Consider the following 72089-nt stretch of genomic DNA (forward strand, 5'->3'; position numbering starts at 1 on the left):
GCCAAAGTATTGGAGTTTCAGCTTCAACATCAGTCCTTCCAATGAATATTCAGGACTGATCTCCTTTAGGATGGACTGGTTGGATCTCCTTGCAGTCCACGGGACTCTCAAAAGTCTTCTCCAACACCACAATTCAAAAGCATCAATTCTTCAGCGCTCAGCTTTCTTTATATAGTCCAACTCTCACATCCATACATGACCACTGGAAAAACCATAGCCTTGACTAGACAGACCTTTGTTGGCAAAGTAATGTCTCTGCTTTTGAATATGATGTCTAGGTTGGTCATAACTTTCCTTCCAAGTAGTAAGCGTCTTTTAATTTCATGGCTGCAATCACCATCTGCAGTGAATTGGGCTCCCAGAATCATCCAAATCCCAGGAGCCCAATTCACTGCAGATGGTGATTTGACCATTATGTTAGAGGGCATGAAAATTTTCCACAAATAATTGAATCTCAGTTCATTTTTTCTCATTTTTTCTCTCGCTCTGTGCTTCATTTTATGTAAATTCTGTTGTTACATCCACAAGTTCATTGGTCTTTTCTTCTGAAGTATTAGAATGTACTATTATTCCTTCTGCTAATGCTTTTTAAATTTCCTTTATTGTAAGCGTCATCTCTTTAATTTCCATTTCAGTTCAGTTCAGTCGCTCAGTCGTGTCTGACTCTTTGCGACCCCATGGACTGCAGCAGGCCAGGCTTCCCTGTCCATCACCAACTCCCGGAGCTTGCTCAAACTCATGTCCATCGAGTCGGTGATGCCATCCAGTCATCTCATCCTTTATCGTCCCCTTCTCCTCCTGCCTTCAATCTTTCCCAGCATCAGGGTCTTTTCCAATGAGTCTGCTCTTCACATCAGGTGGCCAAAGTATTGGAGTTTCAGCTTCAACATCAGTCCTTCGAATGAATATTCAGGACTGATTTCCTTTAGGATGGACTGGAACTAAATTTCCATTTAGTCCTTTTAAATGTATCTCATGTCTCTCCTCATTATGTTTTCCTTTAAATATTAAAATCTACGTGTAATTCCTGATTTAATGTCCTCATCTACTAATTCCATCATCTGTAACTTCTGCTTTGCTTCTAAAGATAGGAATTTCTCCTAGTCATAGGGAGTTTTTGGTAATTTTTTCAGGCTACTGTAAATGTTATGTTTTAATGTCTAGATTTTGTTGTTTTCCTGTATAGAGTGATGGACTTTGTTTTGGAAGGAGAAAAGTTACTTGAAGGTCAGATTGATCCCTGTGAGCCTTGGTTTGCTAGGGAAGGGCCAGAATAACTTGACTCCACAGAAAGTTCAGCCCTGCCAGTATGGTGTGACTGCTCTGGGTTCCTCAATGAATGCCCCAGGTTGTAACTGAGGACTCTCCACTCTGACTGGGCAGAATTTAAGATTACACTTCCTTCAGCTTGCAGCACCTAGCCAGTCTTTGCAAATATCCACCGTATCCAGAAGCAACCCCGGACTTAGCAAACATCCAAGGAACCTCGATGCACGTTCCTGCAGCTTTTTTTTTTTCTGAGTAGCTCTTTCCTGTTTGGGAACCTGCCCTGTGACTTCGTCTAGCCCCAATCTCCCTGAATTTTGATCTCTGTCTCTTCAAGTCATGATGTGACTGGGCTCTGTCTTGGTTGCCCCTCTGTCACCTACGGTCGGAAAAATGTCTGGAGTTAGGAAGCTGGAGCAATCGAAAGGCTTATCTCTTTTGTTTCTCTGTGAGTAGGGAGGATGTGAATGTGAAGTCGCTTCAGTTGAGTCTGACTCTTCTTCTGTCGAGTGCAACCCTACAGACTGTAGCCCGCCTGGCTCCTCTGACCATGGGATTCTTTGGGCAAGAATACTGGAGTGGGTTGCCATGCCCTTCTCCAGGGGATCTTCCTGACCCCTGGGATGGAACCCGCATCTCTTGCACCTCCTGCATTGGCTGGCAAGTTCTTTACCACTAGCGCCACGGGGGAAGCCCACTAAGGACTGTAGATCTATGCTATGTATTGTCTAATGTCCAAAAACAGTTGTCTAATCAATTTTGTCCAATTTTCAAATAGTTTACAGTGAGAGGGTAAATCAGAACTTTGTCTTCTCTCATGGCCAGAGATGGTTCTCATTATATTTTAACTTCCTCTGCTTTGTTCATTATTTCCTTTGTCATTTATGTGATTATAGTTGTGCTTCTCCCTCTTTTCCTAAGTAGAGTTGTCTACGTTCTTTGTTGTCTTTTTTTCCCGTGAACTACATTTGAATTTATTACGTATGCTATGTTTTTAAAATTTCTATCTGATTACTTATTGCTTTTATCTTTATTATTTTCTTTCTTCTGCTCTCTTTTGGCTTGCTTTCAAATACTTTTTAATTTGGAACTTCAATTTCTTATTTTCTTTTTTAGTTAATTCCTCTAGCTGAAGCTAGGACTGTACTTCATGCCATGAGCTTGAAATTCAAATCTCATACATTACTTTTTAAATAAAATTTTGTTGAGATATAATTCACATACCCCCAAATTCACCTTGTAAAGAATGTATGACTCAGTGGCTTTTCATATACAGGTGACCCTTGAACAATGCAATGGTTAGGAGAGTTGACCAGCCGCATCTGAAAATACATGCATAACTTCATAGTCAGCCCTCTGTGTCTGCCATTCGGCATCTGTGCCATTCAATCAACCATGGATCATGTAGTTCTATACCATTGGGGAAAAAAATCCATGTAAAAATAGACCCACACAATTCAAACCTGTTTTATTCTAGGGTCAACTGTACCTACAAATGTGGGTGACCAACACTGTTATTTTGAAACATTTCCACCATCCCCAAAATTAACACTGTACCCACTCTCAGTCTCTCGTTTCTCCCCTCTTTCAAGCCTTTGCTGACCACTAATCTGCCCTCTGTCTCAACGAGTTTGCCTAATACGAACATTTAGTACCAGTAGGATCATACAGTATCTGGTATTTTGTGACTAGTTCCTTTCACATAGCATAATGTTTTCGAGTCATCCATATTCATCACGTGTCAGTACTTCATATCTTTTTTATTATCACTGAGTAATATTCCATGGAGAAGGCAATGGCACCCCACTCCAATACTCTTGCCTGGCAAATCCCATGGGTGGAGGAGCCTGGTTAGGCTGCAGCCCATGGGGTCTCAAAGAGTTTGACACGACTGAGTGACTTCACTTTCACTTTTCACTTTCACGCATTGGAGAAGGAAATGGCAACCCACTCCAGTATTCTTGCCTGGAGAGTCCCAGTGACAGCAGAGCCTGGTGGGCTGTCGTCTACGGGGTTGCACAGAGTCGGACACGACTGAAGCGGCTTAGCAGCAGCAGCAGCAGCAGTAATATTCCAATCAATAATTGCTTATCTATTCATCAGTTGGTGGATATTTGGGCTTTTCTACTCCTTAACTAGCACAGATAATGATTATATAAGTATTAGTGTATAGATTTTTGTGTAGATATATGTTTTAAATATGAAATAGGTCCTCGAATTGCTGGGTCATATGGTAACTTTATGTTTACATTTTTGAAAACTGCCAAACTGTTTTCCAAAGTCACTGCCACTGCACTATTTTAAAATACTATCAACTAGAGCCTACAGATGTAGCCCATTCTTCTCAAATGAAGCCTAATGCTCCTTCCTCACCTCAGAGGATGCAGGAGCCTCAAAAAAAAAAAAAAATACTATCAACTAAATCATACTTTAATTAAAAACAAAAGACCATCAATAAATGTAATTCACTATTTCAAAAATAAAATAGTACCATCTATGAATGAGAGGTCTAATTTCTCCAAATGCTTGCCAAATTTTGTCTTTTAAAAATTTTAATCTTCCTACTGGGTGTTCAGTTCAGTTCAGTCACTCAGTTATGTCCAACTCTTTGCAAACCCATGGACTGCAGCACACCAGGATTCCCTGTCCACCACCAACACTTGGAGCTTGCTCAAATTCATGTGCATTGAGTTGGTGATGCCATCCAAACATCTCATCTTTTGTTGTCCCCTTCTCTTCCTGCCTTCAATCTTTCCCAGCATCAGGTTCTTTTCCAATGAATCAGTTCTTCACATCAGGTGGCCAAAGTATTGGAGTTTCAGCTTCAGCATCAGTCCTTCCAATGAATATTCAGGACTGATTTCCTTTGGGATTGACTGGCAATCCAAGGAACTCTCAAGAGTCTTCTCCAACATGGTTCAAAAGCTCAGTTCTTTGGCATGCAGCTTTCTTTGTAGTCCAGCTCTTACATCCATACATGACTGTTGGAAAAACCATAGCTTTGACTAGACAGACTTTTGTTGGCAAAGTGATGTCACTGCTTTTTAATATGCTCCTAGGTTGGTCATAGCTTTTCTTTCAAGGAGCAAGCATCTTTTAATTTCATGGCTGCAGTCACCATCTACAGTGATTTTGGAGCCCCCAAAATTAAAGTATGTCACTGTTTCCATTGTTTCCCCATCTATTTGCCATGAAGTGATGGGACCAGATGCCATGATCTTAGTTTTCTGAATGTTGAGTCTTAAGCCAACTTTTTCACTCTCCTCTTTCACTTATATCAAGAGGCTCTTTAGTTCTTCTTCACTTTCTGCCATAAGTGTGGTGTCATCTGTGTATCTGAGGTTATTGATATTTCTCCCAGCAAACTTGATTCCAGCTTGTGCTTCATCCAGCCTAGCATTTCTCATGATGTACTCTGCATATAAGTTAAATAAGCAGGGTGACAATATACAGCCTTGACGTACTCCTTTTCCTAATTGGAACCAGTCTGTTGTTCCACGTCCAGTTTTAACTGTTGCTTCTGATCTGCACACAGATTTCTCAGGAGGCAGGTCAGGTGGTCTGGTATTCCCATCTCTTTCAGAATTTTCCACAGTTTATTGTTTTTCCAGTGGTCATGTATGGATGTGAGAGTTGGACTGTAAAGAAAGCTGAGCACCGAAGAATTGATGCTTTTGAACTGTGGTGTTGGAGAAGACTCCTGAGACTCCCTTGGACTGCAAGGAGATCCAACCAGTCCATTCTAAAGGAGATCAGCCCTGGGTGTTCTTTGGAAGGAATGATGCAGAAGCTGAAACTCTAGTACTTTGGCCACCTCATGTGAAGAGTTGACTCATTGGAAAAGACTCTGATGCTGGGAGGGATTAGGTGCAGGAGGAAAAGGGGATGACAGAGGATGAGATGGCTGGATGGCATCACCGATTCGATGGAGGTGAGTTTGAGTGAACTCTGGGAGTTGGTGATGGACAGGGAGGCCTGGCGTGCTGCAATGCATGGGGTCGAAAAGAGTCGGACACGATTGAGCGACTGAACTGAACTGATTGTGATCCACACAGTCAAAGGCTTTGGCATAGTCAATAAAGCAGAAATAGATGTTTTTCTGGAACTCTCTTGCTTTTTCCATGATTCAGCGGATGTTGGCAATTTGATCTCTGGTTCCTCTGCCTTTTCTAAAACCAGCTTGAACATCTGGAAGTTCATGGTTCACATATTGCTGAAGCCTGGCTTTTAGAATTTTGAGCAGTACTTTACTAGTGTGTGAGATGAGTGCAATTGTGCGGTAGTTTGAGCATTCTTTGGCATTGCCTTTCTTTGGGATTGGAATTAAAATTACCTTTTCCAGTCCTGTGGCCACTGCTGAGTTTTCCAAATTTGCTGGCATATTGACTGCAGCACTTTCACGGCATCATCTTTCAGGATTTGGAATAGCTCAACTGGAATTCCATCACCTGCACTAGCTTTGTTCGTAGTGATGCTTTCTAAGGCCCACTTGACTTCACATCCAGGATGTCTGGCTCTAGGTGAGTGATCACACCATTGTGGTTATCTGGGTGTGACATGTATCAAATTTTCATTTAGATTCACATCTCTTAACTGATGATATTGATCATCTTTTGGTCTTTTGTATATTTTCTTTACAGAAATGTCTGTTTAAATGCTTTACTCATTTTTAATTGGATTATTTGTCTTTCTGTTAAGTTGCTAGTGTCCTGTATGTATCCTGGATATGTGTATTATCAGATATGTGATTGACAAATGTCTTCTCTCAGTCTGTGTCTTTTGTGCTTTTTTTAAAAATTTTGATGAAGCCCAATTTATATATGTATTCTCTTGTCATTTGTGCTTTTGGTATTGTAGCTAAAAATTACTGCCAACTCAAAGTCACAAAGATTTATTCCTCTGTTTTCTTTTTAAAAGTTTTGTAGTGTTAGCTCTTACATCCGAGTCTATGGTCCATTTTGAGTTCATTTTTGTGTGTGTTGTGAGATAGGGTTTCAGTTTTATTATTTTGCATGTAGATATCCATTTTTGAAAAGTCTTGAATCATTTTTGTCAAGAAAGAAAAAGCACTCTTCTAATATGTAAATGAATGACTTTTGAGTTTCATACAGTCATAGGGCATTGCCTCTAAAAACATGCTAAGAGGTAACTTGTTTGAATGTCTTCAAACAAGTCAATTGATTTACTGAAGGCCCTCCTTGTCCCCATTCTATTTCCCACTGATGCATCCAGCATCTGCACCAAACCAGGAACGGTGCAGCTGGGCGACTACTCTGTTACTGTCAGAACTGGTTTTTCCTTTTAAGCCCCACATATTTATATTTCCACTCAGAAACTGAAAGTCTCAAAGACTAGTGGATATAGAGGTTTGTGGTATGGAGGGTTTGGGGAGAGATTGCTGGTAAGACATTTCATCTGAGAAAATAAAGTTCAGAACAAGCAGATTCAAGCAGAAGAAGCCTTAGAGTTAGTGTGAGAAAGAACTGTGGTTTGTTTGTCTGTTTGCTTTTTAAAAACACCCTTCTTTGGTAGAGAGTTCCAGAAAATCACTGTATTGTAAAGACCAGTACTTAAGTAGCAAAGTCACCAATGATGAAGACCTCTTGGATCTGGGATTGTGCACAGACATGTTCCATCTATCACTGAACTTTTGGGGCAGTAAACTTTTCACAGGCTCACTCAGATGCCATTGCTACTGCCTTTTAGTGAGGTAGATAAGTTTAGTTGCTAAGTCATGTCTGACTCTTGCGATCTCATGGACTGTAGCCCCTCCACCTCCCCCCCCCTGCCAGGCTCCTCTGTCCATGTGATTTTCCAGGCAATAATATTGGAACAGATTGCCATTTCCTTCTCCAGGGAGTCTTCCCAAGCCAAAGATCTAACCTGGGTCTCCTGCATTGCAGGCAGACTCCTTACTGACTAAGCCACCAGGGAAGTTCAACTTTTAGTGAGTCTTCCAGAATAACAGATGCTGGGAAACCAAAACCTTTACTTAGGGAGAGCCAGGATGGTGTGTGTGACTTAATTTCTTACAAGTCAATACCTACATGACACCAGAAGGATGCAACTGATACGAGGCAGTGCCAAGCACCGATAGACTGGAGGTCTTTGCAAGCAAGGCAGCAGAGACACTGGCTCCCCTGGGGCAGCTCTGACGGAGACTGCTTCCTAATAACTTCGGTACTGAGCAGTGAGTGATGAGACTGAGGCAGTGAGCACTGACTGAGGTTTCCTCTAGAAAATCTCCACACACTGTTGGGTGTTTCCCTTGGTTCCCATTGCTTCCGGTTGTATAGCAATCAAATCTCATGTCCTGGGTCTCAATGAGATTCTGTCAGTTTCATAATACCATCTGAGAAACCACTTTCCTTTTTTTCTAACTTTAATTTTTTAATTGAAGGATGATTGCTTTACAATGTTGTGTTGAATTCTGCTGTACAACAATATGAATCAATCATATATATATATGGTGGCTACAGTCCATGGGGTTGCAAAGAGTTGGACATGACTAAGCACAACACAACAACAACATATATATATACATACATACACATATATACATATATATATACATACATACATATATATGTATGTATAAAACTCCCTGCTGGCTCAGACAGTAAAGAATCTGCCTGCAATGCAGGAGGCCCAGGTTCGATCCCTGGGTCAGGAAGATCCCCTGGAGAAGGGAATGGCAACTCACTCAGTATTCTTGCCTGGAGAATTCTGTGTACAAAGGAGCCTGGTAGGCTACAGTCCATGGAATCAAAAACAGTTGGACCTAACTGAAGGACTAACATTTCATATATGTATATATATATACACTTATATATATATTTTTCTGTTATCTGCCACTATGAGCCTTGACCAGTGTAATCAGCAATCTCATTAACAGTAAAAGGACAGTGAATACGTTTTTCTGTAGGCCAAACTTAAGTCTAGATAATTGTCTCTTCTTGGAAGAGTACTTCATTTCTAAAAGGAAAAAATAGATATGTTACCAATTTGAATACAAAATTCAAAAAAGTTGAAAGAAGCAACAATCCTGAAGACTCAGAGGAGGATGAAAAAAAACTTCTGAAAATCACTTACTAAAGGAAAAATAAATGTTATTTTGGAGATAGTTTTTCATCCTTGGTAGAATACAAGATGGTGATACCTCCACAAAACAAGATCAGAAAGTAACAATCTAGGAACTGACTGTGGTGAAAGAGAAAGAACAGTGAGCATTAAAAACAGAAAGGTGGTAGGCAGTATACTGTGTGAGGGACACGTTTGTCACCAGCTCCACAAGACTCCTGGGCCCGGTAAGGTGGGGGAACAGTAACTGTATGAGAACCTCGAGGAAGGAGCACAATGTGTGACCAACGGCCCAGGGTGTGCTCTGCTCTGTGCATCCGATGTGGTGGGCCCTAGCCTGGGGTATTGTGCACGCACGTGGCACCACCTCCCTGGAGCATCAGTGGGAATTCAGATCCAATCTCTCCTTGTATAGAGATCACAGAGAGATAGGAACAGAGGAGTGGCGTGGGCTGTCTGGCTTCACTCAAGGTCCCAGGATGGTCTGAAGGCTCCTGGTTACCCTCAGTGGCTGTCCAGCTGCTGAAGGTTGGCGTGCCCAGACTGCCCCTGGAGACAGGGCTGCAGCCCCACTGCCCAGGCATCAAGTGGGTAGGGGTCAGCAAGTAGCAGTCTTCACTGCTCTTCCACAGATGATGGAAATAAGGTTGATGAAAAATAAACACTGCAGGACTTCCCTGATGGTCTAGTGGTTTGGTTGAGACTCTGCCCTTCCATTGCAGGGGGCGCGGGTTCGATCCTCGGTTGGGGAACAAGGATCCCACATGCAGTGTGGCCAGTGTTACTGTCAAGTACTTCTATACACCGTCAGTTTGATTGCAATTTAAAAAATTAAAAAATAATAAACCTCGCTTTCTTTAAAAAAAAAAAAAAATGTAAGATGAGCCAGGAGTATAAGATGAGGAAAACAGGCTTGGAGAGATGAGGAAGAATTCTAAGGAGACTAAAATGGCAATAACCTAAATACAGTTTGCAGGAGCCAAAGACTACAGCCTCAGAGCTGGTTAATGAAATACGCACCTGATTTGCTTTTTTCACCATTTAAACTTTTTACTTTTCATTGAAGTGTAGCCAGTTAACAATGTGATAGTTTCAGGAGGACAGCAAAGGGCTTCACCTGTACATGTATCCACTCTCTCTCAAACTCCTATCCCATCCAGGCTGCCACATAGCATTGAGCAGCGTTCCACAGGTTATCCAGTAGGTTCTTGGTTATCCACTTAAAACATAGCAATGTTATGTATCTGATTCTTAAAAACATATATATATAATAGATAAACTCTAGACAAATATAATCAAGAAAACAGGGGGAAAGGAGCAAATATAGAAATGAGAAAAAAAATAACTAAATTTCAAGCAAATATAATCAAGAAAAGGCAAATAAGAAATTATATGTTAGAAAGTTCAAGGCAAACAGTGTTGGAGGGAGAAATATATATTAAAAAAAAAAATGTAGGAAACTTAACCAATCGTAAAGTATGGACTCAAATCATAAACATGTAGCAGATAATTGGGGAAAGGTGAAGAATAAATAGATATTTGATGGTAGTAAGAAATTATTGTTACTGTTTTAGGTGAACAGTAATATTCTCTTTAGCTTTTAGAGTCTTTGTATTTTAGAGATAAAAGCTAAAAGAGCTATAGATAAAATTACGATGGCATTTGTTCAAAATAATGGAGGAGAGGGGACAATGAGTGAGCCTGTGAATGAGGTACCAAGAGAATAAAGTTGTCCCTGAGATGGTCATTATTGAAATCAGAGGATGGAACATACTGTAAATCAACCATACCTCAATACAATTTCAATAAATAGCTCAGATTAGGGAAAAAAACACCAACGATGTCAGTAGCACCCACTTTTTAATAGTGGCTTAAAGGGAATCAAATTACACCTAAAATAAATTCACAAATTAAAAAAAAAATCCTCAGGGAGAACTAGAACGAAAAGATTCTTCTTTCATACCATAATAATTATACAAACACATGGCCAACATCTTACTAAACAGTGAATCACCCAAGGCATTCCTATTAAACTCAGAAGCAGGGCAGGCGTGGCTGCTTCGAGCATTAGTGCTTCATGTTGCTTAAGATCTGACGCATGTAATAAGATCTGAAAGAGAAATAAGAACTATAACTGTTGGAAAGGAAGAGACAAAATGTTTACTATATACAACCTTAAGATTAGGCGACCTAAACATCTAAGCGAATCAACTCTGTAATGTGTGGAATTTAAAGGAAAGCTTAGCAAAAGAGCCAGATTTTAAAATAAATGTGCAACAGTCAATAAGTTCTACACCAAAGAACATCAAGCAAGCTGAAAATATAGCTCATGGATAGCAAAGATTTCTTATTAACAGCATGAAGAAAAGAATAAAGCTTGGTGGAGACGCAGCCCAAACACAATGAGAAAAAGCACATTAAAAATGGACAAACACAGCTCTTAAATATCTGCAGTGATGTGTGAAAACATTCTAGAAAAAACAAAACTGAATAAACAAAACCTAGAATCCGTAAGAGTATATTCACTATGATTCCTTTTTGTGGGCTAGAAATGATATAAATCCCAGGAAAAGAAAAATTAAAAAGATTTCAAGTAAACTTAAGAGATTTAAATAAGTCTATAATTATTTTTATTTTAAAATTATTTATAATTTTAATAATTATTTTATGAAGATACACTTTCAGATCATTTTCACTTTCTCTATATTTTTATGCAGTATTATCTGCAACAAGCAAATATAACTTTTGAGGTGGTCCAAAATTTTTTGACTTGTTGAATTGACTTGAGTTTAAAACCAAACAAGTGAAATATAACAAATTTGTTGGCTACTTATAATTTTCAGAAGTCAAGATTATGCTCCTCTGAATCAATCTGAAGAGCTTTTCTAAAACATGGGGTAATACTCAAGAGCAAAGAGTCAGACGAAATTCAAATGGATGAGTGGAAATAATTCTCTGGCTGTCCCGAGCTGGCCAGTCTGCCTAGAAACTAATTTAGGAATTTGAAATGACATCACTGCAGGTGTTCTTTCAAAGTAATACATTCATTTATAATGCTCTGGTTGACAAACCTGGCAGGTAGACGAGAGTTTAAAAGCCTCAAATATTCTCTTTGTTGATGCTCACCATCTTTATCTTCGAATAAAAGTATTTCTACTTTTTTCCTCTGCCCCTTAGGCTCTGGTTCTTGGTTAAGAAGTGTCTCATAAACTTCAGAAGAAGAGAAAAAACATAAGATGATAGTCATAATCTTCTATTTTTTAAAACTATAAATATTTTAACTTCTAGAAGAGACCACCTATCATGAATACTTCAGATATTCCTAAGTCTTATAAAGATTAACTATAAAGTTTATTATAGTTTCCAAACTCAAGTAGTATATGCCAGATTGGCTTGACACATTTGGAAATAAATATACTGAATGTTTGCCAAAGGTCAAGATTAACATCAAATTCAAAAGCTGAAAAGTAAAAGATGCTATCAAAAAATTAAATATATAAACTTTACTGAATAATTTTTTTAAAAAAATCGACAAGTTATACCACTAAGCAGGCAGAGCCTAGCACTTGCTCACAATCCAATAAATATTAAGTACCTGCTATTGACAAAGAATGGTGGTGAGCACTGCAGTTGAGAAGTAGTAAAATATCTCAAGGAATTTGGAGAGTAACCAGGGGGAAAGACAGGTACAAAGGTAAATAACAGAACTCCTACAGATTAACATGAAACACCAAAAAACCATTTTAAAAACCGTCAAAAGACTTGAGCAGACATTTCACAAAAGAAGATATATGAAAGGTCAGTAAGCATATGAAAAGTTACTCAGCAGTATTAGTCAGCAGAGAAATGAAAATTAAAACTACAGCTAGATGCCATTACACACCCACTGGAATAGCTAAAATAAGAAAAAGACACACAATGCCAAATGTTGGCTGCAATGAAGAGCAACTGGAACACTCTTACATTGCTAGGAGGGAATGAAATGGTCCAACTGTGTTAGCGATCTCTTTGGCAGTTCTTTTAAAGTTCAACAGTCATCTGTCTTATGACCCAGCAATTCCATTTCCAGGTACTTACCCCAGAGAAATGAAAGCATGTCTACAGAAAGACACATGCAAGATTTATTTACAATAACCAAAAAAATAAACAAAAATGCCATCAACAGGAAGAGGGATAAACAAAATTGTGGTATATTCATACAGTGGAATACTACTCAACAATAAAAATCATCAGATCAAATCAGATCAGATCAGTTGCTCAGTCGTGTCCGACTCTTTGCGACCCCATGAATCACAGCACGCCAGGCCTCCCTGTCCATCACCAACTCCTGGAGTTCACTCAGACTCACATCCATTGAGTCAGTGATGCCATCTAGCCATCTCATCCTCTGTTGTCCCCTTCTCCTCTTGCCCCCAATCCCTCCCAGCATCAGAGTCTTTTCCAATGAGTCAACTCTTCTCATGAGGTAGCCAAAGTACTGGAGTTTCAGCTTTAGCATCATTCCTTCCAAAGAAATCCCAGGGCTGATCTCCTTCAGAATGGACTGGTTGGATCTCCTTGCAGTCCAAGGGACTCTCAAGAGTCTTCTCCAACACCACAGTTCAAAAGCATCAATTCTTTGGCACTCAGCCTTCTTCACAGTCCAACTCTCACATCCATACATGACCACAGGAAAAACCATAGCCTTGACTAGACGGACCTTTGTTGGCAAAGTAATGTCTCTGCTTTTGAATATGCTATCTAGGTTGGTCATAACTTTCCTTCCAAGTAGTAAGCATCTTTTAATTTCATGGCTGCAGTCACCATCTGCAGTGATTTTGCAGCCCAGAAAAATAAAGTCTGACACTGTTTCACTGTTTCCCCATCTATTTCCCATGAAGTGATGGGACCAGATGCCATGATCTTCGTTTTCTGAATTGTTGAGCTTTAAGCCAACATTTTCACTCTCCACTTTCACTTTCACCAAGAGGCTTTTTAGTTCCTCTTCACTTTCTGCCATAAGGGTGGTGTCATCTGCATATCTGAGGTTATTGATATTTCTCCCAGCAATCTTGATTCCAGCTTGTGTTTCTTCCAGTCCAGCATTTCTCATGATGTACTCTGCATATAAGTTAAATAAACAGGGTGACAATATACAACCTTGATGTACTCCTTTTCCTAATTGGAACCAGTCTGTTTTTCCATGTCCAGTTCTAACTGTTGTTCCTGACCTGCATACAAATTTCTCAAGAGGCAGATCAGGTGGTCTGATATTCCCATCTCTTTCAGAATTTTCCACAGTTTATTGTGATCCACACAGTCAACAGCTTTGGCATAGTCATGGATAGGTGCAATTACGTGAAAGCATCTCAAAAATGCTGAGTGACAGAGTCATGAACACAAGTAACACATCCTGGAAGAGTCCATTTAATCGAAACTCTAGAATAGGCAAAGCTCGTCTGTGATGACAGAAGTTATACAGTGGTTGCCTTCAAGGTCATCAGAGTAGGCCGATAGCTAACTGGAAAGGAACAAAGGGGGACATTCTGGGTTGATGGATGAGCTCTACATTTTGATAGAGGTGGACAATAGTCCAAACTTCTCAAACAGGGAATTGGCTTCCCTGGTAGCTCAGCTGGTAAAGAAGCAGCCTTCAATGCAGGAGACCCTGATTTGATTCCTGGGTTGGGAAGATCCCCTGGAGAAAGGATAGGCTACCCACTCCAATATTCTTGGGCTTCCCTGGTGGCTCAGCGGTAAAGAATCTGCCTGTAATGAGGGAGACCTGGGTTTGATCCCTGGGTTGGGAAGATCCCCTGGAGACGGGAAAGGTTACCCACTCCAGTATTCTTGCCTGGAGAATCCCCATGGACAGAGGAACCTGGCAGGCTACAGTCTATGGGGTCACAAAGAGTCAGACACGACTGAGTGACTAAACACTTTGAACTAAACATGTAAAAGCCGTGCCTTTTATTATGCTTCAATTATACTTCAAATGTTAAAAAATGGTCAGAAAGTGTAAAAATAGAAATAGTAAACATTTGTGAGTTTGCATAGTAGGGACTACTCATCCTTGCTATCTTAACTCAGGGTGCTGTGACAAAACATCATGGACTGAGAAGCTTAAACGGCATGTATTTCTCGCAGTTCTGGAGGCTGGGAACACTGTGGAACATAGCCGAGGAAGAACAGCAGAGGCTTACAGAACAGGACTATAGTATACACCACTGCCCAAATCCTACATCGACCTAAGCGGGACTGTGAGGGGAAAGTGCCAAGAGATTCCATTCTTGGTGAGGGTCCTCTTCCTGCCTTCGTGCCATGCACTCACAGGAAGAGAGATTAAGTTCTGGTGCTATGTCCTCTCCTTACAAGGACACTAACCCCATCATGGGGACCCCACCCTCAGAAACTTATCTCACCCTAGTCACCACCCCAAGGTCCCACCTCCTTATACCATCATGTTGGGGGTTATAGCACCAGCACATCAATTTAGGGGGAATGCAAGCATCCAGGGCACTGCACTTGTTAATATCACGATAGAGTACAATTCTGCTGATAAAATGTCCCTCCGTCACATGAGGCAGTCAAGACCCAGCTCTGGATAATGAAGCCACAGTGAGGCCAGGAGTTGAGGGCGAGCAGGAAGCACCTCTGAGGACCATCTCTGCGGGGGGCTGAGTCTCAGAAAAATATAACTCCCCATACCTCCTGAACCTCTACAGTAGCTAGTCACTGGAGCGTCTGGGGAAGAGGGTTCAGGCAGATGGGGAAGCCATTGCAAAAGTCCTAAGGCAGGAGCATCAGACACATTCAAGGAATAAGGAGAAGATGGGACTTCCTGATGGTCCAGTGGTGAAGAATCCACCTTGCCATGCATCTGAGCTAGCAAATACTCGAAAGGAGAAACTTACATCCAAAAACGTATTCACTGTGCAAGACAGACTATTAGAAACATCAGATAAAGCCACAGAGAATGTCTTCAACAGGGTTTAAAAGGACAGAGAAATCTCGCACCCCAAGGAACAAAACCACATTAACCAAGATATTCACCCATCATACAGTCACCGCCCCTCAGAATCTAGCTCCATCTGAAAGTGATGAAGTTTACATTGGTTCTGTGATCCGAAATGAACTCGTGGAAAACTACTGGAAACCTTACTTGTTTCACTAAGATACACCCCTTCAGAGTCTTTAAAAAATTGTACCACATTAGTATATTCTTGGTCAGGATACTTTTGTTGGGACATAGATGATACAAATGGAGAGTTGCCTTAGAAGAGAGTTTGCCGGTAGCAGACAAGAATAAAGGTTAGTTAATTTCAACGTGTCCACATCGTTGGTCCTCAGCACTCTCCCTTCCCTCACATGTGCAAGGGGCAAGATGCATCACTGCCCTTCAGCACTGATGCCTCCTTAAGACAGTGTGTTCTTCTAAAGAAGGGAGCTGTGCAAAAAGAGGTTCTGAGGGTTGGAGGAGCTATGCTACACCGCTCCCCTCCCCCACCAGGAGAGTCACGGATTCTATCAGGGATTAAAGGAATCCAGGACCATTTGCCTTTTTTTTTTTGACTCAGACCCATCCTTCATTCTCTGTATCCCCAACACCATACGTGATCTGACTCCACTTCCTTCTTCTCCAGCTTCGTGTATCCTCCCTTCTTGCCAACTTCTAACCACAGTGGACTTCTCATTATTCTTTTTTCCCCCTTTTTTAGAAATGTTGGCTGTGTGGGCTCTTCATTACACCACGCAGGCCTTCTCTAGCTGAGGCATGGGCTTCTCTTGCGGAGCACAGACGGGCTCTAGAGTGTCAGTACCTGCAGTGCTCAGGCTTAGTTGCAGGGTTGAGCCTGCGTCTCCAGCATTGCAAGGTGGATCCTTTACCACAGGACCACCGGGGAAGTCCCACCTTCTCCTTACTCCTTGAACATGTCTGACATTCCCGCCTTAGAACTTTTGCAGTGACTGTTCCATGTGCCTGAACACTCTGCCCTAGATGCTCCAATGACTAACTCCTTCACCGCTTGCAAGTCTTTTCATAAAGATCATATTCTTAGTAGGACTGACCTCTGTCCTCCCAACAAGTTTTACACACCCCTCTCATGTTCTATACTTCCTTGTTTCCAGTGCCCTTATCACTTTCAACATCCCATAAGTTTTATTGTATTTGCTCATTTTATTATATTTATTACCTTACTGTATTATACTTAACTATTTTATCTTATTATGTTTCATTGTTTGATGTCTGCTCCCCCGTGACAACGTAAGTACCCATGTCAGGGATCTTTATTTTAGTCACTGACATCTTCTAAGCACTAGGACCCTACTGGTCACGTGCTTAACAATATTATCAACTGAATCAGGGTACATTTTTTATGCTCCTCTAGCTAACATATATAATGACTCTAATGTTGCCATGGTAAGAATTTATCTCATCTTTTCCTTCCACCTACCCAACCCTCCACTTAGGGAAGACTTACAAGGACTGTGCTGAACATCAAAGATGAGATTAGTGAGCTGTGTCTGAAAGCCTATAATGGCAAACGGGGGAAAACAACTGATCCCACATTTCTCTATCCAATGAAATCTGTGAACGGTGGCATCGACACAATGACAAGGTCTCCAGTCTTCTGGAGACTGCTTCTCTTACTCTAATATAGCTCTCATCCAGCCAAGAGAGGAAGGAGATGGAGCAGAAAGTGTCCTTGTGAGTTTCTTCTTCTCCTTGGACTCCAGTCAATCTGAAGAGTCAAGTGGATTCACGTCACTGGCATTAGAGTCTCATGTGTGGTAAAGTTTCACCTCATTTGATGGTAAGGAGCAGACTCATGCAGTTCACCTTAAGAACTGGGGTACTATGATTTAGTTCAGGAACCATTTGGTAATAAGGGACACGAGAGTGGACAGAATCTAATGTACTACAGGCCCCACAGAGGGTGATCTGGGTGGTCATTCAGCGTGGAAGGCAGCTCTGGGTTCCATGTTGTCCTGCTGGCCCCCTGGCATTAGGCATTCCTGCGTCTTCACTACGGCATCCCCATTAGCTTGAATCCGCTACTGCCCAGGGGTCTCCACTTCTCTCTGGATGCCTCCTTGCTTCTCCTTTAGGAACCAATTGACTGATTCCGTCTATATCTCTAGGAGAGAGGCCATAACCATCCTTGCTTATTGCTGCTGTCCCTGCTTTAGGCGACTATCCTACAGACCTTCACAGATCGTCCCTCAGCCCACAGAGCGCCATCCTTGATTTGGGCAAGATCTTCGACCAACTCAGTCTCTCCGAGGCTGGGAAATATGGTTTGGAATTTTGGATGGTTAATTTTATGTGTCGACTGGGTCATGGGCTGCCCGGATATCTGGTTAAACATTTTTCTGGGTGTTTCTGGCTGAGATTTTGAGATTTCAATCAGTTGACCAAGTATGACAGATTGCCCTTCCTAGTGTGGGTGGCCCTCGTGCAATCAACTGAAACCCTGAAAAGAACAAAAAGCCCAATAAAAGGGAAAGCCTACAACGTCCCTGGTGATCCAGTGGTTGAGAGTCCGCCTGCTAATGCAGGAGACACAGGTTTGATCCCTGGTCCAGGAAGATTCCACGTGCCATGGGATAACTAAGCCTGCCCACTGCAAGTCCTGAGCCTGTGCGCCCCAGAGCCAGTGCTCCGCAACAAGAGAAGCCACTGCAACGAGGTGCTCCAGCACAACAAGGAAGACCCAGCACAGCCAAAAATAAATTAATTAATTGATTTTTAAAAATTAAAAAAAAGAGAGAGAAAGAAAACCTCCTGCCTGAGTGCATGAGTTAGGACATTGGCCTTTTCTAGCCTGTATGCTGGACTGAAACATCAGCTCTTCCAAGATCTCCAGCTTGCCGACTGCCGACCTGGGGACTTCTCAGCCCAAATAACTGCATGAGTGAATTCCTTATAATAAGTCTGTTTGTGTATACAGATAGATACATATCCTATAGGATTCCCAGGTGGCTCAGTGGTAAATAATTCACCAGCCAAACAGGAGACCTGGGTTCACTCCCTGGGTCAGGGACATCCCTTGGAGAAGTAAATGGCAACCCACTCCAGTATTCTTGCCTGAAGAATCCCATGGATAGAGGAGCCTGGTGGGCCACAGTCCATAGGGGTCACAGAGAGTCAGATATGAGTGAAGTAACAACAATCATATCCTGTTGTTCTTGGGAAAATCCTAACTAACAGAGACACACATCCTAGAATAAGAAGCAGGTTAGAGATACTTACCTCAGCTTAGCTATGAGCTGAGCCTTTGCCTTCAGAAGGGGCAGCTCTGGTGGTTGTGTGGGTCACGGCCTCCGCAAGGGCCTTGTGACTGCATGAGCCAGATGGGGAACCGGTGGGCTTCTGAATCTGACCTTCTCCCCAGGACCTCTGGGATTATAGTAAGCTCCCGGAGCATGTCTGCTCATTCGCTCAGGAGGCTCCATGCATGGCCTCAGATGTCCAGGGCCCACTCAGGACCCGTTGTTCTCATTCCCCACTTCCAACAGTCTGGGGAGGGTGCTGACAGCTTAACATGAAACAGCATCCCTAGAGCACGATGCTGCTGGCGTCCAGTAATTCTGCAGCTCCCAGATCACGGCAGCCAGAACAACCCAAATGCCATTCCTATAGGGCCCAGGATGGATTTTGATAAGCACGGAGAAGAAGGCAAACAGACAGAAAAAGACACGTACCATATGATATTGCTTATAGGTGGAATCTAAAATAGTGATATAAAATGAACTTATTTACAAGGCAGGAATAGACTCACAGACTTAGAAGACAAAATTACGGTTCCCAAAGGGGAAAGGGGCGGGGAAGAAGGATAAATCAGGAGGTTGGGATTAACATACACTGCTATATATAAAACAGATAAACAAAGACCTACTGTGCAACACAGGGAACTGTACTCAATAGTTTACAATAACCTAGAAGGGAAAAGAACCTAAAAAATAATATATATATTACACATGTGCCTGTGTACGTGCTGAGTCACTTTGGTCATGTCTGACTCTTTGAGACCACATGGACTGTAACCCGCCAGGCTCCTCTGTCCACAGGGATTCTCCAGTTAAGAATACTGGAGTGGGTTGCCATGCCCTCCTCCAGGGAATCTTCCCAACCCAGGGATCAAATCCATGTCTCTTATGTCTCCTGCATTGGCAAGCAGCTTCCTTACTGAGCCACCAGGGAAGCCCTATATTTGTAATATATATGTGCTCATGCTCAGTCGCTAAGTCATGTCTGACTTTCTGCGACCCCATGGACCGTAGCCCACCAGGCTCTGCTGTCCGTGGGATTTCCCGGGCAAGAATACTGGAGTGAGTTGGCATTTCCTTCTCCAGGGGATCTTCCTGCCCCAGGAATTGAATCTGTGTCTCCTGCCTTGGCAGGCAGATTCTTTACCCCTGAGCCATCTGGGAAGCCTATATATATATATGTATGCATATATCTAGAACTGAATCATGTGGCTATACGCCTGAAACTAACTCAACGTTGTAAACCAACCATACTTTAAAAATTAAAAACAAAATTTTAAATATATGAACTATATTAAAAAGAAGAAGGCAAAAAGGAAGCCTAGGCTCAAGACAGCACCCACATGCCCTGGGGCTCCCCTTAGAGAGAGTCAGGAGGGTAAACACAGTGACCACGTATAAGAAGGTAAAGCAAAGTAACCTTATAATGGAAAGGAAAGCAAGAAGCCTGGAAGGTTCCATGGCACGCAGCCACATCCACAGATATTTCGCTTTGGGAAAATTACAGGCACCGGACTCATCAGTTCAGAAAACGACCTGTGGGCTGCCGCCCCACGTGTCCCCAGGGCTGTGCAACAGGGCGGAAAACGGCTTGGAATTAATAGAGCCCTTCAGGGTTTGTTTTCAGCAAATATTTGCCGAATGCCTACGATGCCCCACGCTCGGTGGTTGAGAGCAAGCCCCCTCCTGTCGGCGTGTTCGTTTCAGAATCCCGGCTCCGGGCTTCACTTGGCTGCAAGCGGCAAGGAATTCAGTGCTCTGGGGGACAGGCCTCCACACGTCCAGAGGAGTCGGCTGAGTCTCAGATTCTCTCCACCATCCGAGAATAAAAATAGAGGCTGTGCCATTAAAACGATCCTGGGAGATTAAGGGATTTCTAAGCCAAAACAAGACCTGAGATAAGCTGCCTACGTGTCAGCGAGGAGGAGGCGGTGGCGTCGGTCTCGGACGCCAGCAAGTCCAGGAAGTGGCCCCCTGCAGCCTGATGAGACTTGTCCTGGGGCCTCTTCCCTCCTGTCCTGTCGAGTCCGGTCGGCTTGTCAGAGAGGGTGGCCGGGCACTTGGACAAAGCCTTTAAGGCCCGGTATCTGAGCCACAGGGTGTCTGTCGCTGTCCTTTTTGGCCGGGTCATTTCCAGTTAAAACTGGCCTTTGGTGTTGTTTTCAACGTCTCCTCCACTCATCATAAGTGCTTTTAGTAACCAGTCACTCTCCTCCATTGGCTGAGCTTGCATATCTCCCCACCCCCTAGGAGAACCGGACTAGAATCTTCCTTGGCTTCCACACGGATTTCTTGTCTCCTCAAGGGCTTACCCAAGGTGGCCCAGGAAGGTAGGAAAGGCTGACACATGACCCAGGACACCTCCACAGGAGGGGCTGCCGGTGGGAGGGTCTTGTATAGGGCCACCCCAGTGAGCCTGCAGAGAGTGGCGTTTACACATGCCCGGACAGCACATTTGGAGGCTGTGTCCACAGCCTCTCAAACAGCCAACCATGTGCAAAAACGGGGAGACAAATCATACACGTCTTTGCAATTTCCTCCCCCCAGTTTTGGAAAAGCCAACTACTATAGAGTTTTCTTTAGAAAGAGCTAGATTTGGAGCCAGGGGACACACTTTCTAGTCCCCCACCCCCACCCCCGTGCCCTCATTATGCACATTACCTCGGACAATCGCCCTGGACATCAGTTTCTGCATCTGCAACTCATGGGACATAACTTTCCCTTCTCGTATTTACGGGGCTGTCAGGAGGATTCAAGTGCTTTTCAAGTCTATGTGGGGGTGGTTTAGTTGCTAAATTGTGTCTGACTCTTTGTGACCCCATGGAGCCTACCAGGCTCCTCTGTCCATGGGATTTCCCAGGCAAGAATACTGGAGTCAGTCGCCATTCCTTCTCCAGGGGATCTTCCCGACCCAGGGATTGACCCTGCACCTCCTGCATTGGCAGGCAGATTCCTTACCCCTGAGTCACCAGGGAAGCCTATTCAAGTCTATAATACCAAGTAAAGACGAATTTATTGTTATTATTATTTTTTTTATTGCTTTCATCATCATCATCTTTCATTCCAAATGGACAGCTTGACTTTTGCCTTAGGGAAATCGTTTTAAATTAAAAAAGGACTGTGTTTTAGGAATCTGAGTACAATGGAAATGGAGGTTTCTGTAACTTTTATCAAGAGGGAAGAAAAGAGTCAGTGCCTTTTAATTAGATCAGCGGTGTGGAATGTTCCAGTGGGATGGGATCTGAGAACACCATCCCCACCCTGCCCAATGCACAGTGCTCCCAATACTCAGACCCTCCAAGAACGGGTGCTGATGCTGATAAGAGCTCCTGGGTGTTGAGTGCTTGCTGGGCACCTGCCTTTCTGCTAAGTGTTCTGTGTGCGTTATCACACAAACACTCAGAACAGCAGCACCCAAAGGCAGCAGGGACACTAACGTCTGTGTTAACTCATGACAAGATTATGTCTTCACAAGACAAGGCTTTTCCCACAGCCCCATGGCCGGAAAGACAGAGCCCCCATGCCAACCCTGGGCTGGCTGTTGCCCCCCAAGAGAATCAGTGGCTGAACACCCTCATCAAAACAGGTAGGGAAACTGCAGCTCAAAGGAGGAGAAATGACTCGCCCACGTCACTCTGGAAACCAGCCAGTCTGAGACTAGTTCCTATTCCCAGAATAAGGTGCCTTGGCTATTTGGACCTTTTCAAGAAGAAATCCTGCCTGAATTGGCCCTTCCAAAATACAGCCCATGGGGTAGTCCCGGACAGCGCCGATGCAGCCATCTGGTCTACCCCAGGCTCTCTCTCTTCACGTCAGGTGACTTTCCTGACTGCCTGTGAACCTCACCTTTCCTGGACTCTCCCTTTCTTGGCCCACATGCTGCCTGAGTGACACGCTCAGTGCCGTAAATGAGGGTGCTGTGGCGTGTTCTCAGGTCTTACTGGAAGTGTAGCTATTAAAAAACAGTTCAGTAAACAGCCAGCCCAGTCAGTACACGTCAGCAGCCCTGCTCCAAGGCTCCAACGTCAGCAAAGGCGGGCTGAGGCCTCAGGCCAGCGCCCTCTGCAGCTGCCACCCCGCCCTCAGGCCAGCCCCCTGCCCCTGTTGGCGTGGTGAGATTGGCCAGGGCCTAGCAGCGCTGCACCGCCGCCCCCCCAACCCCAGCTGGCTTCTGGAGTGCCCAGATTTCCTGCGGGAAATGATTCCCTGCTCGAAACCGGGACCTGGGAATTGTTCCCCAGGCAACCCCGTTCAGCTCAGCAGGAAAGGAACCAGAACACAGATAGCAATCAGATCATTGAGTCTACGAAGGGCAAGTATCCGGATTGGTGGCTAGAGCATTTACTGTGTACCTCAGTGACCCTGAGTTCCCACCTGGGATCTCCTTGTCAATTCCCCACAAATGAGAACTGCTTCTTTACCAAAAGCAAGAGGTCATGGGAGGTTTAAATAACCTAGTGGAAGAAAGAAGTGGAAGCGGATGTTAGCCCTGACCATTTCAGGCTTATTGGTAACAGACCACATGGGTCCCCAGGAGGAGAGGCAGGGTGGGCGTGAGTCCAGATTCCGGGCTTTTCTCTTTCTCAGCTGGAAAGAAAAGGCTGTGGGGAATAAGGAATGTGGTGGGTGGGAGCAGGTGCAAAGCCTGGACACTGGAGGAGGAAAGCCTGGGAGAGGTCGAGGTGGAAAGACAAGGCTTTGGTGGACGAGCAGCACGTGGACACTGGAGGGCAGAGGTTTGGGTGCCATCTCCTGGGTTTTGGGACCTGCTGGCTAGCTCTCCCTTCAGTGGGTGCTGTCTTGAGGCAAGTTGAGGATGAGGGCCCAGCAGTAGGAATCTGGAGGAGAGAGGGGAAGGGCTGTCAGAAGACCCCCCTCACTCCCTGCACCCAAATTCTGCAGCTGATGTCCATTTACATGAGAATATGAGAACATGGGTCATGTGGGGTGGTGGCATTTGCATCAGCACTGTTCACACTGTGGAGAGCATCTCTGCCCTTCCCACTGTTCATACTGCAGACAGCATCTGTCCCCTTCCCACCATTCACACCTCGGAGAGCATCTCTGCCCTTCCCACTGTTCACACCGCAGAGAGCATCTTACCCATTCCCACTGTTCACTCTCAGGGAGCATCTGTCCCCTTCCCACCATTCACACTGTGGAGAGCATCTCTGCCCTTCCCACTGTTCACTCTCAGGGAGCAACTCTCCCTCTTTCCCACCATTCACACTGTGGAGAACATCTCTGCCCTTCCCACCATTCACATTGTGGAAAGCATCTCTCCCCTTCCCACCATTCACACTGCAGAGAGCATCTCTCTCCTTCCCAGATCCACCTGCAGGGGTGTGGGGTCCTAGGAACCCCCAGAAGAAGCTTTCTGTGGAGCAGGGGATCTAGATGTAAGACTCAGGCCCACTGAGAGCAGGGATGCTCCCGGACACATCCCAAAGCCAATTCAGTGCTAAGAACAGGATCCCTGTGCTGAGAGCTAGCGGGAACTGCAATTCTGAGCACAACGGCTCCAGGCCTGAGGTGTCCTCACAGGTGATGGGGCTGAATCACTCCAGCTCGGCCATGCCCCCAACGTCTGGCGTCTGGACCTGCAGTGTGTCCAGCTCAGTCTCGGGCACACATCTCCTCCTGCAATTGGTCTTAACGACAGCAGGAATCTCCCAGGAGAGCCTGGGCTTCCTGATATGTGTGCCGCTAGCAGTCGCTTTTAGCGTCACTCAGCGCTTGTCTCATGATTCCGCTCTCTCTGTTCTTTGGTTTCCCCAGTTGAGGGTGTCCTCATCTGCTAAGTACGCTGGGATGCGTGATTCTGGTCTCCCAGTGACTGAGCTCCCCTGAGAGCCCAGGTGGCCCTGAGCTCTGCAGAACCGACCAGAGGGAATCCTCTAGGTGTGTCCTGAGACTGTGGCTGCCCGAAAGCCAGCCTCCCTCCTTATGAAAAGCAGCCAGGCTTGTCACCAAAGCCCACCTGGGCCTTGCTTCCCAGGTGGCACTAGTGGTAAAGAACCTGCCTGCCAGTGCAGGAGACATAAGAGATCCTGGGTTGGGAGGATCTCCTGGAGGAGGGCATGGCAACCCACTCCAGTATTCTTGCCTGGAGAATCCCATGGACAGAGGAGCCTGGCGGGCTAGAGTCCATGGTGTCACTAAGAGTTGGACACGACTGAGCAACGTAGCACGTGTTAGCATGGCAGAGAGGACAGTGGGATCTAAACGGTTAACAGTGTCACCAGCTCACCTTGGCTGCCTGTGACTCTGTGAATCAGAAGGCACTCCCTTTAGGACACTTGCGCCTACAGAGCTGGACCCAGGCCTCGGGAACGCCGAATCCATTGGGGTCAGTAAGAAATGACCACTGACCTCACGAATGCCACAGGCCAGCTTCTGTACAAGCAAGGCAACCCCCTTCACGAGCCGCACTCTGCCTGGGAAAGAAAGCCCAGTGCGGTGCGAGTGGAGAAATGGCCAATTGTGCCCAAATAGCATGGTCTTCAGACCTGGGAGCAGGAAGCGGCCACGGCTCTCCCACCCCTCCTCCCACAGTCCTTAGGGTGCAAAAGGTAGCCTCGCCAACCAGCTGCACCAACCCTAGGCAGAGCGTAGCTCTGACATCTGATGCGTCACCAAGGGCACTTGGCTGGTGTTTTGGGAAGAGCCCAGTTTTCACAGTCGACTTCAGATTGCTATGAATCACCCTATCTGATTCAAACGTGGGCTTGGGTGGACTTACAGATAGCTGATTGCCTCAGATTAATCCACCATTGCCTCAGCAGGTAATTTACCTCTGGGAGTTTCAGGGACTGAAAAGAAGTATCCATTTGCATAGTCTAAACTCAGAGTCCCGGCAGGAGGCTGTTCTTGGGCCAGCAGCACCCTGGGACAGGGAGGACTCCTGGGGTTCCGTATCCCCTTGTCCTCCCCTCCCTCGTTCCTCCCCGCCCTGTTCCTCCCCTCCCGCATTTCTCCCCTCCCCCATTTCTCCCCTCCCCCTTTCCTCCCCTCCCCCCTTCCTCCCTTCCCCCTTTTCTCCCCTCCCCATTCCTCCCCTTCCTCTTTCTTTCCCTCCCCCCTTTCCTCCCTTACCCCTCTTTTCTACCCTCTCCCCTTTCCTCCCGTCCCTCCTTCTATATCCCATAAATGAACAGCATTCTCCAGGTCATGACTTGGTTCCCAGCCGCAGCCCCTGAGAAGCGGGCTCCTACCCCCGTGCTCCCACCCCGGTGGTCTGTCTCTCCACTTTCGGGCCACACAATTTACCACCACACAGTTCTTCCTTGTCCTGTACTGCAATGGCTCCAGCCATGTCCAGGTCCACATGGCAGAAACCAACTGTCTTTGTCATGGGGCGTGCCGTCAACGCTTGTGAAGTACTTTCTGGCTTCCCTCTGCAGACCAAAACCCTGGACTTCCTAATACATCAGGGTTCCAAAAATCTGCACCGTCCTACCCTTCCCCTCCAGGCTTGCTCTTCTTGGTGGCCTGCCTCTGCCGATGTGGCCTTTGCACCAGCAGTGGTCTCACCAGGGGCACCTCCCTTATTTCAGCCACAATACTTCTACTAATACAACCTGAAATCACATTGGCTTTTTTGGCAGCTTAGCCCTGGCATCACTCTTAATGAGATTTATTAATATTTAGTGTAAACTAAAACCATTTTCTGGGCTTCCCTGGGGGCTCAGGGGTAAAGAACGTGCCTACCAAGCAAGAATATCAAGTTTGATCCCTGGATTGGGAAGTTTCCTTGGAGAAGGAAATGGCAACCCATTCCAGTATTCTTGTTTGGGAAATCCCATGGACAGAGGAGCCTGGTGAGCTACAGTCCACAGAGTTGTAAGGAGCTGGACACGACTTAGCGACTAAACAACAACTAAACTCCTTTTGTGCGTGCGCACCATTTGGCCTTCTTTCCCCCAGCCAGGAGCTGTTCTGTTGAGTTTGGGAACTAAATGCCACACTTTTACTTATTCCTGTTATCTTTCATCTTTTTAATTTGACCCATCGTTCCTTCCCTGTCATTCATGGCAACTTTCTGTCATTTGGAAGCCTGTTAGAAATGCCTTCTGCGGCTTGACCCAGATGATTATTTAAAAAGCATTTTCAGTTGTGGATGCATGTACTCATGCCAGCCTGCGGCTTGCATTTCTCTACCTTTTTCCAAAGGTAACACGTCCCCTGCTTTGCTAAAATGTCAGAAAAGGTTAGAGCCAGATGTTAGAGGCCGGGTGGCTCTAGTCCTTGGTTTGATGGATGAACTGTGGGCAGGGAGATGGAGGGGTGCTGGGGGGCCACGCATCTCCCCACTTGGGCAGAGTCAACCATCATCCCTCAGATACTCTAACCCGGGTATCCTTCGCTTATGCGCTCAGTAAACAGACTGTGTGCAGCTTGCACACAGCACACTGGAAACTTCCGACAGTGGACAACAGAAGCCCTGCCATGGCCACAGCAAGCTCATCACCTAAGAATACACAGATATCGTGGACCCTGACCATTTCACGGGATGTTGTCCGGCCCTGGGCAGGAACGGAGCACTCACACATGCCAGAACATGGATGAGCCTGGACAATATTCAGGCAAAAGAGAGAAGCCGGTCACAAAAGGCCACACACTGTGCGATTCCTTGGATGTGAAATGTCCAGGCTTGCCAAACCCGCAGAGAGAGAGAAAGGAGTTGCCAGGGCCTGTGGGTGGAGGCGGAGACCCGGAGTGACAGCCAAGGGTCCAGGATTTCTTTCTGGTGGGGGTGGTCGTGAAAATGTTCTGAATTCATGCACAACTTCGTGAATATATTCAAAACTACTGAACTGGACACCTTTAAGTGGTCTAAATGGTGAGTTTTATAGTGTGGGCCTTATAGCTTGGGTTCCAGGTGGCAGTGCTCTGGTGAAGAATCTGCCTGCCCATGCAGGAGGTGCAAGAGACCTGGGTTCCATCCCTGGGTCAGGAAGATCCCCTGGAGGAGGACATGGCAACCCACTCCAGTATTCTTGCCTGGAGACTCCCAGGGACAGAGGAGCCTGGCCGGCTACAGGCACTGGGGTTTGCCAAGACTCAGACAGGACTGAGCACGCACCCACAATAATGGTTATATCTTAACTTTTTGAAAAGAAGCCACAGGGATCCTTTGCCCTTGTGGACCGTGAGGCAGAAAGGAGGTGCGGGGGCAGTGAGGGGGCGCTCTGGGTGGGGTAGAGCTCCCCAGGCCAAGGTTTCCTAGAGGAGAATTCCGGCGCAGGGCTCTGCAGCATCCGCAGGAGGGACAGCAGTTAGCCCCCCCCCAAGCCCTGATCCCCACCCCGATCCCTCCCCATCCCCCCATCCCCCCCACCCCGCTCCCCCGGACAGTGGCGGAGGAGGACCCAGTGGCCAGCGGGTCTGATGGATCCTTTTCCGGGGCGGGAGGCGAGTGTTGACCAAGGTCTGCAGAAATCGGAACGAAGAGAAGCAGCGCTGTGTGTGCGCGCCAGGCGGGGCGGGGCCGGGGCCGGGGCAGGGGGAGGCAGTGTTTAAATAAAAAAAAGAAAACTCCCTGTCTGTTGGAAGCTAATTCCTTTCACGTTGGCCTGAGTGATCGGCGTGGGCGGCGCAGCGTTGGCAGCCCGCCCCGCGCGGGGGCGGCCGCGTTGGTTCCCGGAACAAAAGTTCAAGGCCAAGGCCACGACGCAGATCACCTAGGGCGGCGCCGCCCCTCCCTGCCCGCCCCACACCCGGGTCTGGGAGGGTGCACGCCGCTGCGCACACACGCACACACACCAGTCACGCACACACACCAGTCACACACACAGGTGCGCACGCAGATCATCACGCATACAGTACATAAAAGCACACCTCCTCCCCCTCTCGCCCCCGCCCCTCGCCCGAAGCCGAGAGCAGCTACTTGACTTTCAGAGCCTGTTAGGATTCGGCTTTCTCCAAAAAAAAGAAAAGAAGGGAAAACACTAAGGCCCCTCTCTCCCAGGAAGACCAGCCTCCAACGTCTTGTGCTCTCAGCACAGCCAGAAGCAGTGTTTGTGCAGCTCGGTGTCCTCACGGAGCTTCACCCCGGTAACTAATCACCCCCCACCCCCGCCCCCGCCCCGGCGGTGAGCTCAGCAGAGTCCCCGGCAGCCCTGGCTCCGGTCTCCCGGAGCACCAGCCCGGACCGGAGGTCAGACAGGTCAGAAGGCAGGGCCCAGCTCTCCAGGGGCTGGAGACTTATGAAGCGGGAGCAGGGCTGGCTGGGGACACCAGGTCAGCTCTCGGGACGCCGCGCCCTCACGGGGCACCGTCTGCTGGCCTCCAGCCTGGGGCGCCCAGGGAGCCAAGGGCAGGGGCCACGGGCCAGTGGGGCGGACCGGCCCGACTGCCTGGTGTGGCTCTCACAGGGCAGCAGCTGCCTGGCCTGGCAAAGGAAGGGCTGGCCGGGTGCCTCCACATCTGATTCATGATGTGGGTATCAACACACCTGACTCCCCGGCCGGCGAGGACCCATCCGGATGAAACTTTTGTGTCTGAGGACCAGCTCACACTCTGCAAGAACTCACTAGGGGTTGTCACCATGCTGGTGGGGTGGAAAAGAGAATTTTTCTTATGCGAAAGAGCTTCAGAGATATGTATCCCTGTTTGTGTGTGTTTTCTGGAAAGCTGAACCTGAGGAGCCTCTCCTACCGCGGTTTAGAAGCAGGCATCCTTTCTCTCTCAAAACGGGTGATGGGCAGCAGGACTCGACTCCCAAAGGCCTGGTCCTTAGGGCTGGAAAAGCGTGTTGAGATGGCTGCCTCAGTGAACCTCACCTGAATGAGGCGGCTTTCTGTGACCCCACCACCCCCTCCCAATCTGCTGGTGGAAAAGGAAGTTTAAAAGAGGAACTGTCCAACTCAAAGGCCGGCTTCTGTATCATCGCTTGGGCTAGCTGCTTGTCCTAGGGCTCATGATTGTTTTGGCACGTTACATGGAGCACAGAAAAATACACTCATCTCTTTTTTTTTAAAAAAAGGCATTAGATCAAGAATTCTAATGACTAAAGGAGGGACAGTGACAGAAGCAGCTATTCACAGCCTTATAGATCAGCTTCAGAAGAGAAAAATGAGAATTATTCTGACCCGGATTTCATTCTGAGCCTTTCATTGAAAATCGTACCCATTTTCCTTAAACTAGGATTATTAACTATTTTCTAAATGCTGCTGTGGACATTTTTAGGACTAGGCAGGGAACTCAGGGTATCCTTTCAAAGATATAGTTAAACCAAATCCATTGTATTTAGGTCAAAGTGATTTGAAATGCTAGGTTGAATGGACCTAGATGGACTCTTGATGAGTGCAGTGTGTACACATTTCCTTCATAAGTAGGTCGATTTACATGTGACAATATGTGTTGGGTATATTTTTTGGCAGCTGGTTATAGTATCAAGGGTTCAAATTCTATTTCTGCCATTTATTAGCTAATTAACTCCCTTTAGATTTAGGGTCTCCATCTTCATATGAACAATGGTAAAAATAGTTCCCTGATAGGTTGTTGTAAAGATTCAATAAGAGATTGTCTGCAAAATCCTTGCAGTAGGCACTTCTTATAGTAGGCACTTCTCTATGCCTTGGATTATTTTTCCATTTTAAGTTCCATGCACCTTTGAAAACTCAAAAGATGACAAATCAATTCTCAAGTTTATATGGAGGCAAAAGACCCAGAATAGGCAATACAATATTGAAGGAGAAGAACAAACTTGGAAGATGGATGCTACTTGACTTCAAGACTTACTGTAAACCTGCAATAAGCAAGTGGAGAAGGAAATGGCAACTCACTCCAGTATTCTTTGCCTGGAAAATCCCATGGACAGAAGAGCATGGCAGGCTACAGTCCATGGGGTCACAAGAGCCGGGCATGGCTGAGCGACTAAACTACCACCACCATAGTAATCAAGACAGTGTCAAAGAATTGATGCTTTTGAGCCGTGGTGCTGGAAAAGACTCTTGAGAGTCTCTTGGACAGCAAGGAGATCAAACCAGTCAGTCTTAAAGGAAACCAATCCTGAATACTCATTGGAAGCACTGATGCTGAAGCTGAAGCTCCAATACTTTGGCCACCTGATGTGAAGAGCGAACTCACTGGGAAAAAAATTGTTGATGCTGGGAACGACTGAAGGCAGAACGAGAAGACTGTAACAGAGGATGAGATGGTTGGATGGCATCACCAACTCAATGGACATGAACTTGGGCAAAGTCTGGGAGATGATGAAGGACAGGGAGGCCTGATATGGTGCCGTCCATGGGGTCCCAAAGAGTCAGACACGACTTGGCAACTGAACAACAGCAACGACAACAAATCAAGATGGTGTGGCATCAGAGAAAAAAAAAAAAAAAAAAACCTGGCAAATAGATCGATGGAATCAATACAGAGCCCAGAAACAGATCCATGTAACATAGTCAACCAATCGTTGACAAAGGAAGCAAAGGCAATGCAATGAGACAAAGATAATCTTTTCAACAACTGGTGCTGGAACAACTGCATGGCCATGTGCAAATGAATCTAGACGGAGACCTTATACCTTCACAAAAATGACCTCAAAATAGATCTTAGGCCTAAATGTAAGACGCAAAACTCTAAAACTCCTAGGGAGAAAAAAAAAAAAAAAAAAAAAACAGAAAATCTAGATGACCTTGGGTATGGCAATGATGTTTTAGATACAGCACCAAAGGCATGGTTCCTGAAAGGAATCATGGATAAATTGGATTTTAGTAAACTGAAACTTCTGTTCTATGAAAGGCAATCTCAAAAGAAAGAGAAGACAAATCACAGGCTGGGAGAAGCTATTTGGAAAAGATACCTCTGATAAAGAGCTGTCATCCAAAATAGACAAAGAGCTCCTAGCCTCAACAATAAGGAAACAAGCAACCCAACTGAAAAATGGGCCAAAGAGCTTAACAGACTCCTCACCAGAAAAGATACACCGATGGGGAGTAAGCATGGGAGGAAATGTTCCACGTCATGCGCTACCAGGAAAATGTACATCAACAGCAGTGAGATTCCGTATGATTTGGTTATTTTAGTTACTGGAGCTAATCAAAAGCATACCTATTAGGTTGCTGAACTGTGTATTTGTGTTTTCTCGTGCTTTTGGTTAGAAATAAGCATTGATTAAAGGAAAAAAGGGGAAAGGAGGGAGGGAAAAGAAAGATCGAAGGAAGGAATGAAAGATGAAATATGCTAGCCAAGCAAACAGGACTCCTTAAAACAGAGCCATTCCATCTCATCCTAGCCTCATTATCCACATGTAAATCTGAAAGACTTTGCTGACAGAGGTACATTTAGTCAAAGCTATGGTTTTTCCAGTAGTCATGTATGGATGTGAGAGTTGGACACAACTCTGAGCTGAGCTGAGCGCTGAAGAATTGATGCTTTTGAAATGTGGTGTTGGAGAAGACTCTTGAAAGTCACTTGAACTGCAAGGAGATCCAACCAGTCCATCCTAAAGGAGATCAGTCCTGAATATTCATTGGGAGGACTGATGCTAAAGCCAAAACTCCAATCCTTTGGCCACCTGATGCGAAGAACTGACTCATTGGAAAAGACCCTGATGCTGGGAAAGATTGAAGGCGGGAGGAGAAGGGTATGACAAAGGATGAGATGGTTGGATGGCATCACCGACTGGATGGACATGAGTTTGAGTAAACTCCGGGAGTTGGTGATGGACAAAGAAGCCTGGTGTGCTGCAGTCCATGGGGTCGCAAAGAGTCGGACATGACTGAGCGACTGAACTGAACTGAAATTCAGTTAATTTCAGAACAGAAATTAGAAAGAAGTAAAAGGTCTTCCCGGCCTTCCTCTTCCTCACGGGGAGCCGCTCCCCCAGCGCAGGCCGCGGCCTGTCGCACCCGCTTATGGAGCCCTTCTTTATCTTGTAATAGTACACTGAGTAAACGCTCCTGGAATTAGAACTATGTAAAAACATCTGAAACTTTGAAAGAGAAAAAGCACACCAAAAAGGAAATACACAGTCAGAACGAGTTCAGTAAACGTTTGTGAGATGAAGGCATTCTAGCCCCAGCGGTAGCCTACTGTATCCCACTTGCCCGTGGGGACGTAGGGCTGGCTGTAGGACGGTTGCCCCGTTTCAGCTTCCTGTGTTAGTGTCGGGTGTCCTTGCCCAGACAGGAACTGCTGTTTCATGTCACCTGTTTGCGAGGATTTAGAGTGCATTTTTCAGACCACTTGCATCACAGCCATCTGCTAAAACAGTAATATTCTAGGCCTTTCCAAACGCCCTGAGCTGGGAGATTCTAAAGAGAGGTAGTGCCGTGCAGCGCAGTTAACTTCTTTGGGAGGGAGGGGAGAGGTCTGGCTTCCAGAGAGGGGGTAAGTGAGAGCTGAAGTGGGTCCAAAGTCAGCATGATACCCTGGAGTGGAGGGGGGGGTGGGGAGGTGTGTGGAGAGAGACTGGAAGGGGTCTGGGAAGTGGGGGTGGGATTGGGGGCTGGCAGGGGTGGTGAAGAAGGTCAGGACCGGACAATCCTTATCCTGCCAAGTGAGGGCCTAAGAAGCACTTGTGGGGGCGAGGAATTCATTACTTTAACTTGCAAAGTCAACCAGCTGAAAAAGCCAAATTGTTTCATAATTATATTGGTGGGAGAGCCGAAAGAGAGAAGGACATTTTCATTTCCCATGACAGCAAGTCTATAGGTATTGCCACAAATGGGTCTTTTTTTTAAAGTGGTGCACATACTTTACTTAGCAACTTGGCAGTGATTCTCAAAGGACTAGGAAGAGAAGTAGTCTAAAATTTCATTTGAAATGGTTATTTCTGTAGAGCTCAAGTGCAGAGAACTCTAGTTTTCTACTGGTTGATTTCCACCCCCCCCCACCCCCGCCCAGCCGTGTCTGAGTTACAAAAAAAAGGTATGATTTATGTCTGAAGAGTTCTTTGCCCCCCACCCCCACCATCCTGGCTGTGTCAGACTTTCTGGTGGGGGAACCCATGACAGTACATTTCAAAAAGCCCCCATGGGAGCCCCTTGTCCGTGACTGGGAGCTTTGGGACAGAAATGAACAGATCAATAAATAATGAAAGAAAACTCTAACACCTTTTTTAAAAAAAATTCAAATATCCCATTTATTGTGTTTTTTTTATTATTAAAGCTATGCTTATACAATAAAATATAAATCTGAAAAAAATGCTGGAACTTCATTACAAATGTAGATAACTCATATAAATTCAACCACGTGATAACACCTTTATGAGAAAGTCAATTCAAACCTGGCTATTCCAGGATTACAGTCATGATATCACTTCTCTACGATACTCCTCTTCCTCCTGAATCCCTTCTATGTTTTCTAACCCATTCTAATTTTTGAAATCACATAGTTAAATATTAAAAGATTCATTGTATAAAAACCATCTCCCAAAATGTCCTTGGCTGGCACCATCCCCGGGTGTTCCTTGAAGTGACTGGATGACCATTTCATGTAGGCCCCTCAGCCATCCCCACCAAGGACAGATCTCAACCTACAGAACCTTCCAGCAAACCTCCAGCCTCTCAAGACTTAAGTGAAGGTCTCCAGCAGAAAAGGCCGAGACCAAAAAAAACAAAACCAATCTTATTTGCAACCAAGCTCAAGGAGCCTTTGTCAGAGCCAATCAAAGCTCTAAGGGGCAGCCAGTTCATTGCGTTGAATCATCAACCGCCCTTATCAGATCTTGGTTTGTAAGTCCACCCCCCCCCCCCCCGCCCCGAAGTAAAGAGGTGCAGAAAGAATCCTTTTGTGCTTTAGAGATTGACTTCAAAGCAGGCCTTGAAGTCACCTGCAGAGATGCTTTAGTAGTAGTAGTGTTAGTCACTCAGTCATGTCAGATTCTTTGTGACCCCATGGACGGTAGCCTGCCAGGCTCTTCTGTCCGTGGAATTCTCCAGGCAAGAATACTGGAGTGGGCTGTCCTTCCCATTTCCAGGGGATCTTCCCAACCCAGGGATGGAACCCGTGTCTCTTACCTCTTCTGCATTGGCAGACAGGTTCTTCCCCACTAGTAACATGTGTGGAAATTATAAGCAAGAATCAAAATGCGCTCCATTGATTTCACACAGTTGGGCAGGACCCCCGGGGTTCAGAATTACCACTGGGATCTAACCGTGGCTGAAGCACCGTGGCGGACCACGCGTGGAGAGGGAGGAGGGACAGTGCACATTTTGGGGTCTGCTCTGACCTCCCCCCGCCACCCGGAGGTGCTCCTACATCCCAATACCTGGGCTGAGGCTGGAGGAGACATGCCAGATTTACCTGCTAGAAACAAATGCTCACCTTGTGGTCCAAGATTCTGGCATAAAGGGGATTCTTTGGGTTGTCTGGTTTGGCCTTCCTTGGCCAGTTCTTTACTTAGACTTTGGAGACTCTGGGTCTTTAGGTGGCATTTGATCCCATCGAGGTGGCCAGTATTCAGATCTACGGTTCCAATTTCCATATCCTCTCCTCGGGAGAGCACATAGGAAGACCTACATGGATGATGGTAAAAATAATAGTAGACGGTATTGTTATCAGTGAAACCTGCAGTGAGTTGGGTTGTTTTGCTGGCACCCTGGAGCCAGCCGTGGTGCGGTGCCTGATTCAAAAACCAAACAACCCAGCAGGCAAAGAATAAAACAGAGAGCAAGTCCAGTTCCTGGAAAGGCCAAAGGAAAGAGTCTTTCACCATACACAGTGACGCTCCTTCCCACCTTTCTCCTCCATTCTTCTCTGTGTCCGCATTTCAATTCTTTCAGACTCCCTCTCCTGCCTGAACGCTGCCCCTCCGTCCTACCACATCCTCCCTGCTTCCCCTTCTTTTTTCTGAGCAGCTGTAGTTCTCAAACCTCTCCACTGAAAATCCTACCATCGGCTCCCTCTCCCTCTCTTTTATTTTCCTTACATGTGCTAAGTCATTTCCGTCACATCCAGCTCTTTGCGGCCCCATGGACTGTAGCCCGCCAGGCTCCTCTGCCCATGGAATTTTCCAGGCAAGAACACTGGAGTGGGGAGCCATTTCCTTCTCCGGGGGGATCTTCCTGAACCAGAGATTGAACATCTGTTTCGTCTCCTGCATTGGCAGCCAGGCTCTTTACCACTAGCGCCACCTGGGAAGCCCATTTTCCCCTATTCCCAAAATATCAAGACTAACTGGCATTCCAAAAGGGGGGGTTTGGGGATGGGGTGGGAAAGAGAGTGTAGAATTGTTGGTGCCTTTACATATGTGTTCCCTGAAGCACTACTGATACTCTGTTGATTACCTATTATGTGTTGAACACTGTATTAAATTACTGAATTTAACAGATATCTAAACTGCGGCTTTGTTAAGTGCTAGCTGAGGACGCTGTTCCAGGGAGGTATTCCTTCATAATAGGGTTTGATGATTAAATACATTTGGAAAATGTGTTATCTCTTTTCTGTCTCCTGGAGATTTCCAGTGCACATTAAATTTCTGATAATTCCTACAGTAAATACGCATATTTGTCATTGGCTAACCCAGGATTTCCCTCATTGATTTGATCACTAAACTTACCTGCTCATGGAAAACAAGAAGCTAGCGTCAGAGCACCCTTGGCCCACACAGATCAAGACGTGGCAGCCACCGAGGTGCACAGGTGTTCTGTGTTTGCAGGGTCTGGAGATGGACATCCATCCTGGTTGACTAGGGTCTTTGTGTTGATGTAGACGTGGGCTTGTCTGTTCTTAACAGAGAGGTTTTGTCCCCCAGGCATAGGGGATGGATACGGATGAGCCAGTAAGACAGTGCAGTGATGGCTTAAACTCAAGACAAAAGTCCAAGATGGCACCCAGCGGTCCTGGTGGGAAGGAAAAGGGGTGGATACCTTGGAGACCAGGAGGTCAGACCCTGGCCCAGCAGCTAACACTGGTTCTCACAGTGGCACACATGATGTCATCCTGCAGCAAACACACTGAAGCCCTAAATTTAAGCTTGCTCTAGACTTTGGCTGAGGACTAAAAACAAATAAACAAAAAAAAAAACAAACCGTTAAACCAACTTGGTCCTACTGAATGGCACTTATTTTAAAAAATGGTGATGCCGTTCCAAAATCCTTACATCCTTTTGTGCTCTTTCTCACACACCCCTTCTCCACCAACCCCCACGTTTGTCCCTCAGCAACATTTTTCCTAAATCAATTAGAGACTTAGTGTGAGCCCCCAGCCTGAACCACCCAAGGAATGGTGTGGCCCTAGCCAGGGCCAGCCTCTGATTTCTGGCATTGAGGCTGCCATTTTGAAGCGCTACTTTGAGATCTGTGGCTCCAGGCATTATGCTGTTTTGCTGTTTGCTTTGAAAACTTCTTTAAAGCAAAGCTCAAAGAGGAGAAAACTACCGTCTGAAACATTCCTTTTAGAATCCAGGGAATGACTCACAGAGGCTGTTTTGGCATCTAAGCTCCCTGTTGAGTTAATATGATTAGACTCATAAATTCTATTTTTGAAGTGTAGACTCTGTACCCTGAATATTCTCCCAGAACAAAAAAAGAAAGGAGGGGGGTAATGACACCCCTGTTTACCAACTTGGTATTACGTGCTGTTTGTCCGCTTGCTTTTGTCTTTCATGGTCTACTATTGCAATTGGATTAAAGAGACTGGGCAGATTATTCAGTTAAGTTGCATAATGCTCTTTAGAATAAATCATGTCCCTGTACAAACTAATAATGTGAAAAGTTCTGTTTTCACCAGATGTCCATTGACAGATGAATGGATAAGCAAAATGTAGTTCATCCACTCAATGGAATGTTACACAGCCTTAAAAAGAAGTGAGATTCTGACCCAGGTCACAACATGGATGAACCTTGAGGACATAATGTAAGTGAAACACACCAATCACAAAAAGACAAATATTATATAACCCCGCTGATATGGCGTCCCTACGGTAGTCAGATTCACTGAGAAAGACGGCAGAATGGTGGTTGCCGGGGGCTGAGGGGGGAGAAGTGAACAGTTACGTGTTTAATGGATAAGAAGTTTGACTTGGGAAAGATGAACAAGTTCTGGAGATGAATGTCATCATGGTATTTCGTTGCTGTTCAGATGCTAAGTCGTGTCCAGCTCTTTGCAACCCCATGGGCTGCAGCACACCAGGCCTCCCTGTCCATCATCAACTCCCGGAGTTTACTCAAACTCATGTCCATTGAGTCGGTGATGCCATCCAACCATCTCATCCTCAGTCATCCCCTTCTCCTCCCGCCCTCAATCTTTCCCAGCATCAGAATCTCTTCCAGTGAGTCAGTTCTTCGCATCAGGTGGCCAAAGGGTGAATGCTGTTAATGCTATTGAACAGAATATTTTAAAATGGTTAAAGCGGTCAATTTTTGTTATGTGTCTTTTACACGCCCCGCCCCTCCCCAACGAACACAGAAATTTCTCTTTTCTCTGGAGCCGACATTGAGCAATACCTGTGTCCCAACTTCGCCCTGCTTGTTTCTGATCTTCCCGACTCTGCTATTCCAGAAATAGCCGCATTCCTGGTTCTCCAGAGCTAAGACATGATAAACCTAAGTCCCCCCTCATCTGGAACGGGTACGACTCTGGCTGAGGGAGGTGGTATTCTCACACTCTTTGCCGGATGGTCTTGGCAGAAGGAAGGTGAAGCCAGCCTTCCTGGGGAAAAATGTCTCAACCGATGAAATCTCATGGCTCCTGAGACATGTTCTAAGTCACTGTAGTCATTACAATCAGTTAACAGATCCTTTGTTCTTGTGTCATAAATGGGCCGCCACGGAGTGTTCAAAGACATGCAACCCTCCAACTTGGCCATAAAATTCACCCTAATCTCCAGACCACTCGCTCTGTGTTTTATTTCCAACTGTGTGGCCAGCCAAAGTGTTGAAGCCCTTTGTGTGTGAGATAATTTTTGATAACTCCCATAAAGCGTTGAGGCTCATAATAACAGACTTCTTGATTGCCCATTAAGGGCGACTAACTGGGCTAGCCACAAACCTCAGAAGAAGTATTCTGTTGTTTGAGGTTAAAAAAAAGAAAAAGATCTTTATTCTTCCCACTCTAATAAAGGTCTTTGAGAACTTCGTTTTTGAAAGTGTCTCTGGCATGACCACAGAGGTCATAACACCCACATTGTATGTATTTTCTTGCTTTCTCTTTAAAGCATGTCACACATTTCAGAATGACATATTAAGAGATATCTACATAATGTGACCAGTCATAACATTCCAGAATAATCCCTGTTACGTATGTTTTCCTCTGTTTTGGCTGGATTTGCTCTGAACGTCTTATTTGTTGGATCGCCTTCCTGTCTTTAACAGGCATTTGGGTTAAATAAGGATTGGGTGGACCACATACTCAGTCCTCAGATAAACTTTCCAAGTAAAAAGCCTGCCAGATGGTTTTCACATGCAGATCATTCCCAATTTCTTAATTGGGGGTAATTTGGAGTGATTCAAATGTACTGTTGGTTGGCTGTAACCTCTCTCCTTCACGCCTCTAGGCAGAGTTGTTGATGTACCCTAGGGGCACAGGGGATGGGAAAGACGGATAAGAACTCAATTACCACTGGTTTCCAGGACAGTTAGGAAGGTCTCTTTCTGGCCAGGGCTGGGGGAGCAGCCATATAATACAGTGCACATGCAGTGCCTAGGGCTAGGGACTTGGCTGGGCCTGGTTGTCACCACTTGAGATGTCAGGCTGGGCGCCGTATTGCACCGGCCATGACAACTAGCTCAGAGTAGAGTAGGAAAATGACTTAGGCGTGGTTATCTCCCACTCTGCTCTGCTGGCCTTTGCCCACATTTCTTTGCTGCCCTCCTTTAAAGCCTGGGCAGCAAGAAGTACGTGCTTTCTTCTGGAAGTCCTAGGATAAGCCACGGGAGAGCCCTTCCCAATGGTGTCCACACTTTGTGGTCCTGGAAGGCAGGCGTGGTTGGAGCCCTGCACAGACATAAACAAGCCCGATATGGACCCCAGGCAAAGACCCCCCTGGTGTGCTGAATGAGGGGGTGGAAATGGGGAGCAGAGGGGTGCCCCTTGCTCTGGAATGAAGGGCAGCTGGAAGAAGCTCGTCCCAGACTTTCCGGAAACTCCGTAGACTGTGAAGAACCAGAAGGGAGCAGGCAGGCAGGGGCTGCCTCTGGTGAAGCTTTGAGCTGGAGCCTCCATTTCTCCGTCTGAAAATAAGGGCAGCGCTGTGAAGAAAAGAAAGTGAAGTGATGTGCTGAAGAGCGCTGGGAGTGGGGTTTTGTTTTTGTTAACTTTTTAGCATAGTTGAGTAGTAGCAATGTTGCATTAGTTCCAGGTGTACAGCAAGATGACTCAGTTATACATGAATCAATTCTTTTTCAAATCCTTTTCCTATTTAGGTCATCACAGAGTATTAGCAGAGTTCCCTATGTTATTCAGTAGTCCTTGCTGGTTATTGCTTTTAAATATAGCAGTGTGCACATGTCAATCCCAAACTTCCAAACTATCTCCCACCACCCCACCCTTCCCCCTTGGCAACCATATGTTTGTGGCAGTGGTTTTAGATGGATGGTCAAGCTACAGCCAAGCTTAGATCTCAGGGATGCCAAGGGAAGCAAAGACACAGGAGGAAAAGCTCTGTGTGGGGTGAAGCGTCAGGTGCAAAGGTCCTGAGCAGGAAGGGTCTGAATTGTTTACATGGGTGTGTGCTCAGTCCTATCTGGCTCTTTGGGGACCCCAGGGAGGAGCCCACCAGGCTCCTCTGTCCATGGGATTTCCCAGGCAAGAATACCAGAGTGGGTGGCCACTTCCTTCTCACAGGGATCTTCTCAACCGAGGGATCAAATCCACATCTCCTGTGCTGGCAGGCAGACTCTTTACCCCTGGGCGACCTGGGAGACTGAGGTGTTTGAGGAGCAGCCCAGTACGTGGCCAGAGTGAAGTGAGAGTGCGACCTGTCGGGGCTGAGTTTACAGAAGTGGGGAAGGGCCCTCACTCAGAGCATCAGTGAGGAGGGGGACGGCTTCTCGTCCTCTGAGGGCACTGTTCTCACCTGCAGCCCTGAACCACACAGGGGGACAGTGGAGGACCCGTCTGATTCCACAGCTAAGGACGCTGGCCTCCTGTGCCCCTTACCACAGCTTCTGGGGCTCTTATCTTCTCTGCTAGTACCTCCGTCCACCTGGAACAGTCCAAACCTTTATCCTCACACAGCTTATCATAGCCTCAACAAAAGGGCAAAGCCAGGACACAGGCCATTCTTTCCACCTGTTCTGTTTTCCTTCTCTGTTGGGGGTGATTTATCCCCTAGGAGACACTGGGGACATTTGGAGACATTCTTGGTTGGCACCAAAGGTGGTGGAGGGCGGGGTGGCGGGGAGGTTGCTACTGGCATCTGAAGAGTAGGGGGAGGGATGCTCTTTAGCATCCTACTGTGGGCAGGGTGTTCCCCTGAGAATAGAGAATAATCCCATTCAAAATGTTGATGGATGGAGAAAAAGACCTGCCAGGGAGTCTGTGAAGGAGGATTTTCTTCCAGAAAAAAAAAATGACCCATAAGCTGGCTCAGCTCCTTCCCAAATTAAACACCTCCCTCCTTTGTCACACATCGGAAATTTTAAATGAGTTTCTATTTCAGTCCGTGGGGTGGGTTTTCTGTCTGTTTAGCAGGCTTTCTGGCAGAGGCCGGATGTGCCATGGACAACTAAGTGTGGTTCACAGCGCATCATGAGGGGAAGTCCCAGGATGGGCCAGAGCCAGAAGCACAGGCCAATAGACCACCCCAGGATCCAGGGCTGCTTGGAGCTCCCAGAAACTGGACCACGCCCAGCTGGGTCCTCCTCCAGCGAAGCGCCTGGATGCACGGCTTAAAGTTGTAGGCATTTGCTGATACCATGGGCTTTCACTTTGAGATTTTTTTTCCCCCTTTAACTCCATGGACTGTAACCTGCCAGGCTCCTCTGTCCATGGGGATTCTCCAGGCAAGAATACTGGAGTGGTTGCCATTCCTTCCTCCAGGACATCTTCCCAACCCAGGGATCAAACCTGGGTCTCCTGCACTCCTGGCAGATTCAAGGTGAGCTACCAGGGAAGCCCAGTCTTAGAGCTGGGAAGGGTTCGAAAATTCTCCCATGTCACCAGAGCCACCTTCTCCTTTATGGACGCACTCTGAGAAGCAGTCTGGTCTCTGATGATTGTCAGGGATGGGGCCTTGTTATTTCACAGAGAAATTATTTAGAAAGAGGTATTATTTTCCTTTTGCTGCTGTGACAAATTAGTGAAAACTTGGAAGTTAAAACGACAGCAATGCGGGCTTTCTTAGCTCTTTCTTGCTGTTACTGTTCAGTCGCTCAGTCGTGTCCGACTCTTTGCAACCCCTGGACTGCAGCACGCCAGGCCTCCCTGTCCATCACCAACTCCTGGAGCTTGCTCAAATTCATGTCCATTGAGTCAGTGATGCCATCCATCCATCTCATCCTCTGCCATCCCCTTCTCCTTCCTTCAATCTTCCCCAGCATCAGGGTCTTTTCCAATGAGCCAGTTCTTCACATCAGGTGGCCAAAGTATTGGAGCTTCAGCTTCAGCATCAGTCAGTCCAAGGAATATTCAGGATTGATTTTCTTTAGGATTTGCTGGTTTGATCTTTCAGTTCTGGAGGCTAGAGATCCAAACTGTTTCACGAGGTTGTGCTCTCCCTGGGGCTACAAGGAGAATCTGTCTCCTTGCCTTTTCCAGCATTTAGACCTGTGTCCCTTGGTTCCTTGGCTGGTGGTCCCTTCCTCCATCTTTGAAGCCAGCAGTGCAGCATCTTGCTTTCATCATCACGGTGCCTTCTCTTCTGTGTAAAAGCTCCCTCTGTCTTCTGTAACACTCGTGAAGGCATTTAGGAGTCATCTAGGTGATCCAGGATAATGTCCCATCTCAAGATCCTTAAACCCATCAACAAAGTCCCTTGTGCCATGTGAAAGTCACTCAGTCGTGTCCGACTCTTTGTGACCCCATGGACTATACAGTCCATGGAATTCTCCAGGCCAGAATACCAGAGTGGGTAGACTTTCCCTTCTCCAGGGGATCTTCCTAACCCATGGATCGAACCCAGGTCTCCCGCATTGCAGCTGAGCCACAAGGGAAGCCTAAGAATACTGGAGTAGGTAGCATGTCCCTTCTCCAGCATATCTTCTTGAACCAGGAATGGAACCAAGGTCTCTTGCATTGCAGGCGGATTCTTTACCAACTGAGCTATTAGGAAAGCCCCAATGTGCCATGTAAGGTAACCTATTCAGGGGTCCAAGCACATACTTCCAGGAAGGACATTATTCAGCCCATGACACGCCTTAAGGTAGAAGGCTGGTACCAGGCCACTGTACTGGTCATCAGCCAGCCTGGAGGACAGGCTCCGTTAGTTGTGGTCAGGGTCATTAAATCAGGACACAAGCCAATTTGGCACCCTGTGCGTTGGGAGGCTACTCCATGGGGTGTGGTAGACTCTCTTGCAAGGACTGCCCAGAATATTTTCCTGGAGACATTTCCATCTTTGAAGATAGTTTGGGATTAAAGGAATGAAGGTCAAATGACAAGGGCCGAGCTAGTTAGGGTTGAGCCATGGTCACCCACTCCGTTAAAGGAGGCAAACCACAGTCGAGCAGAGGGAGACTTGAAAACTCCCGAAGGGGCACCATCCCCAAGACTAACAGCTCCTTCCTTCTGAGCTTGTGCAATACTTTGCTTATGGGAAGTGAGGTCACCCATTCCTCTGTCCCTTTTGCTAGAGCACAGCAGGGTGGATGCAATCTGCAAAGTGTTTGTGGAGGTTGGGCTGAGCTCATTTTCATCTTCCAACCCAGCAGGGATTTTTCCCCCCTTTAAAAAAAAAAAAAGCATGCTTTTAAAGAAATGGCCTCCAGAACAGTCCCAGTGAACTTAAATCCTAACAAACACATCATTAAACGTATATGACTTCCTTCCAGAACATTCCATCCAGATGCAGAGGATAGTTAAGGCATTTATTTTCAAACCACCCTCATACTGTCCACCCCCCTCCCCCCACAAACCCCTCATTTGACGAAATGGCCTCCAGGCCAAAAAAAAAAAAGTCATAAAGATCTAAGTTGATGATTCTCTTTTTTCTTTTCTCAATTAAATGAGGCTAAATAGGCAATCCCAGGTGGCTCAGTGGTAAAAAAAAAAAAAAAAAAAATCCGCCTGTCAATGCTCGAGACATAAGGAGGTCCAGGTTCGAATCCTGGGTCAGGAAGATCCCCTGGAGGAGGGCATAGCAACCCACTCCAGTATTCTTGCCTGGAGAATCCCATGGCTAGAGAAGCCTGGCGGGCTAGAGTCCTTAGGTCGCAGAGTCGGACATGACTGAGCAACCGAGCAGGCACACAAACAGGCAATAGCTGGTTTCAGAAAACAATCGAAGACATTTTGTCATTTTCTCTATTTTGTAGGTACCGAGAAGTTGTCACCACTTCTTCCGGGTCTGTGAGTCCAGCTGATTGCTGAGTTTGAGCAAACTCCAGGAGATGCTGAAGGGCAGGGAAGCCTGGAGTCCTGCAGTCCATGGGTCACAAAGAGTCCGACACCACTTAGTGTCTGAACTACAGCAGTGATGTATTACAGTGAGCATAAGATGAGGCTCGAGGTCCGTGGGAAGCCCAGTCTTCCACCGTCTTGGGGCCAGTTGGTTCTAATCTGTTTATGTCATGTCCTCAAAGGCTGAGTCATCCTTTCAAGGCCTGTGCCCTGCCCCCCTCTCTCCTGTCTCAGCTGTGTGTATTCAGAGTTTCTTTCCATTCATCCATGGTTTGAATATTGCTAAGTGTCCCCAGGAATGAATTTTGAGCATCCCCTGCAATCGTACAACTCAAACTAGAGATGAACACACAGACAGTGGGGATACCAGCCAGGAGGGTCATAAGGGTGGAGCTTGTCCTGTGGTTTAAGTGGGACAACCTCCCAAACCTCCCAGCGTGGTCCCAGGCAGGTACAAGGTTAATGCAGCAGAAATACTCATTTTTCTCCTTTTACTAAGGGGCTTCCTTGGTGGCTCAGTTGGTAAAGCATCAGCCTGCAATGCCTGAGACCTAGGTTCAATCCCTGGGTCAAGAAGATCCCCTGGAGGAGGGGATAGCTACCACTTCAGTATTCTTGCCTGGAGAATCCCATGGACAGAAGGGCCTGGCGGGCTACAGTCCATAGGGTCCCAAAGAGTCAGACAAAACTTAGCAACTAACCCACCAACCAACCTAACTGAATGGGAGCTTTTTTGTGTTTGAAGTAAGCAGCTTTGAATTGTAGTCATACAGTGATACTCCATGAACTATAAGGCAGGAAAAACTTACCCTCCACCCTTCTAGGTGTGATAGCTGGGGCTCTGAAATCAATCCAAAGCAGTCAGACTGAGAGCAGAAAAGGTGTTTAATATTTATTTTTATTATTATATGCATGAGAGCATCACAGTGGGGGTAGGGGCTAATACTAAATAAACTGATGCAATGTGAGTGCTTATATACCATCTCAATAAAAGAAGCCGGGGAAGACGTGGTTCAGAGACCAGCAGAGGACTCGGGAAAGGTGAAGGCACCCTGAGAGGTGCAGATGGGAGAGGGGAGAGTCACTGAGGACGTCTGTCGGGGCGTGTGCCGACTCCTGGTCTCCACCCTGGATAAGGGTGGATCTTCCCTGCTCATAGCGCTCCTGGAGGGGATATAGAACAATTGAGTTCTTTTCGGAGAATCTCTCTTTAGGCAGACGCGGACAGTTCAGAGGAGGTCTCTTCCTGTGGTGACTGTTTTCCCAGTGGTTGCAGTTCAAAGTCATCAGTATGATCTGTTCAGATCAGTTCAGTCGCTCAGTCCTGTCTGATTCTTTGCGACCCCATGGACTGCAGCACACCAGGCCTCCCTGTCCTTCACCATCTCCTGGAGTTTGTTCAAACTCAAGTCCATCGAGTTGGTGATGCCATCCAACCATCTCATCCTCTGTCGTCCCCTTTTCATCCTGCCTTCAATCTTTCCCAGCATCAGGGTCTTTTCCAGTGAGTCAGCTCTTTGCATTAGGTGACCAAAGTATTGGAGTTTCAGCTTCAACATCAGTCCTTCCAATGAACATTCATGATCTCCTTTAGAATGGACTGGTTGGATCTCCTTACAGCCCAAGGGACTCTCCAGAGTCTTCTCCAACACCACAGTTCAAAAGCATCATACAGTGGTATGTTTTGGGGTGGCACGTTCTGAACTCTTTCAAAACCATATTTCTTTTCCTCTTGAGGAAACCTCTGAGCTGCTGTTTGTGTCCTCTTGTTTGTGAGTGCTTAGTAGCTTCATTTGTGTCTGACTCTTTGTGACCCCCAAAGACTGCAGCCCACCAGGCTCCTCTGTCCATAGGATTCTCCAGGCAAGAATACTGGATGGAGTGAATTGCCATGCCCTCCTCCAGGGGATCTTCCCCACCCAGGGATGGTACCTACGTTTCCTTCCTTGAGGGCAGATTCTTTACCACTGAGCCACCTGGAGGCCCCACGTCCTCTTCCTCAGTTCAGTTCAGTTCAGTCATTCAGTTGTGTCCGACTCTTTGCGACCCCATGGACCGCAGGCCTCCCTGTCCATCACCAACTCCCAGAGTTACTCAAACTCGTGTCCGTTGAGTAGGCAATGCCATCCAACCATCTCATCCTCTGTCGTCCCCTTCTCCTCCCACCTGCAATCTTTCCCAGCATGTCCTCTTTCTATAGAATTATAATGCCCTGTCTCAAAGATTAGCCCACAAACTCTGCTCAGGACACAGTGGCTTTGGCTTATGTTTATCACTGATGGTTATGAAACTGACAGCTCTCCCTTCCTGTCTGTCCCCAGGCCAGGCCGGGACCAGAGAGGGACCATTCGGGAAGGATCACTTAGAGAAAACCAGTCCCCGATACTTCGCCCTCTGTCTCTCTCTCTCTCCCTCAATCCCTCTCCAATCTCAGCTTCATAGAAACGGGCTGTCAGCCTCTCTACATTGGACATGCATGGATAGATCTACAGCGTGTGTGGTATTATAATGAACCCCAGTGAGTTCCCCACGGATCATGAGGTTCAGAGTAGTAAAAAGAACTCACATCCACTGACATGTCCCTCCCCCTTTAGAGGAGCATAAATCCTGAGAGCCGTGGGTGTTTTTTACCTTAAAAACACATGCACACACATAATTGTATTATACACTCATATTCCTGAAAACATACTTTCTAGTTTTAGTTGTTCTTCACTTTGACCAAAGGTTGTCAAGTTGAACGGAGTTTTCTGGGATTCACATTTTTCACTCAGTGTTTTAAGTTGCCCAGATATACTCCTCTGGTGGTGGGTTGTGGTTAACTCTTTCTCACCATTCTATCACATCCTGTTATATGATTCTGCCACAATTTGTTCATCTACTGTCTGGCTGGTGGGCAGTGGGTTATTTCTAGGTTTTTGCTATTCCTAACAGTGTTGACTCAAAAGATTCTTCTGCACGTTTCTGATCAATTCAGGCAGGAGTTTCTTCTTGATATGTGCCTGGGGTGAATGTTCAACTGTAGGAGATGATGAGAAAATTTTTCAAAGGGTCCCTGCCCGTTCTGGTTTCCCAAAGAGCAATTTCTTAATCCTTTTACTGATGAAGAAAATAGGGATTGTGTGAATGGAGGTAGAGAAAAAATGCTTTTCCATGTGGAGGAAAAGAAACTGTGCCATTTTCTCACACTATCCACACCACTCCAAAGAGCTTAGAGTCTGAAATTCCAATAGCAAAGTTTGTACTAGAAAAGTGAGATGAATATTCTAACTTGGGGGTGGAAGGATTTCTTAAAACACAATAGGCATACACCATAAATTAAATCAAACCAGTAAATCCTAAAGGAAACCAACCCTGAATATTTATTGGAAGGACTGATGCTAAAACTGAAGTGCCAATACTTTGGCCACCTAATGCGAAGAGCTGACTCATTGAAAAAGACCCGATGCTGGGAGATTGGGGGCAGGAGGAGAAGGGGATGACAGAGGATGAGATGGTTGGATGGCATCACCGACTCAATGGATGACTCTGAGCAAACTCTAGGAGAGAGTGAAGGATAGAGGAGCCTGAAGCGTTGCAGTCTGTAGGGTTGCAGAGTCGGACACAATTTAGTGACTGAACAACAACACAGAGACAGAGAGAGAGAGACCTCATCTTGCTCCTCTCAGCCTCCCAATGGCATGTGGACCTTCACCCCACCCTGGGGAGTCAGGCTCTGCACACACACTCACAGACATAAGCACGTACACACACACTCACTTACTTTTATGCGCTTCATATATTTTATCTCTTTGAACCCTCCTAACAACCCTTTATGGCACCCCACTCCAGTATTCTTGCCTGGAAAATCCCATGGACGGCGGAGCCTGGTAGGCTGCAGTCCATGGGGTCGCGAAGTGTCGGACACGACTGAGCGACTTCACTTTCACTTTTCACTTTCATGCATTGGAGAAGGAAATGGCAACCCACTCCAGTGTTCTTGCCTGGAGAATCCCAGGGACGGGGGAGCCTGGTGGGCTGCCATCTATGGGGTCGCACAGAATCGGACACAACTGAAGTGACTTAGCAGCAGCAGCAGCAACAACCCTTTAAAGTTGGTATTATTACCACCTCCCCGCATTGTACAGATGACTAAACTGAGGCTCTGGGGCTGAAGTTTTATCTGAGGCATCAGCTCAGGGTGGCAGAGCTGAGCTTCTAATATCCTTATCACCCACAGGACACTGCAGCTTTGCACATCAACCGCAAAAAGGGCAGGCAAGGACCCTCTTGGTGTCCACACAAACCCCAAGATTCACTTGGAATCACCACATCTTCTGCTTCAAAGGGAGGAGGTGGAAGATGGGAAGTCACCACGGTATATAAATAGCTTTTAAGAGCCTCCCCAGTCTCCTAATTGCAAAGTGAAAAGTGCAGGAGGGAATGGGTTGCTGCTGGTGCCTTTGTCCCCAGTTGGGGAAGGTTCCCCTTTCTCCAGGGAGACTCTGATGCTTATTGGGGCTCATGTGAAATGGGCTCAAGCCCCTGAGCCCAGCCTCCTGTAACTCTCCTTTGGCTTCCTGGTGCAGTGTGCAACCTGTACAACTGTAGCACATGGTAGCCCTGTGACAGAGGGGAGACCATCTCAGGTGCAGTGGGCGGGAGGTAGCTTTAACTCTGGGCTGGTTTTGTCAAACCTGCTGAGGCCATGCTTGGAGCAGAAGAGGCGCCAGGAGAGACACAAGCCAGCCTACTCCCAGCAGCAAATCTGTCCCAAGAGAAATGTGCCTTTTCCTAATGTCACCAACTTTACCGGAAGTGCTTCTCTCCATCTGTCTGTCTTTCTCTGTTATTACCTCTCTCCTTCTTCAGAAAAGAGATTCTATTTAAATTTGTTGCAACAAATAGATGCTCACATGGGTGGTGTATCAAAACCATGGAGGATGTTAGAGAAAGCGCTTCATTCAGAAGGCGAGCCTGAGCTAGGCCTGGGATTGGCCGGGGCACCGTTGCCAGGGCAACACAGCTGCAGCATCCTGCCTGCCTCCTCATCAGGCACCACCTTCATTTCTCCCGGCGACCTCGGGTTATTAAAGTGCCCTAGTTGACTCTGCTTTGGTCTGCTTTTGGGGCTTCAGCACCATTCCAGGGACAAAGGCCAGCACCCTCTCTGTGCTTGCCTGTGCCACCTCGCAGAGGACAGCCTGTGAGTCACTTCTTACATTTGGGGCTGTAAGCAGTTTATATCCCAGTGGCACTCAGTGAGATGCTGAGGACACCGGTGCAGCCGCCTCCTTGGCCTCCCACAGGACACGAGGTTCCCTTTATCTCCTGAGACACATCATACGGTGTAAATACCGCTGTCTCTGAGAAGACGATTCGTCCACTCTTAGATGTGTCTCTGCTATAGTGCTGTCACACCTGGGGTTCCAGGGCTGGGAGACCAAGACCAGGGCAGCCTAGCTCTATCTTCTGGACCCCAGAAGGAGGAGGGATGGAGGCCCGAGAAGGCGGGGAGGCACAGAGGAGAGGTCATGGACCAAGTCAGGAAGGTGCGGCTCCTTACCGGGACCCAAGGGCCTAAGTAGTAAAGGACATTTTTATTGTCATTAGCTTTTCCTCCCAACAGGCAGGCAGGCAGCCGCCATGGGCTGTGTGCTGTTCCCGCGACAATGACAACAGAAACCACAGATTGTTGTTTTACCCAAAGTTACGTTTACTGCCAACGCCTCCACACATCACTGCCCATCAGTGCTTCAAAGTGATCCTAGGAGTTAGTCCTGCCATGGGTCCCGTTATGATAGAGCATGTATGTGTGTGTGCTGTGATCAGGCGTGTCCGACTCTTTGTGACCCCATGGACCGAATTCTCCAGGCTGAAATACTGGAGTGGGTAGCCTCTCCCTTCTCCAGGGGATCTTCCTGACCCAGGAACCGAACCCAGGTCTCCCACATTGCAGGTGGATTCTTTACCAGCTGAGCCACAAGTTACATGTAAATGAGAAATTATGGTGTTGACTCGGACTTTCTAAGGGGAAAAAACATATATTTAAAGAATAAAACCTAAGTCATGGAGATGATAACACAAAAACTCACTACAGACCGCAAGAGTCATTACACTTGTTATTTAAATCTAATCCTGTTTTAATTAATTCTGCCAAAGCAAAGACACCGAAGAAGGATATGCTCCAACTTACATTCAGCGCACGTGTACAATCAGGCTACTGGCTCTTTGATTGTTCACGTGGGGAAACAGGCAACAGAAAATTAAAAGGAGCTTGGCCAGATCTGCCCAAGGCCCTTTAGGAAACCCTCAGCGTAGCTCACCACCCTGCCCATTATTGCGAGGAAATGAACCATTGGAGGCTAAAAAGAAACTCGCGTTTCCCTGACTTTGCTTATTTTTCATCCTTCAAAGAACAACTGTTGTGCACACACTCAACCAGCATCAGATTAAAGCACCAGAAACCACATCTAATCCTTCATCTTTACTTGGGTGGTGACTTAATAGCCACCTGACCTGACGAGCCCATGATTACAAGCAAGTCTGCCACTCAGCACTTACACCACCCTTGGTCGTCAGTTCTAAGAGCCACGTGATGACCAGTGAGTTCATCTGCACAGCCCATGGGGTGGGATGTGAGATCCTGCTTCAATCTGATAGTGGGAAAAAGCAGGACCACGGAGGCCCAGGCACGTGCCTCAGGCCCAGCACACTCATCAGTGGCAAGATCTAAATCCATCTCAATCCTGTGAAGCTCCTTCTCCCAAGCACTCTCCACTTTGACTGTTCAATTAATGCTGTTGTTTAGTCGCTCAGTCGTGTCTGACTCTTTGCAACCTCATGGATTGTAACCCACCAGGCTCCTCTGTCCATGGAATTTTCCAGGCAGGAATACCGGACTGGGTTTCCATTCCCTTCTCCAAGGGCTCTTCCTGACCCAGGAAGAGAATCCATGACTTGAACCCTTGTCTTCTGCATAGCAGGTGTACTGTTTACCACTGAGCCACCAGGGAAGCCCTTTAATCTATATTATGAATGTGTAATTTACAAACAAATGTATGTATTTTGTTTGTATAGTTCAATGAGCTTTGGCAGATAGAAGCACATAATCAGCACCACAGTAAATGTATGAAATGGTCTGATAATCCCCCCAATTTTCTCATATGCCTTTGCAGTCTATCCCACTCCTGGCCCTAGGCAACCGCTGAATGGCTCTCTGACACTGCAAGCTTGGCTTTCCTTTTCTAGAACTTTAGATGAATGAGATCAAATATAAACTTCCTATAAATGGAAACCGGATGCAAGGTTTGCTGAGTGTTTACAGCGTACTGGGCTCCAGAGAGGTCAGGAGCATAATTACATCAGTGCTATCTGAAGGTGCTTCTCCCCTCTAAACGGTCCACCCCTCTGGATGGCTGCTGATGGGAGAGCCTTGTTAAAATGAAACAATGAGGCTCCGTGCTGAGCTCCACTCCACTCAGTACTTGGCGCTCCCCACACCTATGTGCACCTGGCCTTTTCTCAGCCTGGTTGCTATGGAATGTTTGATCCACGTCATCTTCACAGATGACACAGTGAGTCGCCCTCGGTGCCCAGGGCAGCTCATGTCACCTTTTCTCATCGTTCCTTCTCAGCCCTCACCTTTCCCGGGCCTTGCAGTCCCCCCTCAACCTCTGCATCTTGAGGCCTGTCTCGGATGTCCAGCATCCCCTTCACTTGAACCATTTCCACCACTGGCTCCTCCACGGGCCCCGGCACTCTGCTCATTGTTGAAATTCCTTCCTTCCTCTTGACACGCCAGCATCTTCGTAACAGCAGAACACTGGCATCGGGATGTCCCAAGGCCAGCGTTTCCCAGTGGAAGTAAACAAAAAACTCTGGGTGCCTGAGGGGTCTGCCCAGGAAGAGAAGGATCTCAGGGAAGAACAGGACTTGCCTCCTGGTGTGGCCAAGTGTAGACTGAGCCTGGCTCTCCCATTTTCCTCTTCAGAAACCTAGGCTGAGACGGTGAGGGGAACCCTGAACTCCTGGCCTTGCATAGAGCATGGGTGCTCAATAGATGTTCACTGTTGTGAACATACACCTTGTCATGGGGAAAAGCCAATGTCAAAAAAAAAAAGAGCTAAGCGAGGCACACCCAGCCAAGCCCTCCCCAGGGTTCACTTTATAAACGCCTCATCACATGAATAAAACCATGCCCTTTGTTTCAGAGATGCAATAGGCAGAATAATTGTAATCCCTGGAACTCGTGCATACGTCATGTTATGTGGCACAAGAGATGTGATTAAGGTTCACATTTTAAAATAAAGAGATTATCCTGGCTTATCTGGGTGAGCCCAGGCTAATTGCATGAGTCCTCAAAAGCAGAGAACTTTCTCCGACTGGAAGCAGAGGAGAGATGCAACAGATGGAGAGTCAGAGGTGCAAGAATGAGAAGGATTCATCCTGGTTTTCTTGTCTCTGAGATACAATGACCAGAGACAGGCCTCTAGGAGCTTGGGCAGCCTCCTGCTGGTGGATATGAGGAAACCGGACCTCAGTTCTACAACCACAAGGAAACAGGCTCTGTTCAGTTCAGTCGCTCAGACGTGTCCAACTGTTTGTGACCCCATGGACTGCAGCACACCAGGCTTCCCTGTCCTTCACCATCTCCTGGAGCTTGTTCAAACTCAAGTCCATGGAGTCGGTGATGCCATCCAACCATCTCATCCACTGTTGTCCCCTTCTCCTCTTGCCTTCAATCTTTCCCAGCATCAGGGTCTTTTCAAATGAGTCAGCTCTTTGCATCAGGTGGCCAAAGTATTGGAGTTTCAGCTTCAACATCAGTCCTTCCAGTGAATTTTCAGGACTGATTTATTTTAGGATGGACTGGTTGGATCTCCTTGCAGTCCAAGGGACTCTCAAAAGTCTTCTCCAACACCACAGTTCAAAAGCATCAATTCTTTGGCGTTCAGCTTTCTTTATAGTCCAACTCTCACATCCATACATAACCACTGGAAAAACCATAGGTTTTACTAGACAGACCTTTTTAGGAAAGTAATGTCTCTGCCTTTTAATACGCTGTCTAGGTTGGTCATAACTTTTCTTCCAAGGAGAAAGCGCCTTTTAATTTCATGGCTGCAGTCACCATCTGCAGTGATTTCGGAGCCCCGCAAAATAAAGTGTCACTGTTTCCACTGTTTTCCCATCTATTTGCCATGAAGTGATGGGACCAGATGCCATGATCTTCGTTTTCTGAATGTTGAGTTTAAGCCAACTTTTTCACTCTCCACTTTCACTTTTATCAAGAGGCTCTTTAGTTCTTCTTCACTTTCTGCCATAAGGGTGGTGTCATCTGCATATCTGAGGTTATTGGTATTGCTCCCGGCAATCTTGATTCCAGCTTGTGCATCTTCCAGCCCAATGTTTCTCATGATGTACTCTGCATATAAGTTAAACAACCAGGGTGACAATATACAGCCTTGATGTACTCCTTTCCCTCTTTGGAACCAGTCTGTTGTTCCATGTCCAGTTCTAACTGTTGCTTCTTGAACTGCATACAGGTTTCTCAAGAGGCAGGTTAGGTGGTCTGGCTGCAGACCTGTATCCAATCAGTGATGGTCCCATGTATCCAATCAGTGCTGGTCCCATCCCTCCCTCTGCTGACCTCGCTGAGGCCCCCATCCATCACAGTGAAGTCCCACCCCTCCAGCACCATGAAGCCGGTTGCCTCTGTCTGGTCTCCACGTGCTCCTTCACCACCCTCTTTTCCAGCTGAGCAACCTCCTCCCTTTGCTGATAATCACTCTGCACATCCCTTGCCCCTTCACCCTGAAAGCATTTGCCCAGCATTGCTTCCTCCTCCTTGAGGGCTTTGTTCAAATGTTACTTCTCAGTAAGATCTGCCAGGCCCCCTCCCCCAACCACCCTTGTTTTATCTCTCTCTGCAGTTTAGCACATGTGTTTTCACTTGTGTTGTTTATCATCCGGCTTTTCTGTTAGACCAATTGTTCTCAGCGGGGGTTGATGTCCTCCCAGGGGCCGGTTGTCCCTGTCTGGAGACCGTCTTGAATCTCATGAATGACCAAGGATGCTACAGGCATCTAGCAGGTAGAGGCCAGGGGTGCTGCTAAACATTCTACGATGCACAGACAGCCCCATAAGAGAACTCTTAGGTCCAAAGTGTCAATAAGGCTGAGACGGAGAAGCCCTATCTAAAACTATGAATTTCACGAGGACAGCAATTTCCTAGTCATCACTGTGTCCCAGAGCCTAGGACACAGGCTGAAATGTGCTCCGTGGATGTTTTGGACTCAGTGAACATGTTGAGGATTGCTCCCTAAAGCACAGGAAATTCTTGCCCATCCATAACTGGCTGGTTGCTGGTCACCCATCAGTATTTCTTCCTTTCTCAACATCAGAAAACTGGGAATCACTTTCAATTTTCCCTTTTCCTGCTTCTCCTCCACCCCTGGGGCCCACAGGGGCCCCCTCATCACTGCGCAAAGGCTCCTAGACTGATCCCTGGTCTCCATCCTTCCAACCTGAAGCTGCCGAGGTAGGTGGGATCCCAGGGTCCTAGGAAATGGAGCAAAGGAACCCAAGCTGACCTTTCCTCTCTCTTCCAAAAAGAGGCATCATCTCCTCTTCCTTCCTGGCTTACTTGTGTTTCACATTCAAGAATTCAGGAAGGGAGGTGGTTAGATGGAAGTCCCTCTCACAGTGGGAGACAGCATTAACATTTTGCTCCCTCAGCTTGGAGATGACCAGGGTCAGTGCAGCCTGCTTTACACCAGCTGCTTTAACTAAATAAGTGAATGAAGGAGCCACGGGGTCCTTGCAAACCAGACCACACTCACTGGGGAAGCCCGCTGAGCTGAAAACTGCAGGAAGGAAAAGAGAAGAGACTTAAGTGATGAATCTCAAACAGGGGCTTTCTCCCAGAACCTAATGGTCTGAAAAATCTTCCTAATTAGTCATTAATTGGTATGTTAGCAGCACCGTGTGCCAGGCATTAAGTGGGTAATTCCCATTATTTCTCGAGAGCAAAGTAATACATCTAATCACCCAGGCAGAGCATTCCTTTGCTTATGTAACCGTCGCAGCCAGCCCTCTGCCAGCTCTGCAGAAACAGTGCTCCTTTCTGTCTTTAAAGAAAACTCCGGAGTCTTCTGTTTCCCCAGCCCCACAGAGAAGCACTTCTATCATTTAGAGTTGGTCTTTGTTTCCCCGCTGTTGGGTCTACACTTTTTTGAGAACGGACTTTTCCTCTTAAAGGATATTTTATTAAGTCTCGGACTCCTGCTGGGGAACTTGGTGTTTCCAACCTCTTGGTCACTGAGGAGAACACGGCAGGTAATTTTAGCATTGCTAATTAGCTCTGCTGAAGAAACTTATTTTAAATGAGTATGACTCAGTGCTTAGTCATAGCATTTTATTATACTGTCATTACCCCCCCAAAAAAATAAAACCTAGACTTTATTCTACACTAAAAAGAAATAATGAAGCCATCTGAAAGCTTGGTTGTTCTATATAGGTATTTTCTGTATTTCTATATTTCTATCAGATGTTTTGTGTCCAAGGGAACCGTGGTCCATGGAGGGATAGAGCGTCCTGGAATCAGAAGGCTTGGGTCTGAGTCCTGGTTCTTTCTCGTGCCTACACACTGTGTCTAGAGAGGGGTCCTTACCCTCCCGGGATCAGCTGGGACCACAGAGATGGGGCCGCCTCTCCTCTGTGGACTGGGAGGGCGTGACCTCTCAGAAGGAGAAGCAAAGGGGAGCTGAGGTGGGGGAGGGGTGATGAGCAGGGTGCAGGAGCACACGGGTGGGGCCAGGGCACAGGGAAGAGGATGAGCCAGCCCTGTTTGCTGCAGCTGGGGGTCCCCCGTGGGAGGAAGGGCCAGAGCGTGGAGGCTGGGGGCACACTGTAATTACAGAGCAGCAAGACCTCTTCAGAGGGGCCAAGAGCACCCTCCTCCATCTCTCTCTCCTCCCAAGACTTTCAGAAACAGAGACGCTGGGACGAGGGAACAGATGCCCCAGGATCTTCAGGGGGAAAGCAGGACCCGAGTGAGCCTGGACCACCATGGAGATGTCTGCACTGTCGTCGTGTCTGCAGGGCCAACCAAGGACCTGGTTCATTAAGAGCCTGAGACTGCGAGGATGCAAGCGTCCCAGGACCCTCCTCTGTTTTTGTGTTCTTCCTGCTCCTCTAACTTGAGATGTCCCCTCCCCTTCTAAGAATCCCTAAGTCCCCTGCAGGCCAGGTTACACCGAGCATCAGTGCTCACCTTAAAGCATCTCTGGGGTGCCTCAGACTGTGCCTCACACCTGGTGGGCACGCCATGCATGTCAAGAGTTTCTCCTGAGTGATCCAAGAGATGGGCCTTTCCAGATTGTGACAAAGGTACACGCGCGAGACAGAGGACCCGGGTCTGGATGAGACCCCGCCCTTCCTAGCGTGTCTGCATCCTGGGCATCTTGCGGGTGGGCTGCCACTCTCCTCCAGGTAGTTCGCCTCCATTTTAGCCCCCAAAGTTTTAGATGTTAAAAATCTGCAAGTCAAAGAGTGGATGAGCATGTTCTATCTATCAGTTAGGATTTGCTATGATTGGTGGTGTTCAGTTACTGAGTCGTGTCTGACTCTTTTGTGACCCCAGGGACTGTAGCCCAACAGGCTCCTCTGCCCATGGGACTTCCCAGGCAAGAATACTGGAGCGGGTACCCATTCCCTTCTCCAGAGGATCTTCCTGACCCAGGGATCGAACCCACGCATCCTGCATTAGCAGGCAGATTACCACTGAGCCATCAGAGAAACCCACGGCTAAAGTAACAGTGGTTCAAACAGAGTGAAAGGGGGCATCCCTCTCCTGAAAAGCCCGGTAGAAGCCATCTAGCTCAGCTCCCCCAAGCTCCATCATCCTTCCCCTTGGCCGCCCCTATGGTTAGGGCCTTGTCTCTCGGTCCAGGCGGTGCCCCAGTTACCGCATCTGTGTTCCAAGCAGCAGGAAGGCTCCAGGTGGCTCAGCCATCAGCGCCCCAAGATATGACAACCAAAAATATCCCCACACCCCACCAAATGTCCTTTAGGTGCAAAATCACAAACACCCCTCATAGAGACCATTACCCTAAATCCAGTATCAACAATTTCTATACCTCTAGCTGAAGCACCCTGAAAGATGATGTTGAAGTGCCGTATTAATATGTCAACAAATAAGGAAAACTCAGCAGTGGCCACAGAACTGGAAAAGGCCAGTTTTTACTCCAACCCCAAAGAAAGGCAACGCCAAAAAATGCTCAAACTACTGTACATTTGTGCTCATTTCACATGCCAGCAAGGTAATGCTCAAAATACTTGAAGCTAGGCTTTAGCTGTATATGAACCGAGAACTTCCAGATGTACAAGCTGGCTTTAGAAAAGGCAGAAGAACCAGGATCAATTTCTATGACAAACCTAGTGTGTTAAAAAGCAAAGATATCCCTTTGCTGACAAAGGTCCATACAGTCAAAGCGCTGGTTTCTCCAGTAGTCATGTACGGATGTGAGAGTGGGACCAGGAAGAAGGCTAAGTGCCATGGAATTGATGCTTTTGAACTGTGGTGTTGGAGAAGACTCTTGAGAGTCCCTTGGACAGAAAGGAGATCAAGTCAGTCAATCTTAAAGGAAATCAACCCTGAATATTCATTGGAAGGACTGATGTTGAAGCTGAAGCTCCAATATTTTGGCCTCCTAATGTGAAGAACTGACTCATTGGAAAAGACTCTGATCCTGGGAAAAATTGAAGGTGGAAGGAGAAGGGGATGACAGAGGATGAGATGGTTGGATAGCATCACTGACTCAATGGACAAGAATATGAGCAAACTCCAGGAGATAGTGGAGGACAGAAGAGCCTGGTATGCTGCAGTCTATGGGGTCACAAAAAATCAGATATGACTTAGTGACCAAACAACCACAAAGGTGAAGCACCCAGGTTTATAAGACCCAGAAAGAGAGGCAGGGTGAGATCTCCTCCACCCATGACCAGGAGAGGTGTTATGGAAGAAAGCACATAGGATTTCAAATAAAGATCTGGGAAACTGGGAAGAGGGAGGCAGCCCTGATGACATCATCTGAGACCCGGATCCAGTGGGGCCTGAAGACCCCTCATTTTTAAAAAAAATTTTATTTATTTTTGCTTAAGTTAGTCAGAACTCTCAATTTCTGTCACTTATACCCAAAGGAATCCTGATCATTTCAACAAATGTTTAGGTAATATCAATGCTATGAAGCCCTAGTATCTTTGGATCTAAATGATCTTAATTTTTTTAATGTCTATTGAGTAACATGCTTTCTAATCCAATATCTGCATTTCCTCAACATGAAAGCAAAGAACAGAACAAACGCAGACCTTATTTCTAACTGGAATCTTGAGACATACTTTGGCTTCTGGTGGGGTACATGTGCTTTCCAAGGTGGCGCTAGAGGTAAAGAACCTGCCTGCCAATGCAGGAGACGTAGGAATCTGGGTTCGATCCCTTGGTTGGGAAGATCCCCTGGAGGAGGGCAAGGCAACCCACTCCAGTACTCTTGCCTGGAGAATCCCATGGACAGAGGAGCCTGGCCAGCTACAGTCCATGGTGTCGCAAAGAGTCGGACACAACTGAGGTGACTTAGCACACATGGGGGAAATGCCCCATTGATGGGAGTGGCTGATGGGCACTGTGGAGCATCTTTATCCAGGAGTCGGTGTCCTGTGCTTATTCTGAACCCCGTGGCAGGCCTTATCCACACCACAGATCAAGCAGAGGTTCAATTAATTTTCTCTGTTTCAGAGAAAGCAGCTAGATTATAACTCCCTGGACAACTTTTGTGTTTTCATCTCTTTGCAAGACTTGACTCAACTAACTGAAAGAACATAGGTAACAGGAATAAGATACGTGACACTGTTCTTTGATTTTTAATAATGTATCATTAACCAGGATTATCCATTCAAAGGAGAAGGCAACGGCACCGCACTCCAGTAAAGAGGCTTCCCAGGTAGCACAGCAGTAAATAACCCACCAGCAATGCAGGAGATGCCAGAGATGCGAGTTGGACCCCTGGGTCAGGAAAACCCCTTGGAGAAGGAAAAGGCAACCCACTCCAGTATTCCTGCTGGAATAACCCTATGGCTAAAGGAGCCTGGCAGGATACAGTCCATGGGGTCGCAAAGAGTTGGACATGACTGAGTGACCAGACAACAGCAATCCACTGAAAACTTTGCAAGGAGAAGACATTGTCCTTACAAGTTCTGCACAGTGTGGAATTATTTTTAATCTACAGAATAGTAGTACTATATGTATTATGAAAATTTTCTGAATACGGCACAGTTCACGTTAGAGCAATGAAAACCCAGTGCAAACAACCATAAGCTTAGAGACGACTGAAGAACAAATTTTATGTGTGCAATTTAAGTATCAGCAGTTTTTAATCAGCTCGGTTGTGTCCCAGAAATGCACCATGACTCAGAAGGTTATCCTGCTGGGGATCTCAAAAACCCTTGTTTCTACCTCTGGTTTTCTTTGATTCACTCAAGTACAATCTCAGTGCTGTCAGCCAGTGTTTTAACTTTTCTGTTTGTAGTAAAGTGTAGGGATGTTTTGTCTAGACACCAACTTGCATTTCTGGTCTGGATAACAATAGAAGTGGATTAGCCAAAGTCGAAACCTGGGTTAATGAAAAACTTCATTAGGAGGGGAAAAAAAAAAAATCTAAGCCCAGTAAGTTTCTATATGTTTACCATAAAAGTAACCTAGACTTCACCCTGGAGAGTATACATAGACAGACTGTTCACTGTGTATATTGACCTGGTTTTATGAAAAAGCTTTCGTAAACATATCCTATTAAACCAGAATGGCCACTTTCTTCCTCTTCTCAGCTAGCACAGGAAAGGACTGGAGCCCACGGAAGTATAGTTTTATTACGGGGGTGACCTATTGCCCAGTGGCCCTTGCCCTCTTGGTTTATGGGGCGGTCAGAGTTCATTGCTGGTGAGCATTGACTTCACACACTTATAAAGCGTGCTTTAAAGACTGTCCAGACACAGCGACTCATTAAACATCTCTATATGTAAGTCTGCTTGCCTACATTTTTGGATTTCCTGGGTCACGTTTGTTTAAGAAAAACCCAACTGAGCGTCTTCAGGTCTGAAAGTCAAATTTCAACTCTGAATATGGAGGCTGAAAGCAGAAGATTTCATCAGAATTGAAACAGACCCAGTGTAACTCCAAAAAGTCTCTAAGAATCGCGTATGTTAGGGGAGATGGGACAGGTTTCCACGGAGCGATGCCTGTGTGGGTGGGACCGTGTTCAGTGCAGCGTCCTAAAGTCAGCTAAATTCTTCAAGGTTCGTTATTTCTGTCTCCTTTTTACCGTGGAGGGCCGGTGGATCTGGATCTGGGAGACTTGCCTGGGAATGCAGTCAGGTGGCAGAACTTCAGGCCTTTGCACGGTCCTTACCATTAGCATGACAATCACCTGCTGGTCCTGGGACAGCCCAGGTTCTCATTCAGATGGGGGTGGGAGCAGGGCTGAGATTCTGATGTCTCACAAGCCTGAAGACCCTGCTCGCCCTGCTGGGGCTGGGACCACGTTTTGAAGAAAAAAAAAACAATCTCACCTGTCCAGCTAATGCAGAGCTGGTCACGCCCTGTTTCAGGTCCGTTCACATCTTCTCACTTCCCGGGTCATGCTAGTGGTAAAGCACTCACCTGCCAATGCAGCAGTTGTAGGAGACGCAGGTTTGATCCCTGGGTTGGGAAGATCCCCTGGAGGAGGGCATGGCAACCCACTCCAGTATTCTTGCCTGGAGAATCCCATGGACAGAGGAGCCTGGCGGGCTGCAGTCCATGGGGTCACAAAGAGTCGGAGAGGACTGAGCGCCCGAGCACACAGGCATAGTTGCTTTACAAGGTTGTGTTCGTTTCTACTGAACAGCAAAGTGAATCAGCCATGTACATACACATATCCCCTCCTAAACTGAATTTCCTTCCTGTTTAGGTCACTGCAGAGTGCTGAGTAGTGTTCTCTGTGCTTTATCACTGAGGCGAAGCTCACTTGGAAATCACTTTAAACAACTGGCATTGTTTAAGTGCACTTTAAATGCACTTTAAACAGTGGCATTGATCGCATTGGCATTGAGCTCTGAGAAGAACGTGCCCCCCACACCAAGTAGCCACTCCCCACCCCTCCCTACCCACAGCCCCTGACAACCACCAACTTCCTCTCTGTTCCTTAGCATCTATATGTTCCAAATAAATTCAGTTATACACTATGTGGTCTTTTGTGTCTTTCTCTCTTTGCAGAATTCTCTTGAGGTTCACCCACACAGGAGTGTGCATCAGAAAACTTCATTTCTTTTTATATCTGAGTAATATTCCATTGATATGCAGATGACACCACCCTTATGGCAGAAAGTGAAGAGGAACTAAAAAGCCTCTTGATGAAAGGGAAAGAGGAGAGTGAAAAAGTTGGCTTAAGGCTCAACATTCAGAAAACGAAGATCATGGCATCTGGTCCCATCACTTCATGGCAAATAGATTAGGAAACAGTGGAAACAGTCTCAGACTTAATTTTTTTGGACTCCCAAATCACTGCAGATGGTGACTGCAGCCATGAAATTAAAAGACGCTTACTCTTTGGAAGGAAAGTTGTGACCAACCTAGATAGCATATTGAAAAGCAGAGACATTACTTTGCCAACAAAGGTCCATCTAGCAAGGCTATGGTTTTTCCAGTGGTCATGTATGGATGTGAGAGTTGGACTGTGAAGAAAGCTGAGCACCGAAGAACTGATGCTTTTGAACTGTGGTGTTGGAGAAGACTCTTGAGAGTCCCTTGGACTGCAAGGAGATCCAACCAGTCCATTCTAAAGGAGATCGGTTTTGAGTGTTCTTTGGAAGGAATGAGGCTAAAGCCGAAGCTCCAGTACTTTGGCCACCTCATGTGAAGAGTTGACTCATTGGAAAAGATTCTGACGCTGGGAGGGATTGGGGGCAGGAAGAGAAGGGGACAACAGAGGATGAGATGGCTGGATGGCATCACCGATTCGATGGACGTAAGTTTGAGTGAACTCCGGGAGTTGGAGACCTGGTGTGCTGCAGTTCATGGGGCTGCAGAGAGTCAGACACTACTGAGCGACTGAACTGCCTGAACTGAATATTCCATTACAGACCCAGGGATCAAACCCAGCGAGCCCCCGTCTCCTGCGTCTCCTTCACTCACTGAAGGCAGAGTCTTCACTGCTGCGTCATCAGAGAAGCCCCCAATAGTCCATTCTGTGGGCTTGTTTACTCCTCTGGCCATTGATGGACATTTTGAGTTGTTTCCACCCTTGGCCACTGTGAATTACAGCTGCTGTGAACGCTCAGGTGTCAGTATTTCAGTTGCTGTTTTTAATCATTTGAAATGAAGGCAGACCTTGTTTTATTGTGCTTTGCAGAGACTGTGTGTTTTTACAAATTCAAGTTTGTGGCAACCCTGCGTTGAGCAAGTCTATGGGCACCAGTTTTCCAATAGCATTTGCTCACTTCATGTCTCTTTGCCACATTCTTGGCAATTTCTGCAAGATTTCAATTTTTTTCATGCTTATTTGTTGTAGTGATCTGTGTGATTGCTACGGGGGGTATGTTGACCATGCACCCCGTCACCAACTCTATAAGGGGCCATGTCGACCATGCACCCCGTCACCAACTCTATAAGGGGCCACGTTGACTGTGCACACTGTCACCAACTCTATAAGGGGCCATGTCGACTATGCTCCCCATCACCAACCCTATAGGGGAGTAGGTCGACCGCACACCCCATCACCAACCCTGTGGGGGTCATGTCGACCATACACCCTGTCACCAACCCTATAGGGGGCCATGTTGACCATGCACCCCGTCACCAACCCCATAAGGGGGTATGTGGACCATGCACCCTGTCACCAACCCTATAGGGGGTCATGTCGACCATGCACCCCATCACCAACCCTATAGAGGGCCATGTTGACCATGCACCCCATCATCAACCACACTGGGACAGCAGATTGGTTTCCCTCCCCTCTAAATCATGCTCTGTATCACCAGTTGGTGATGACACGGCAGCAAAACCCATGGATGTGCAGAGACATACAGATCATGTCTGCCCCATAGTGCCCCTTTTACCTATTAACCATGTGGATGGAGCCTTGGCCAGGAGGGCAGCCTGGAAGGAAATGTGCACTTAACCTCCCAGCTTTGAACAAGAAATGACCAGTGGAGGCCACGACCTCTATTAGTGAATCTGGGTCCCAGTTTCAAACTCGATCTTTTATGGAAATTGACATTGAGGATCTGCTTTAGGGTCTTTGTGGAAATGCCAACAGAACACACACATACTATTTTAAGTTCATTCCAGAGATTTCCATTCCTAATTAGGTCTTCTTTAGACTCACTGAAGGATCAGCAAAACTAAGAAGGTCAGAAGAGTTCAATTTTTGAAAAGTGGAAAAATTAGAAAACCTAGCAGGAAGAAAAGGGGACGACAGAGGATGAGATGGCTGGATGACATCACCAACTCGATGGACGTGAGTCTCAGTGAACTCTGGGAGTTGGTGATGGACAGGGAGGCCTGGCATGCTGCAATTCATGGGGTCACAAAGAGTCAGACACGACTGAGCGACTGAACTGAACTGAAACTTTCCCCTCTTTCCTTTTTTTCACTTTCCCACATTTATAATAGATTTTGGGAATGGGGGAACCCTGCTTTCTGTCTCAAAACTTTTGGAGAAAGCAGTGTCCCACTATCTTTCATGTTAAATAAAGAAGACAAATATATTGGTTACACAGAACCAATATTCCTTCCAAATATGAATAAAGAAAAGTTTCCATTCTTTTGGACATAAAAATAGATGACTGTGTTCAAAACACACACACTGAAACATTAATAATTAAAAACGTATGTCCCCATGGCAGGAGGCCTTGGTGTGCTCTGACTGGAGAGTACTAATGTCACCGTGTGGGCTTCCCTGCTGGCTGAGCAGTAAAGAACCCACCTTCAGTACAGGAGCTGCAAGAGACGCAGGTTCGATCCCTGGGTTGGGAAGATCCCCTGGAGGAGGGCATGGCAACCCACTCCAGTGTTCTGGCCTGGAGAATCCCATGGACAGAGGAGCCTGGTACACTATAGTCCACGGGGTCGCAAGAGTCGGACACGACTGAAGCACAGAACAAGCATGCACGGTGTCATCTTGGCTGCTGAAACTCCAATTCCAGTTTAATGTTCCCAAGAGCCCCGCAAGCAGGCACTGTGATCTCTGTTTAAGGGTGAGGAAACCAGTACTCAGGGAGAATCAAATCACCCATGTCAGCCTCACTTGTTAATATTCACTGGATCAGGCTAGATGACTCAGGCCCTGCCTTTCCCATTGCATTTGAAAGGCGTTAATAAAACATGAAGGCCCTCGCAGAAGAATCCGCACAGTAACCCCCTCTGCTGTGGCACCTCTGTCTGCCCTCCCCACATCCTCACCAGAGCCCTGGAGAAGCACAAGGCTCCTCAACCTACTCACCTGCCCAGTGAGCCCCCAGTTCCCAGTGACCAGGTGCCTACAGATGTTGTATATGCAGGACTCCAATAAGAGGACACCTGAGTGCTATCCAATCTCCTGCCAGTACCAGCTCACCCACTGGACGTGAAAGAGAGGAAAACTACTAAGCTACTCATTGGGTAAATAGTCATTGTTTATCTTCGTGCTAAAAAAAAAAAAAAAAAAAATCCTTCGGTAGGAATAAAAGGAAGTCTGGAAAGATGGAGGAAAAGGGCCCTTGAGGGGACAATCTTGGGTTGGATTCTGCGTCTCAGCTTGTGTGAACAAGCTGCCCCCATTCTAGCCTCGGTATTCCTCTCTGTGAATGGGGGTCACGCTCCAACCTCACTGTTATAAAAACTATGTTTGCCTGCGGTAGCCAAATGGTGGAAGCAAACCAAGTGTCCATCGACAGATGACTAGCCTAGGCAAAACAGGGTAGATGCAGAATTTAGCCTTAAAAAGGAAGGAAGTCCTAACATGGGCTCCAACAAGGAGACTTGAGGGCACTGTGCTCAGTGAAATAAACCAGCCACAGAAAGACAAATACTGTGTGATTCCATTTCAGTGAAGGACCTGGAGTATCACATTCATAGGCTTAGAAAGTAGAATGGTACCTGCCAGGGGCTGGGGAAGGAGGGAATGGGGTGTCAGTGTTTAAGGAACATGGATTTTCAGTTTCGTGAGATGAAGAAGTTCTGGATGTGAAAAGTGGTGATGGTTACATGACAGTGTGAAAGCAATTAATGCCATTGAAATGCACACTTAAAATGGTTAAGATGGGACAATTTACATTATATGTATTTTGCTTCAACTTAAAACTACTACTAACATAGCATTATAAATCAACTATACTCTTTTAAAAATAAAAATGAAGAAAACTACTACTAATAGCAGGTAATAACGTTTGCCCTAATTCTGTCTTTGTTGCGAAGGAAAGAGGAAAAGCATGCTTCATACTGGACCCCAACTCATTGGGTCTGTTGATGTCAATCTTGACTCACATAGAGTCCACCCACTGGGCAGAGGGGCTGTTGTTGTTCAGTCTCTAAGTCGTGTCTAACTCTTGGCAGCCCCACGGACCGCAGAATTCCAGGCTTCCCTGTCCTTCACCATCTCTCAGAGTTTGCTCAAATTTATGTCCCTTGAGTTGGTGATGCCATCCAACCATCTCATCCTCTGTCTCCCCCATCTCCTCCTGCCTTCAATCTTTCCCAGCATCAGGGTCTTTTCCAATGAGTCGGCTCTTCGCAGCAGGTGGCCAAAGTATTGCAGCTTCAACTTCAGCATCAGTCCTTTCAATGAATAGTCAGACTTTGATTTCCTTTAGGACTGACTGACTGGATCTCCTTGCAGTCCAAACTATGACAAACCTAGACAGTGTATTAAAAAGCAGAGACATCACTTTGCCAACAAAGGTCCGTATAATCAAAGCTATGATTTTTCCAGTAGTCATGTATGAATGTTGGACCATAAAGAAGACTGAACACTGAAGAACTGATGTTTTCAAACTGTGGTGCTGGAGAAGACTCCAGAGTCCCTTTGATGGGGCAGAGGGGAAGCAGGATTAAAACCCTCAATGCCCAGTGCCCACCCTAACCAATCAGATTGAATCCTTTAGGCTGTGTCCTAGGCGGCAGGTTTTCCTAGAGGCTCTACTGTGTGCTCAGCTGCATGGCACCAAACTAGATGAGAGATCAACCCAACCAGCAGCTGTGGGCCTAAGGCTCAGGCACCACCCTGCCATGAAACAGTAAGTTCCCTGGGACCCATATGCGTATAAGCACACCGAATTACATCTTCTATTTAATTCAACCCAAGACACATTTCTTGCCTCCAAACAGCGCTGGCCTCTTGGCACAGGACGCCGTCCCCAGGAGGGCCCACTCTTGTTCTGATGCTCGGTCACTATCTTGAAATGCTGAATCCTTTTTGAGTGTGGAGTCTCCCCTTTTCCTTTTGCTCTGGGTCCTGCTCACTGTGTCCAGTTTCTGCCTGCAAGGCCAGATCCTATTCTAGGTCCAGAGAAGACAGAGCTGAAAGGTGGGGTGTCTGTGAGCAGAGAGGCCAGTTTCTGCAGGAGGCAAGGCCAGATCTGCCAGGGCCTCCTGCCCACTGCCAGCGACTGACCCTGTGAGCCAGGAAGCCGGGCACAGAGGACCCTGTGGTGGAGGTAAGAAATCGACCCTGGCCGTGGAATCATCCTGCACAAGCTTCTGACTAATGATAAGGTAAAGAAGTCACCTGCCAATGTGGGAGATGCAGGTTCAAGCCCTGGGCCTGGAGGATCCTCTGGAGAAGGAAATGGCAACCCACTCCAGTATTCTTGCCTGGAGAATCCCATGGACAGAGGAGCCTGGGGGGCAACAGTCCATGGGGTCGGACAGGACTTAGCTACTAAACAGCAACAACAGGGAAGGAGAAGTGTTGGTGGCTCAGTCGTTTCCATCTCTTTGCAACACCATGGACTGTATCCCGCCAGGCTCCTCTGCCCACGGGATTTCCCAGGCAGGAATACTGGAGTGGGTTGCCATTCCTTTCTCTAGGGGATCTTGCTGACCCAGGCATGGAACCTGAACCTCCTGCACTGCAGGCAGATTCTTTGCCGTCTCAGCCAATGGGGAAGTCCAACAACAGGGGACAGTGACTCCGACCATGCTGCTCACTGGGCTGCGGAACACGGCCACAGAGCAGGTGTTCCAGGAGCCGAGGCTCCCAGAGCTCTGAGCTCCGGATGTAGGGGCTGCGGAACACGGCCACAGAGCAGGTGTTCCAGGAGCCGAGGCTCCCAGAGCTCTGAGCTCCGGATGTAGGGGCTGCAGAACACGGCCACAGAGCAGGTGTTCCAGGAGCCAGGTTCCCAGAGCTCTGAGCTCCGGATGTAGGCCTGTGCTAGCTCTGCTTCCATGTTCCCTGGTTGTCCAGCAGCTGGAGCCCCCCAGTTCCCAGTCCCCCAGAGTCCCCCAGTTCCTACAGCTTCCAGACTAAGACGTGCCCAGAAAGTCAACTAGCAGTAGCCACCATGCACCAAAGGCCTCCTTCACGCCAGGACGGTGCTCAGTGATTTACATAAATTCTTGCAATTAATTCCCATCATAGCTCCATGAGTTGGCAATGAATGGACCCATTTTATAGAAACAGGATCAGAGAAGTTAAGGAACTTTCTTCTGGTCATGCAGCCAGTCAGCAGGTGGTCAAATGTGAACTCGAGTCTTTGGCTTTGGAGTCTGTAAGTTTGCCTTCCACTATACTACACTCTTCAGATGAACCATAAACAATGGCCACGTAGTCACATGCAAGAGCCAACTCACTAGAATAGACCCTGATGCTGGGAAAGATTCAAGGCAGGAGGAGAAGGGGGCGACAGAGGATGAGATGGTTGGATGGCATCACCGACTCTATGGACGTGAGTTTGAGCAAACTCTGGGAGTTGATGATGGACAGGGAGGCCTGGCATGCTGTAGCCCATGGGGTCACAAAAAGTCGGACATGCCTGAGTGACTGAACAACAGCAACACAGGCTATCAATGTCCTAAGGCAGCTTGTGACCCAACACAAACTGAGCCTGTCCACAGGTGTTGTAGGAGGTCAGTGAGCCCACAAATAAATCTAGAACATTCCCCTCCCTGCAGATCCTTGTGCTGGGCACACAGCTCTCTTAAGGAGAGAAATGAGGAGAAAAAAGAAGAAAAGAAGGGCAGCTCTGTAAGAGCAGTATGTGCGGATGTGAATGAAAGCTCTGTCTTTTTCCCCCAGTCTAGCCAGCTTGCTTTACAAGGCAGGTGGCTGGTTTGTTAGAAGCCCCTTTTTAAAACAAAGGTGAGCTTGGACATCTGCTCCCCAGCTCATTCAACTGAGCGGGGCTATCACTTTTACAGCCACACCATAGACAATGACGCTTTTCTCAGAAGTCAGTCTGGGGGCAGGGTCAACTGAAAATGTGTAATCTCAAATAGGCCATAAACATTCTGTTCTGGAGATTCTTAAATGAAGGCTCTACACCTGCCGGAGAGCCCTGGTGTCAGCCCTGGGCCTGCAGCCGGCTGTATGGACCAGCCATCCCTGGATTTCCCCGGGAAAATCCCACTCTCGACTTTGCCACCAGCTTCTTCCTTCTTCTCGGTGGAAACCTACTGCCTCCCTCAACGAGTGCCTGGAAAATTACGCTGTCCGTGCCACACGCAGGGCTGGAATAGCGCACAACCCAGGGTGACCTCACATGATCCAGCCTTTCATCATTAAAAAAAAAAAAAAAAAAGCCTGTGGGCGAAGAGGGAGGAAGAATCAATCGTGAGGCCCATGATGACTCATTTCAGAGAGAAATGACAAGGCTGTTTCTGAACGGACGGATTGCCGGGTCACTGGCCAGTGCCACCACTTGATGCGTTCCCGCAGGCTCAGCTTCATTCATTCAGCCCACATGACCGAGCGCTCACAGAGCCCCTGGGTGCTCGGTGGGCACTGGGGCAGCAGCAGTAGCACAAGAAACGGTGCCCCGACACTCGCTCTTCCCCGAGAGCTTCCACTCGGTGGGGCTCGGAGGGGCAGCTGTTAGGAAATCTCCATCGCGTGGGGATGAGTTACACCATCACCAAAACTGAGAGGGTCGTTCCTGGTGGTCCCGTAGTTGGGAGTCCATTCTTCCACTGCAGGGGGCACAGGTTCAGTCCCTGTGCCAGGGAATAAGATCCCACATACCCTGTGGCACACCCAGCGATTTAAAAACAAATAAGAGAATTATGAGAAAGAACACTGGGGAGAAGGGGCTGGTGGAGGGGTTGCAATGACAATTCGGGACAGCCTCAGGGGAAGTTGGCAAGGTGCTGAAGAGGGAGCCGTGAGGTTTTCTGGGAAGAGTGGTCCCTCCAGGCAGAGGATGCTGAGCAAACAGGCCTGCTAGTCCGTACAGCCGGCTGCGGTGGCGAAGCTGACGGGGGTCCACAGAGAGCTGGCTGGTCTCCGCGAAGGATGCGGGAGCCACTGATTTGCTCAAAGGGCTCATGTTTTAGCGGGTTCACTCTGGCTGCTGGCAGAGCTGGCTGAGGAGGCGGGCAGCTAGGGAGAGGAGGGCAAGGAAAGTGTTGCAGGGATGCAATGCTGAATAAGGGAAGCGAGTATGGGCTGATGGGTAGGACTGGGGATGTGACGGGCAGAGAGACAGTCACAACTCCTCCAGACTGCATTCCGCTCCCTTACTGCCTGGACGGCATCCCAACCTGGGGGCCTCAGCAGGAAGTTCTGCCCAGGGCCTCCCGGAGGTGGCAGAGTCCCCATCTATGTCTGTGGCCAGTGGTGACAGGCACCCGGAGCTGTGGCAACATCCTTCCCGGCAGCATCAAGATTAGGTCACGGCCCTCTGTTTACTAACAGGAAAGGACACTCGGATGGAGGATTCATATAGCCGGAAATGAGAGCCCTGAGTTGCACGCTTGCCTCTGCCCGTGAGGCTGCCCTGAGCTGCTGGCCCCAGGAGAAGAGCCAGGTACAGACCACAACTTGTAACTCGATTCTTGTTTGCTCTGAAGACCAGCCTTTGAAAAAAAAAAAAAAGATCATAATTAGAAGTAAGTAAGTAAATAATAAGTTACAAGGTCTTCAGGGGTTTATTGTGCAGGGCTTATCAAAATAAAATAGAGGATAGAACAGTTCACGTGAGAAAAACTTTCCTCCTCATTCCCAGACTTCCAGGCTGGCAAGTATTTCTTTTAAAAAAGCATTGCCTTGATTGCCTGACATGAAGGAGCAATTAAGCTCAAACCTCAACGGCAAGCCAATCCAAAGCAAACATCCCAGCAGGTGCTGCCCGATTTAACCCGGTGGGTGATGATTAATCTGGGTTTCACACCTATACCTTGAATAGAAGGCAACTGATTTCAGTGAACAGAACGCAATTCCATGTCACGTTCCTGAAGATGCTGCCCTTCCACACTGGAGATCTTTTGGACGTGATATCAGAATAAGTGTGAGAGATTTGCCTGATAAAACCTAGTAAAATACCTAGGATGCTCTGAATTGCTGTGTGTAGAGGGTAGTGGTGGTAACCACAGCCAGGCAGCCGGAGCGGCTGGAGAGAATGTGAAAGTGCTGGTCGCTCAGTTGCATCTGACTCCTTCAGACCCCATGGACTGCAGCCCACCAGGCTCCTCTGTCTATGAAATTCTCCAGTCAAGAATACTGGAGTGGGTAGCCATTCCCTTCTCCAAAGGATCTTCCCAACCCCGGAATTCAAGTCAGGTCTCGTGTATTGCAGGTGGATTCTTTACCATCTGAGCCACCAGGCTGGAGTGAATGGTGACCCCCAAAAGTTATCTCTACATCCTAACCCTCAGACCTGTAAATGTGAACTTATTTGGGAAAAGGAGCTTTGCCAGATGTGATTAAGTTCAAGATATCAAAATGGGATCATCCTAGATTTAGGGTGGGCCTGGAATCCAACAACAGATACCCTCATAAGAGACGGAAGACGCAGATGGAGACAGAAACTGGAGTGATGTGGCCACAAGCCAGGGGATGCCTGGAGCCACTAGTAGCCCCAGGAGCAAGAAAGGATTCCCCCCAAGGGCCTTCTGAGCAGGCATCACACTGCTGATACTTTGATCTCAGACGCTGGCCTCGGAAACTGCAAAAGCATTAATTTCTGTTGTTTTAAGCCACCTGATGCTGGGAAAGATTGAAGGCAGGAGGAGAAGGGGACGACAGAGGATGAGATGGTTGGATGGCATCACCAACTCAATGGAGATGAGTTTGAGTAAACTCCGGGAGTTGGTAATGGACAGGGAGGCTTGGCATGCTGTGGTCCATGAGGTCGCAGAATCAGACACGACTGAGCAACTGAATTGAGCTGAACTGAAGTCACCTAGTGTGTAATCCTTTGTCACAGCAGCCCTCAGAAATGGATACAGTTCCCAAAAGGAAACACAGTCCTTCCGGTCCTTTGACTTTGGACTTATGAGGCCCTGAGCAGGACACCAGCTGAGTCACGCTGAGTCTGAAGTCTCCTTGCAGAGCTGGAAGGTAACACGTCGGTGTTTTTTCAGCCACTAACCTTGTGGTCATTTGTCTTGTTGCAGTAGCAACGAGACACTCACATGGTTGGATGTTACATGAGCGGCCAGCAGGACATTGGCACCCCCCCCAGAGGGTCAGGGCTGAACAGGTGGCTTCAGGCTGAGACAAGGGCAGCAGAGAATGTCACACAAGGAGTTTCAGGGACCCGAGGACACTGAACGCAGAATTTCCGGCCTCTGTTTCCATTTATAACCACAATCCCAGGACAGGAGATGTCATGGAGGGTTCTGAAGCGCAGAGACTAGAGGATCACAGGTCTGGGGTGTGATGGCAGTCTTGACAGGTGCTGAAGGCAGGCGTGTCCCCAGAGACTCTGCAAACCCTCTCACCCGCCCAGAGGTCGGAGGCACTTGAGCCACGGCATTTTACATGGTACTCACCACGACTGATGGCTCCTGACGTCGCCCCAACAGTTGTGGGGAGAAGCAACGGCAGCAATGACGCGTT

At 47.1% G+C, this 72089-nt stretch overlaps 1 long non-coding RNA gene across 1 annotated transcript; it reads right to left on the bottom strand.

Annotated features, from left to right (window-relative positions):
- Window positions 1-10189: 10189 nt before the first annotated feature.
- Window positions 10190-20876, bottom strand: LOC109561662 (uncharacterized). The gene is made up of 4 exons (XR_002181078.2): window positions 20018-20876; window positions 18581-18964; window positions 11418-11556; window positions 10190-10456 (listed from the first exon to the last, which is right to left on the bottom strand). It is a non-coding gene; the product is annotated as an uncharacterized lncRNA (long non-coding RNA).
- Between the last annotated feature and the right edge of the window lie 51213 nt (window positions 20877-72089).

This window comes from Bos indicus, chromosome 1 (assembly GCF_029378745.1).
Source record: "Bos indicus isolate NIAB-ARS_2022 breed Sahiwal x Tharparkar chromosome 1, NIAB-ARS_B.indTharparkar_mat_pri_1.0, whole genome shotgun sequence".
Classification (NCBI taxonomy): domain Eukaryota; kingdom Metazoa; phylum Chordata; class Mammalia; order Artiodactyla; family Bovidae; genus Bos; species Bos indicus.